The following is a 60948-nucleotide window of genomic DNA, read 5'->3' as shown; positions in this document are numbered from 1 at the left end:
AAATGAAAAGAAGAGACTGGAAAACTGGATAAAACTCTAAGATCTTGCACATGAGGTCTGACAGCTAACAGGCTCCGAGGTTTTGTCATCATTCATTAATTGTGTCAATAGCAGGTAATGCAAACACGCCTAAATTTGAGCAGCTGACACAATAAATAAAACGGCCAAATATTCTTACACCACATTAAAATTACTAATGGCACTGTAATTGTTTCATATGTACTTTTATATACAGCTGATTTTCAACAGAGCAATTATACAACATATTAATGTGGAAAACCAACAGGGAACATTATTCATGTAGAGATTGCAGTCGTGTTTTAGAATATGTGGTATGTACAGTATAATATCTGGAACAGCACAGTTTTTACCTCCTAACATTTCATCATCGATCGAATCATTAAAAACTCTCATTTGTCGTCATACTTGCCGGAATTTATATTACCATGACAATTTTTGGGAACACTTTACTTGAAGATCTAGTTTATTAATGCATTAAGCACACATTCATAAGACATTATAATGCATTTATAATGCATTATAAAAGTCATTACAACAGTTTATGATCATGCACAACAACTTATACTAAGGTTAATAAAGTATTATAAGTGTAGGCATAATGGATTATAAATTCAGCTTTCATAAGGTTTTATACCTCCATGCCAAAGCAGTGTGAAGGAGTTTAGTTTTTTAGGTTGGGAACTTTTAATTAGGTTTTGTCACTGGTCCCTATACCCATCTATTTTAGGGATTTCATATTTATTAAAAAAAAAAAAAAGTACAGGGTGGGGAAGCAAAATTTACAATGAACATTTAGTTGTTTTTTCTCAGCAGGCACTACGTCAGTTGTTTAGAAAACAAACATATATTGATGTCGTAATCATACCTAACACTATTATCCATACCTTTTCAGAAACTTTTGCCCATATGAGTCATCAGGAAAGCAAACGTCAAAGAGTGTGTGATTTGCTGAATGCACTCGTCACACCAAAGGAGATTTCAAAAATAGTCGGAGTGTCCATAAAGACTGTTTATAATGTAAAGAAAAGAATGACTATGAGCAGAACTACTACGAGAAAGTCTGGAAGATACTATTAAAGAAGAATGGGAGAAGTTGTCACCCGAATATTTGAGGAACACTTGTACAAGTTTCAGGAAGCGTGTGAAGGCAGTTATTGAGAAAGAAGGAGGACACATAGAATAAAAACATTTTCTATTATGTACATTTTCTTGTGGCAAATAAATTCTCATGACTTTCAATAAACTAATTGGTCATACACTGTCTTTCAATTCCTGCCTCAAAATATTGTAAATTTTGCTTCCCCACCCTGTATGTGTTTGAATTAACAAAGATTTAGAGCTGCCACATATTTTTTTATTTATGTGCAAAGCAACATGTGACACTTCTATTTACTGTCTCTGTTCATTTAATGTTTTGTTTTTGCAAAATAAAGAGTTATTAAGAACACTTTGATGCATAATTTTTGACTTACCCTTTACTTAGAGCCAGCAGATACTGCTCATATGTCATCATACTTGTGTTATAATATCACACAATTGCTAATAACCTTAGACAGTGTTATCACTTTACTAAAAGCTCTTAAAGTCCTCCTGTAACTTATTATTGATGTTTATAAGGCATTATTCAGTTTCAAAAACTACATGTCAGAGCAGTTCTCTGTGTCTTTATAACTGGCTAGAGTTATGATGGTTAGAATGTGTTCTGTAACCCAGGACTTGAGATTCTTCCTACAAACACTGTTGTCACTTTGGTATGGATGTATAAAACATTATGAAAGCTGAACTTATAATACATTATGCCTACACTTTTAATACTTTATTAATCTTGGTATAAGTTGTTGTACATGATCATAAACTGTTGTAATGACTTTTATAATGCATTATAAATGCATTATAATGTGTTTATGTTTATGTTTATGCATTTGGCAGACGCTGTTTTCCAAAGCGACTTACAGGGGAAAACCAATCAAATCACTCAATCAATCAAATTTTATTTATATAGCGCCAGATCACAACAAAAAAGTTATCTCATGACACTTTATATATAGAGTTGGTCAAAACCAGACTTTAAGCCAATTTACAGAAACCCAACAGAATAATAATGCCTTATGAATGTGCACTTAATGCATTATAAACTAGACCTTCAAAAAGTAAAGTGTTCCCCAATTTTTGCATTTCTTTGACATAATGAGGTTATGAAAATATATTTCCATCTTACAATGTATAAGATGCTTTTGAATCTGAAAAATGAATGGAGATCTGATCATACATGTGGGCCTGGAGGAGGTGGAGGCTTTTTGTTTTTCATTTTTCTCACTGATCAAACAAAGACTCCCTTCATAGATTTTGATGGAGACAATTCAGGCCACATCCAAAGTGTTGCCGTTGCTCAACTTATGTTAGGTAACAGAAGAGATTACCTGTCAACGGGAGACAGGAAGAGAGAAAGCATGCACCATCTACCTCCAGTTTATAGAACTATGCTATCTGGAAGTGCATCTGTTCAGAAAGTGCTGGCTCTTAAGCCTTAAGGCCACACTCAGAGGGTTCATCTGAAGTTACAGGGTTATTAGTTTTCCACCAGGATACACCTACATTACAGCAGGCCCATCTTTAGCTGCGTCCCATTAGAATATAGAATAATCAGGATATGAAATCTGCTGCAACCCCAAGATAATTTAGGAGCATAACAATACTTTTTTTAAACTGAATTATGTTTGATATTTGTTTTATCTCCACACACAATTTGTTCCATAATTTTCCTCCACAGATGGTAACACAGAAACTTTTTAATGTACTTTATGAATCTTTAAATTAAATTTTCCCTGTAAATCATAGCCTCCCTCTCTTTCACAAAACATTTCTTGAATATTGCCTGGTAGTAAGTTATTCTTTGCTTTATACACTATGTGAATAGTTTTGAACTCCACAAGGTCAATGAGTTTTAAAGTTTTAGATTGGAAAAACATCATAGCATTACTGACATGATTTTGTGACTGAACCTATTTATTTTTTTGTCTTCACTTGCATTTCCACTCAGAAGAATCCTCTCCTTCATTGTGTGTGTGAGTGAGTATGCTGCAGAGCCCAGTGCATGGATCACTGTTATTTGTACAACACTGCCACCTGCTGACTACATAGAAAAGAAAGAAACAGACACTGACAATGCTCTACACTGGTCATAACATGCCCTGTGCACTTCCTAATGTATTTTGTATGTTAATAACTGTGCTTGTACTATGCATTTTTTAGTAGTAATATGTAAACTGCAACTATTAACCAGAGAATACTACTGCAGAGGACAAAAATTCCGTTCCCTGACCGGGAATCGAACCCGGGCCGCGGCGGTGAGAGCGCCGAATCCTAACCACTAGACCACCAGGGAGACTTACAAATGGCCCTAATGTTTAATTACATGTACCTGATCAAAGAGAAACTTCACATTCTTTCCCCCCAAGTTTTTCTTCTTTGTGCAGATACAATCAGTTCTACATCTTCCTAAAAATGGTCTAAAACCAAGTAATCTTTTGACCATATGTACAGACTACTGTTTACTGCCCCAGGTCCATCCATACACAGTATAAAAGGTCTGATCCATTCATGAATATATACTATGATGGATAACATGTGAAAGTATTTTAAAATGTCATACAGATAACACGCCAATTTACCATCAAAAGTGGCGTGCATATTGACGCAAAGTCATGATATCACGTTGCATGGATTTTGTTTTAGTTCCATATCATCCAACACAGTGGCCACTTCTGCACCATCCCATACACTGATTTTCACACCATTACTGTAACTTTACTGTTCTTGATAAAGCTGATCTGCAGTAACATGTCTGAGTGTAAATGAATTTTCAGTTACTAGACTGTAATTAACAGGTTACTTAAACAAAAGTTTAGACTCACCTTCTCATTTAAATGGCATTAGATGGACCGCAGATGGCCAACAAATGTTTAGCATCACTGGGAACTCCTTTAAGACTTTTGGAAAACATTTCAGGTGACTACCTCATGAAGCTCATCGAGAGAATGCCAAGAATGTGCAAAGCAGTAATAAAAGCAAAATGTAGCTATTTTGAAGAATCTAAAATATAAAACATGCTTTGAGTTATATCACACTTATTTAAACTACATAATTCCATATGTGTTCATTTATAGTTTTGATGCCTTCAGTGAGAATCTACAATGCAAATAGTCATGAAAATAAAGAAAAAGAGGCGAGTCCAAACTAGTGAGTAATAGCTAGCATTAGAGTATAATAAAATGTGACAAAATATCAGATCTGCTGCATTAAAAAAAATTATATCATAGTTTTCACACAGTATATCACTTTCTGATATTGCATTTTAATACACTTTTCTTTGCTTCAAAAATGACACATAACACATGGTGTGCAGCTAAGTGGACATTTTTGTACTCCATGAAAAATAGGTTCATTAAAAAAATTCTATTGCATTGTTTTGTTTTTGTTTTGTTTTGTTTTCACGAGGAAAAAATCTTGACTATGGTTCTCCCAATTCATGCACGAAAGGGTTAAATATATAACTTGATAAAATGTTAATATAAATAGCTCCCCCCTACTGGATGACGCCATCAGTGTCACATGGTTTACCCAAATATATTTAGCGGTAAACGCCTCCACATGCCACAATAAACCGCCTGACTTAAAATAGGAAACATACAAAGTCCACCTTATAAATATATGAAATACAGCAAAAAATCATTTTGACGTATTGAAGTTAAATTAAAAATGATAATTTTAATTTACTAACAGCGTAACGGGAAATGTGTAACATACTAACGTCAGGCAGTCGGCTAGTCTACCTCTGGGGGTCCTTCATTGGGTCCTTGGTAAACGTGGGAGACGCGAAAATGTGAAGTTGTTTTGAGCCAACCTGGCTGGAATTTGTGTTACTGGAACAGGCTCTTTTGCTTTTTTTATGATCTAAAACAACTTATTTGAGGATTGTAGAGGAGTTTGTTCTACCATGATGCCCGGGGACAGTCAGTCCAAGACGGTTGCAATCGCCGCAGACGCTACGGTTGGGAACTGTCAAAACTGCTCTGTTTTACATCAGGTCTGGTGACTTTTAATAACATACGTAAAAGTTCATTAAAGCCTAGTTTATTAATTGTAAGATCGACATACATTGGCTCAGATGTTTTTGATATAATTTGTGTATACGATAATAGCTAGAGAGCATGGTATTTGTGAATTCAGCTGACTGTTTTTGTTTTGTTTCCTATGGTTTCACATTCCAGAGTCTGAACGAGTATGTGTCTTCATTTCTGGCACTGAAACAGAAGATAACAGGTTCCGAGTAAGTAACATCTCAATATATAGTAACTAAACTCAGCTTTTAAAAAAAGGAGTTTTACATGTGGAGCTGAGGAACCCTGTTTTGATTTGCATCGGGACTACCACAGCCTACGTCATGTGTCTGATTAAATGTCACGTGATACATTTTTTTGGAGGTTGTGGGATCACCCACATTTGAGTCGATTATCAGGTTTACTAGAGTGACACTGCACTGACACAGACAGCATAGGGTTGCATTTTTTTTTTTTTTTAAACAACTCATTCATTGTCTTTATATCAGGGGTGTCAAACTCATTTTAGTTCAGTTCCACATTCAGCCCAATGTGATCTCAAGTGAGCCGGACCAGTAAAAGAATAACAGTGAAAAAAGTCCAATTAAATTATGATAATGTTTACATCTACAAAAATCTGAATAAAATGAACAACTGGAAATGTTGTAAGAAAAACAACTGCAATTTTAACCCTTTCATGCACAGTGGTCACTACAGTGGACAGTTCTTCTCCAGCTGTTCTCTTGTATATTCATGGGTTTTGTTGTTTTAGTTCCACATTAGCCAACACAGTGGACACTTAAATACACCATCTCATCCACTGCAATTCATACCATTAATGTAACTTTGCTGTTCTTGATAAACCTGATCTGCACAAACATGTTTGAGTGGAAATCAATTGCTAATTTGCTGTAATTAACAGTTTTCTTAAACAATTTTTTTTTTTTGCATATTATCTCCCTGAAGTGAGTAATAACTTCTATTAGAGTGTGTTGAAATGTGAGAAAACATCAGATTAGCTGCATTATTTATTATTATTTTTTTTTATTTCATAGTTTTCACACAGTATATCACTTTCTGTTGTTGCATTTTAACCCTTTGATGCATGAATTATGAGAACCTTGGTTAAGATTTTTTTTTTCCTGAGTGTTTTTATTCTTTTTAGGACATGAAAAAAACAATGTGATTGAAATTTGTGTTTGAAAACCCATGAATATGCAAGAGAACAGCTGTAAAATAGCTGTCCACTGTAGTGACCAGTATGCATGAAAGGGTTAACAATAATATGCCTCAGATTATCTGTTTATCATTTACACATGTGCATTACAACTTACATTACAATTACAATTACACCAAACATTTAATAATAGGCAGAATATTGGTAAAATTGCATTTACTTATCTTAAGACATGTCAGGTTTTTCGCATTTTTTGTCAAGTAACAGTTTTTTAATATAAACATTTTCATGTAATTTTTACTTTTTTACACTTAAACAAAGAGAAAATTTGCTGTTTTCATTATTTCTAGGTTTAATATGATAATATTTTACTGGTCTGACCTATTTGATATCTAATTGGTCTGTATGTGGAATCTGAATTAAAATGATTTTGACATCCTCGATTGTTAATATCTTCAGTGTAATTTTTGTATTTCATAAATCCATCCTATGGGCCATATTGGATCTTTTGATGGGCCAGATTTGGCCCCTGGGCCGCATGTTTGACACCTGTGCTTTATATGTTCCTTTAGCGACGCAATCAGACTTCAACATCAGACAAAAGAACTGCAGATGAAACTGGTTACTCTGGAGAAAAAGACTGCAGATTACGAATCTCTGCAAAAAGAACTGGAGCAAAAAAAGGCATGTTGTGTTTATATAGTATCACTTTAAAAATATATTTGCTCCTATTCTTATAATGACTTATGGTCATCCCTTACTTTTATGTTTAATATTGATCTTCTGTGTTAACATTTTTAGGATGCATTGAAAGCTTTTGGACAGATCTCTGAAGAATTGGGGAAACTAAAACAGGAGAATATCAAGACCAGCACAGAGTGAGAAATTTATCAGTCACTATTATGGCAAACATATGTAATTACCTTTGGCATACAATATTAACTACTGGATTTATTTTCTTTTTAATCTGTAGGAACATGAAACTTGGGGATGAATTGAAGACTGCAAAAGGTACTTAACATGCTGTATCTTTTTTTTTTTCTCTCTCTATGCCGGGCTTTTATGCCGGCGGCAGACATGGGGAGAACAAATATCATGCTGTCTCTTGAATAGGACAATTATGATTTGATAATAATAATATTTGGTACATAATAACCATGTATTGTACTGAATGCATCCCTGTTGTTGATATCCTCAGAACTTATAAAAACACAGTCACTTGAAAATGCACAGCTCATGAGGGAAAAAGTGGAAGTGGAAAATGATTTGCTTCAATCACAGGTGAGCAATAGAATTGTTTTCCTATTCATTTACTAAAGATTTGAATTTAGTAGACGCTCATAACTTCATGGACATTGTCTACTGTTTGTGTTGCTCACAGCTGCTTTAAGCGCATTGTTTATCTATATTTTTCTCCTTTCTTCAGATGTCGTTGAAGAAATCTCAGGCACAAGCAGATCAAGTTGAACAACTGATGAAGGAGAATGCTCAAACAGCAATCATGTAAGAAATTACACTTGGTCTAGACATGTGGTCTCTGAAATGAGAAATATTTTCCTTATTTGGAATGTTTGTATCGACAGTGTTTATTAATAATGTTTAATGAACTCTGTGTCCATAGAAATAAGACACTTGAGGATGAGCTGAAGACTTTGAAAGGTACCTTGCAATAACATGCTGCAACTTCAGTATGATAATGAATGTAACATTTAATAATTAATTAATGCAACCCTTTTATTCATATTCTCAGAAATCGTGGAGACTCAGTCACTTGAAAGTGCACGTCTCAAAAGAGAAAAGGCTGAAGTGGAAAATGATTTGCTTGAAATACAGGTGGGCAAAAGAACCACTTTTTCTTAATTAACTTAATTTTTGAGGACAGTGTGTTCATATTTTCTCCTTTCTTCAGACGTCTTTGAAGAAGTCTAAAGTACAAGCAGATCAAGTTGAACAACTGATGAAGGACAATGCTGAGTCAACAATCATGTAAGAAATTATTTCTCCTCTAGACATGTAGTCTCCTTTTGAATGTGAAATTGATTAAATTCATGCTTTTTCTTTGAGTGTTTTTATTCAGAGTATTTACCATTAATCCTTTATTGACTTTGCCTGACATTTTGACTGATCAAGGTTAGATTTGTCTGTTTGATGTGAATAATGCCAAATGGTCCCATGTCACTCTCTCAACAGGAAAAACAACCTTGAAAATAAAGTTGGACTGCTTGAAGGTTGGTGTTGGAAATTTGCACATTAGAAACAGTTGATGACAGTTTTATAATCATGCTTGGTTTTTTTGTATCTGTTTCAGAATCGGTTTTCAAACAGAACCATACCATAAGAGAACTGAATAAAGAGAAGTTTCTACTAGAGAGAAACATCCATGACCTACAGGTATAATGATGACATTTATAAATGGAGTTGACAACACTTATTTTTTGATATTAAAAGTTAATCTAGTTAACTCTACTCATGCATTTCATGTTTAAATGCAGGTGAGACTAATAAAGCTGGAGAAAGAAAGAAATAAAGGTAAGAAAAATATAAGTCAGTTTTCAGTAAATAATGTGTGTTATTGAACTGTGTGCCTGTTGGTGCCGAAGTTCTGCTCATATCTTTTATACACAAACAAAATCTAAATTGTTTGATTTTTTTTGTGTAGAATATAGAAGCACATCAACTCAAGCATCTGTACCTGAGGAACCCAAAGTTGACAAAGGTATACAGTTATTGTTAAGCATTTTGATGAATTGGAACTGTTAATTACAGGCAAGTACTAGCAGATAAGTGTCACATTTGTTACATTCAGCATTATGTTTTTCCAGAAAAGTTCCGGCTACTGCTAGAGAATTTGTGGGCATGTGTGGAACCTCAGCAGCAAATGGAGAACTTGCACTTAACTGGTAAGCCAGCTCACTCATCTGCGCCTCATTCTTACTTAGATACATGTTCCATTACTGACAAAACTCAACTTTGTTGCATTTTCAGAGCCCACCTCCAAGCAAATTTTACCTTCTTCACCACAATATAAGCTGCACCACCACCAGAGGAACAGAACCCAGTCTACTCCTGACAGGACTGAAAGTCATCAGAGTTGCCCCATCCAGACCAATCACAATACAATTACACAGTTAAAAAGGAGCCAGTGTTTCATGCAGAAAGCTAGTTCGCACCAAGAATCCCAGAATTGCACCAAAAGTAACATGGAAATAGACATTTCTAAACCTGACGAACAGCCGTCACAGACACACGAAACTGAAGAATCATCTGCTTGCAGCCCTAAAATATCTGTTGAAGAGATAGTAGAACTGTTTAAACCAATGCTTCCCTGTCTATCACCGCTGCTAGATACGGTAAGAATTAATTTTTGTAACATGCAAATGGTATGTAAAGAAAATGTCATAAATTACATGCTTGGTTTGTTATCTCTTTAAGGAGACAGAAATGGAGTCGATGGAAACAGAGGATGAAGACGAGGACAGTATTTCTAAAACTGCTGACCAGGTGTCCAGATATTGTCCAAAATCATCTGCACTACAAACAGAGGGGACTGTGGACTTAACAGTGGTTAACACACACGAAATAGAAGACAATTCTAAGGAAAATTACTTGAAACAAAAAGACGTTGAGGACAAACGCCAAATTATGGGTGGCAAAAAGATGCATCCTCAAACAAAGGAGCCTGAAGCAATATCAGAATCATCATCATCTTCCACATTAGACAAGACTGTTTCAGTTGAGGCAGCCTCATTACCAGCTAAAAACAAAGAGCCACGCTCCAGTGTAATGGTCGACAGTAGTGGTGCTAATATTGAAATGCCACGTTGCAACATTGAAGATACAGGAAAAGCATTGGGACCCACTGAACCAGGGACATGGGACAGTAAATCTGAGATATTAGAAAAGATGGATGTAGACATGGGTGCTGATGACGTCACTGGTATGGCTGATGAAGAGTCGCCCACAGAAGGTTATCCCACTGTAGTTTCTGGAGAAACATCAGAGCCACGGCCAGTTACTTCCCTAACGTTCACTAGCGCCGTACAAGATGACAAGGATACAAATAATGAAAAGGATGGAACAACAAACTGTAATACAAGTGGCATGGGACTGGACTGTCAAAATATCACTGGTTTGCAATCCCAGATGTCTACAGAATTTCCCAGAGAGGACACAGAGCAGCCGCAAGATAATGCGTGTTTGTCAGAAGCAGCTGTCAGCAGCAGCATCCCCAGCGTGGCCGATCAGAATCTCAAACAGAGAGTTGAAAATAACTTTGCCATAAAACTTTCTGGAAAGAAAAGTGAGAACGAAGCAGAAGGGACTGGAAGAACTGATGTAACAGCTTCTCTGTCATTGTCAAAACATATTAGCAGACCTCCATCACCTTGTAAATCTCCACTGTTGAAAATGGAAATTGCAGGTGAGACTCGTGTTAACCAAGAATCTGGCAACGCAAACGGTGTATCTGTTAAAACAAAGGAAGAAAACAGAAATAGAAAGAGTGAAATAGCAGCTGGTAGTAGCCCTGTTCTTTGTGATGTCCAGCTAACGCAGACTGTAAACTGTACGCCTGTACAGGAACCTTCACATTCTGTCTGCAGACAGAAAAGTCCCTCATGTCTCGTACCAACAATAAAACTGCACACACTGGAAAACGACACCAACTCAGAAAATGACAACATTGACAGTGAACATCTTTCAGCAAATAAGGCAATACTACACCCAACCTGCACAGAGGAGGAAGAAAATGTAGGGAACGCTCTAGTCAAATTGTTTCAAGAGGCAGAATCTTGTGTTGGACCCACTGTCAGTGTTTCTGTCCCAGTAGAGCAGAGTGTTGTTCAGACAAATGGACAAAATAAATGCTCTGAGTCATTTAGGGAAACTTCTGCACAACAAAAGTCAGATATTGTCAGAGGAGGTGTCTCTCCCGGCGGCTTAGAAGTAAGGTCACCAGTAGCAACCACAGTTCAACTATCAGAGTTCATAGGCCAAGCTCGCTGTGAAATGGGTCCCCCACTTCCTCGTCTCCTGACCCCTCTGAGCACACCTCCAAAACTGGGCAAACAGATTAATCCAAGGCAGGCTATTGGGAAACTGTCTTTTCCTTCACCCATGGACAGATCAGGTTCTCCCACCACTCCAGTCCAGGCCCCCACGACACCCAACAATCATCAAGTGGGTTCTTCGTCCCTAAACAGCCCACTCCCCCCGAATGGAGTCCCCTCATCTCCCCTCCAGTTTGGCTCTGCCACTCCAAAACATGCTGTCCCGGTCCCAGGCCGCTTGCCTGTTACTGCAATGAATTCCTCCTCTTCCTCTTCATCTTCCTCCAGTCCATCTCAGGAAAACTCCATGAGGATTCTTGACACTATGTACCCAGAACTCTCTGCCCGCGCCCGAACCCTGAACATCCTTCGAGGGAATGTCAACCTCAGCATTTGTTCCTCCGACAGCGGGACGTTACCCGCAACAGCAGAAAATCCAATTTCTAGCTTTAAAAGCATTAACTCTGCTTCAACAGCCTTCACCAAAACCGAGACGAGAGGAGGGAAAAGACACGCCATAAGCCCGCCTCAGCCTAAAAACAACAAATGTCTCAGGTTAGATCACCGCTCTCCAAGTCAAAGTCCTCAGCGGCTGCCTTCGTCCTCCTCAGACGATGATGAAACCACCTCCAAACAGACTCCCAGTGAGATGACCTCTCCATCGATGGACGGTGGACAGTCTGCGGAGTCAAAGATCATAGTTCAGTCTTTACAGAAAATCGAACAAGGATGCTTTGATCTATTGCCTGTAATCCAGAGCCACCTGTACGTCGGAAACATGCCAAAGAAACCTGTCTTAAGAGACGAAGAGAAGGAGGTTATATCAGAGATTTGTCAACGCAGCTCGGTTAGTACGCTGGTTTGTTATGGAACTATTTTTATACTAAATTTATTCGCATCTCTTCCACTTGCTACAGCAGCAACGCAAAAATAACTGCATTTTTCTTTTTCTCAGCCCATTGCAGATGAAATGATTTTGGCCATTCTCAACAAACTGAAGGATGACAACAGAGTTCTCAGCAGACACTATATGGAGGCGCTCTGCAGAGTTTACACCGGCATCTGTCGACAGAAAAGCGACTGGGAGAAGGCTCATATCCTCGCCTACAGCATTCTCACAGAAGGTTTGCATTTCATGGAGCACTGTTAGTTAAAGCCTTTATAAACCCTCAGTATACCTACGCAGGTGTTTTTACCCACTATGGTTAATTTGTGGCAGTTGTAATATCTACTTATTGCTTTAAGCAGTGTGGAAATTTTACAGATGTTTGAATGAATACAGTAAAGTCAAACAATTGGATTAATGCTTGTTCCTCTATCTGTTATGTCATGCCTGTTACAGATTTTCCAGATTCTGCTAGGCTGATTTTATTTATGGTGACAACATGGCCCAGTGTTCTCGCACACACCAGTTTGTTGTGCCAGGCAATACATACTGTCACCAAACTGAAAACCCCCAAAGAGCTCCTCAGCTGTATTTCTGCGTATATTGGCTGGGACAAGGTAAAGTACCAGTAGAGACGTGGTTTTACAGTTACTGTGTGTGCTATTTGAGCTGACAAAGACCTGATGTGTGTTGTAGTCTATTTGTAAACTGACCTATGCCTGTTTTTTTTCCTGTGAGGCTCGTGTTCTATTCTATCTTCTCTTTGATTCCATTGTCTCTGTTTATGTATTGTTCATCTAAACTATATTCAAGCAGCTGCAGTTTACATTACATTATTATTTTTGTGACACTAAGATTGTTTTTCCATAAACTGATGTGCATTTTTACAAATTTCACATTGGTAGATGTTTACGGAAACAGAAAAATTAAGCATCCCAAATCAAGTGTTTTAAAAGGGTAAATCCACATAGAGGAAGTGGAAACATATTATGAAGAAATTCTGACTGCGAAATTTAACTCATGATTGATAAAATTAGCTGTGTGCTGTGTCTTCCCATTTTATCCGATAAAGTGCGAAAACATGACTGGTCTTATAGTCTGTAGTGTGGACTGATGATTTTAATCTGTAAAAAAAAAAAAAAAAAAAAACACATCACATCCACGTTGTATTTAAAAACAACAGGACACTCTGCTTCTTCCACTGTTTGTTAGAGCTATGTGTAACATTGCCTACACTGCCACCTGCTGGTGACACAAAGCATACGAGTTTATTTGCCCCCAAAGACACACGATTGTTTTGCATTTTGGTTTTTGCAAATCTAAAATTTCTTGATGTTTTATTGAAATAAAGCTAATGCCTCTTTCACATCTATATCCTCTCAGATGAAGATGAACATTGACATTTAAATATGTTCATCTTCTTATGTTTCTTCAGACACCCCCCTGTGACATTGACCAGTTGATATCAAGAGCAATGTCTGAGATCCAGTCCAGAAAACAACTGTCTTTCACTAAACACAGCCGGTGTGGGCATGACCTGAGCACAGAGGCATGGGAGCAGGTCTTTACACTTCACCTTCTGTGTGGATACAAAAAGTGGAAGTGGACCTATGAAAATGTATTGGGGTATGTTTTCTTATTTATTTATTTTTTTAACTAACTTTTTTTCCTAAGATTTACTTAGTTAATTCATAAGTCAACTGTGTAAAAATAAGTCATTATAAATCAATCAATTTTTGTACCATTAATTCTTTATTCCCCACGACCCTAGTGAGGATAAAGCAGGTTCAGAAGATGAATGAATGAATTTGTTTATTGTGTATTGACAGTAAACAGCTGTGGCCATTAATGAACACGTGGGTGACGCAGCCCAGGGATGAGCAGACACATGTCTTGGATATGACTGTTGCCACCATCATCCGACTCATAGGTCAGTTTTTTGTTCATATACTTGCAGATTAACCCTAACCTAATAAATGTGGAATTCAATAGCCACATGAGAACAGCTTAGCGCGTCATTGTCTTTTTGTTTTTAAATAGGACGCCTTGCTCAACTGGGAATCAAAGAAAGGTGTGTTTCTTCTGTGATGACAGTCGCCAACGTGATGAACACTTTCGGTAGACACGGCCAGTCTGAAGGTATGTAATATGAGGAGGCACGGTGAATACACAACAGCTTAGTTTTCCTATAACCGATACACAGCCTTTATTGTGTGCTGAGAATACTGACATTTCTTCAACACATGCCTTTCATTGATCTGAGGTGTTGTAACAATTTCCTGATATTTATCTTTTTCATATGCGGGTACACAGTTACTTACTGGTTTAGTGTCAGGCCCTAACGTTGCGGGTTTTTGTATTGTTTGTGGTGTGTAGAAGATCAAAAGCCTGCCAGCAGTTGGAGTGTTTGGATTCCAACTCTTATGTAATCTCTTCCCTTCTAGGTGTGCCATGGGAGGTTCAGTTAGCAGCAGTCTACTGTATTTATGACTTGTCTCCCTGCAACCCCAAACAAGCCCTGGATGCCCTGGCAGGATGGAGAGAAGACACATCTGGGAGCGTCCCGCCCGCTGTCACCAGCTGCATTAACCAGTTAGCCTCCATTTGCAGACAGGTTAAGAGCTGAGAGAGCCCTACATCCTGTGCACATACTACTACTGTGGATGATATCCTATCAAAGCCTGGGGACATTTTAAAGACAAGGTGGATGAAAAGTCTGTCAAATACCTCAAAGTGCATTTTTATTTGCTTGGAACACTATTTACTTTTAGGGAAAGCCTTGAGAATAATAGGTTTTAAGGTACACTACCAGTCAAAAGTTTGGACTCGCCTGTTTTTTCTTTACTTTCATGACTATTTACATTGTAGATTCTCGCTGAAGGCATCAAAACTATGAATGAACACATATGGAATTATGTAGTTTAAAAAAGTGTGATATAACTCAAAGCATGTTTTTATATTTTAGATTCTACAAAATAGCTACGTTTTGCTTTTATTACTGATTTGCACATTCTTGGCATTCTTTCAATGAGCTTCATGAGGTAGTCACCTGAAAGGTTTTCCAAAAGTCTTAAAGGAGTTCCCAGTGATCCTGAACACTTGTTGGCCATCTGCGGTCCATCTCATGCCATTTAAATGAGAAGGTGAGTCCAAACTTTTGACTGGTAGTGTATGTGTGAGCTCTTTGTGTTGTAAAATGAACACACAATTTAAATTGAATTCACTACACATTTTCTGTTTTTAACGCTAGATGTGTAATTCGGTATCCTACAATTTTTACCTGAACACCTATTGTAATGAATGTACCAAGATGTTATATACCTTTTACTATACTCAGGTAATTCTCTAAAAGAGTGTAAAACATGTACATCAGGGGTGTCGAACTCATGTTAGTTCAGGGGCCACATAAAGCCCAATATGACCTGCAGGGGGCCGGATCATTAAAATAATAACATAATAATACATAAATAATATCATTTCCAAAGTTTGTATGTCTAATTTCTGTTTTAGAGTGAAAAAAGTAAGATTATATTCTCAAAATTTCTACATCTACAAAGTATCTTTTAAAAAAATATGGAAAAACATTAACTGTGACCAAAATGAAATTTGTTAAGAAAAAAAGTGCAATTTTTAACAATTTATGCCATTATTTGGCCTCAGCTTCTCATTTTTACATGTTCATTACAACGTACAGATCACAGTGGATCTACAAATGCACAAAACATTAAATAACAGACAGAATATTGGTAAAATTACTCTTAAATCTCTTAAGACATTTCAGGTTGTTCATATTTGTTCAGGTTTTTCACATTTGTTGTAAAAGGCTAGTCTGTAAATGTTAACATTTTTGTGTAATTTTACTTTTTTTACACTAAAACAAAGAAAAATATGTGGTTTTCATTATTTATACTTTATTATAATAGTATTTTACTGGTCTGACCCACTTTAGATGGAATTGAACAAAATGGTTTTTTACATCCTTGATTGTTAATACCTTCAGTGTAATTTTTTTTTCATTAATTAATAATTAATTCATCCTGCAGGCCGGACTGGACCCTTTGACAGGCAGGTTTTGGCCCCCGGGCCGCATGTTTGACACCCCTGATGTACATGTTAGTATGATTTAAGTCTGGCGCTAATGTAAATGTATCTTCCTTCAAGTATCTGTAAATATTGGTTGTTAATGCTTGTATTAATGAAGATGTTATCAATGTAAATGTTTGTACAGTTTAAAGTTACAGAGGCTATTTAATGTTTTTGTTTTTTTCAAATTAAAATTTGTATTTCCTGAACCACGTCTGATAAGTTTCTGTCTTACCCGTGAATACAAATCAGATCAATACAAATTAACCTTATTTGTTTGCTTCATGAGTCATTTCATGCTGTGTGAAATTAAGACTCAATTTTCCCACTTTTGAAGAGATTTCATAACCAAACATAATGTACAAATGAGCCATTAGAATCAGAATAGTGTTTATTGCCACGTAAGTAAACAGGGTTCACACTACTAGAGATTTGTGGTGCATACATAGAACATGGAGTAAGTAAGAAGCATACAGCAAAAAAAAAAAGAATAAACATTAAAGTTCAAAATATGCGTTGTACAGTGTGGACAAAACCAGTGGGTTGAGTGAGACTACAGGTACCGTTCATGGTTCTGTGCAGATAATTAGTGGCAAGACAGCTCAGATAATTTCTAAGCAAACACCTGCTGTTCAAACTTACGTTTATTTGCTGACTCTGGAGTTGTGTCACATAAAATTTTAAAGGCAATGAACAATGACCCTTCACACTCCTGCTACTGTCATAGTTCTGCCCAGGCTATGCAAAGCAGTCAGATGTAATAAAGTGACTGTTTCCGGTTCAAACCTTCAAAATATAAGCACCAGTACTTTCACATTTACCTCAAAGTATCCTAATTCTAGAGATACAAAATTATTTTAATACTTTAAACAAATAATTTATAAATTAAAAGTGCAAGGAACAACATTTTTTATTATTGATTCGGACCTTGTTGTGCGCAAATTAAAGTATTAACATGAGAAACTTTTATATACATTTTTTAAAATTACATTTAAGGGGTTGTGTTGTATTTCAGGTGAAAAAAGCAGGTAAGATCCTAATAATAATGGTTATTCCAAATGTATATATTTTTCTTGTACAATGGGATACATTTCTTTTCTTTCTTTCTTTTTTTTTTCTTTTTTTTTTTTTTTTTTTACAAATTACTTCAGGCATTTACTTTGTTGGTGTTTTATTGTGACTTTTATATCTCCGAAAAAATAAACAGTAGACAAAAAAGCCGGATTATTTATTTATTTAGATATCAATTTACAAATATTGTCAAACACTTAACATATACCACAATACACACAATACATCTAATACAGATACAGATACAGTAATACAGATACAAAAATAGAATACAATCATAGTCAGTATATGTACAGAATACATTTTCAATAATTCATATACAAAAAATAAATAAAAATAAATAAATAAATACATACATGATTTCGCATCTAAAAATTAATTAAATGTCAAATGATACATTTACTACCTTATCATAGCTATCAAGAAATGTCCTATTTTTTGTTATTAAAAGGGCTAATGTTTTATAAAGTGTGTTAAGTTCAATTAAAAAATGGGGAAAGGCTGGTTTGGAGGCTGAAATTTTTTTCTTATGAATTAAATATTTTCCCAATAAAATGAAAAAAATAACTAAGTACTGCAGAGACTTGTTCTTATTTTCATAATAACATATAACATCTTTCAGGGAAAAACAGTATGACATGTTAACTTGGGTGACGAAATGGGATTAAGAGTACAACATTTCTTAACAGGCAGATCATTAATAAAGAAACCAAATAAAACATATTTATTTTGAAGTTTAAAGAGATATCCAGTTTCGGAAGTAACATGTTTTTTTTTTTTTTTTCCAACTTTATTAACAACATTTGAGTATATAGTACAAAAATTTAAACAAACAACAAGATGTCAAAAGGGAAAAAGCATTTGAACATATAAGTTTAAGAAAATAATGCTAGTTTTAAAAATACAAAGCATAATATACAAATAATAGTGGAAAAAAAATAAGTAAATAAATTAAAAATAATAAATTTGACAAATATAAATAAATAAATGCAACAGAGAGTTCAATCAGTATTAAAGAATTGTTTATAAATAGCCAAAGTGTTAGAGCTTTTTATTATTATTATTATTATAAATGAATTCTAAAGATTTAATATAATTTTCAAATTCTAATAGGAAGATTTTAAAATGTGGGTGTGTTTTAGTATATTTGTTTTTATGTATATGAAATTTTCCAAATAATATGAACAAATTTACAATAAATTCTAGACTGTTAGTATCAAGTTCAAAATAAGTAATTACATTTTGGGATGTTATTTTTATTTTGTTGTTTCTTTTAGATATGATAGAATTTTCAATTTTGAACCAGGAATTAGAAGAATGTTCACATAAAAAGAATAAGTGTAAAGTAGATTCAGATTCAGATTGACAAAAGTTACATATTTCTTCCACATCATAAAATTGACACAAAATAGCGTTGGAGGGATATATGTTATGTAAAATTTTGAGATGTAAAATTCTAATTTTGTTTGTAACAGTATTTATATGGTAATGTCCATGCTTTTGACCACTCAATTTTAGAAAAAGTTGAATTCCATACTGCTTTACCTCTGGGGGAGATTTTCTTCTTTTCATTCAGTGCATTATGTACATGTCTGTTATTACAGCTCAAACTAAAAATATTAATGCCATTAATCAATAAACAAGGTTTATTTGTCTGTGATGTTAGATAATTAAGATGATTTTTCATAAGTGAGACAATACTATTAGGGATCACTTTGAATATGTAGTTATATTCTTTATTTGGAATTGGAAACAAATTTATTGTCATAAATTGTTCATATCTTAATAAGTTCCCATCTTTGTCAAAGAGGTCATAAATGAAAATAATGTCTTTGTCAATCCAGCTGTGTAAAAAATTGATTTCTTTCTAACAATAATGTTTTCATTATTCCAAATAATAGCTTTGTGTGGAGAAAAATTGTGTGTATAGCAAAGTTTCCAAGAAAGTAGAGCTAGCTGATAGAAGTTAGAAAGTTTCAAAGGGAGTCTGGTGATATTGTAATTACAAGACAATAAAAAAATGTAAACCTCTAACATTTTTAAATATGTTGTGTGGAATAAAAAACCAAATAGATTGAACGGAAGTAACATGTTTTTTTTTTGTTTTTTTTTAACTTTTGAAGGTTTTAATCCATATGCAATGATAACTAATAAACAATTTTTTAAAACAACTTTATTAACAGCATTTGAGTTTACAGTACAAAATTTTAAACAAACATCAAGATGTCAAAAGAGAAAAAGCATTTGAACGTATAAGTTTAAGAAAATAATGCATAGATTTAAAAATACAAGGCATAAAATACAAATAGTAGTAATAATAATAAAAAGTAAATAAATAAATAAATAAAGAAAGAAAAAATCTGACAAATATAAATAAATAAATGCACCAGAGAGTTCAGTCAGTATTGAAAAATTGTTTATAAATAGCCAATGTATTATTGCTTTTTTTTTTTATTTTTATTTTTTATTATTATTATTATTAGAAATGAATTCTAAAGATTTAATATAATTTTCAAATAACAGAAGTAACATGTTTTTTTTCATTTTTTATTTTTAACTTTTGAAGGTTTTAATCCATATGCAATGATAACTAATAAACAAATTTTTTAAAACAACTTTATTAACAGCATTTGAGTATACAGTACAAAATTTTAAACAAACATCAAGATGTCAAAAAAGAAAAAGCATTTGAACATATAAGTTTAAGAAAATAATGCATAGATTTAAAAATACAAGGCATAAAATATAAATAGTAGTAATAATAATAAAAAGTAAATAAATAAATAAATAAATGAATAAATAAATAATCTGACAAATATAAATAAATGAATGCACCAGAGAGTTCAGTCAGTATTGAAAAATTGTTTATAAATAGCCAATGTGTTATTTTTTTTTTTTTGTTTTTTTTTTAATTAGAAATGAATTCTAAAGATTTAATATAATTTTCAAATAACGGAAGTAACATGATTTTTTTTTTTTTTGTCTTTTTTTATTTAACTTTTGAAGGTTTTAATCCATATGCAATGATAACTAATAAACATTTTTTTAAAACAACTTTATTGACAGCATTTGAGTTTACAGTACAAAATTTTAAACAAACATCAAGATGTCAAAAGAGAAAAAGAATTTGAACATATAAGTTTAAGAAAATAATGTATAGATTTAAAAATACAAGGCATAAAATACAAATAATAGTAGTAATAATAAAAAAAAAAGTAAATAAATAAATAAATAAATAAATAAATAAATAAAAAATCTGACAAATATAAATAAATAAATGCACCAGAGAGTTCAGTCAGTATTGAAAAATTGTTTATAAATAGCCAATGTTTTATTGCTTTTTATTATTATTATTATTATTATTATTATTATCATAAATGAATTCTAAAGATTTAATATAATTTTCAAATAACGGAAGTAACATGTGTCACGCGCCGTTCGTGGTGACTTGACGTATGTGTCCGCCCACAGAGGGGTGTGTTCAAAGATTTAAATCCCTCGGACATGCGTAGATGCCGCTCCGTGCTTTTGGGTGCGCCATGTTGGCTAGCTTACATGGGGAGTGGAGTTGGGCAAGCCGCTAGAAAAACCGAACCAGTTCCCGGACATGAAGCACTTTCAGGGTAACAAGTAAATCAGCGCGGTACGGTTTATTTGTTACCTTGAACGCCGCCGTATTTAATTCGCTCGCCATTTTTCCTGCGAAGAGGTTTTGGTCGGTGAAGTCCAATGGATCCCAGGACCGTTTGGATCCAGCAGGAGCAGGACCGACCTGCCAACCCCCTGCGGATGCACATTTGGGAAAACTCTCAGGGATATGGAAGCAACTCCGGTATCGACAACCACTTTCACCACCAACGGAACTTCGCAACGCAATATACAACAAACTCCTCGGACTTTAACGGCGAGTACTGTAAAAACGTAGCGGCGCCGACGGGGGTTGTGTTCGGGAAAGTGTCGAAGCGAGACGGCGGCGTAGAGAGGGGAAGTGTCCGGAGGAAGGGCTCCCTTTCGCCGTCCTCCTCATCTCTGGACTCGGAGGCCGAAAGCTCGTCTCCCTCCGGTTCGTGTTTGCAGATCGACAATTTGAACGTAACGGAGGAGGCCAGCCGGTTTTTACACTACGACGAGCACGAGTTGAACGAGAACAATCTGAGACAGCAACGTCCCCCTCCGCTTTTTCACACTGTTCAGCAACACTGTCGCAGCATGCAACAATCTGTGGGCCACACCCCCACCGGCATGAAAAATCAGCATGGGAGCAAGCACCACCACCATCAGTCCCATTCAAGCGGCCGCAGGAGGCATCTGAACAGGGCCAACACTTTCCACGGCATCCACCCGCTCCTGTCATACAGCTGCAATGGCTACGTGGACTCATGTAGTCTGTGGAAAAGCAGGAGATACAGCCCAGGAGTGAACGGGTGAGGAGATGTAAACCAAAAAAAAAAAAGAGGGATTCTCAAGGTGAAAGCCCCTTGAGGAGACTTGAATGGATTCCAGGTGGACTCCGTTTATTAAAAAAACCAAAAAAGAAAGAAAGAAACAAGCAAGTTTTAGTAGATGCATTCACATTTCAGAATGTTTTGGATTACATTTACAATTCGATAAATATTGTCACTTTCACACATGTTGCAGTCTTAACCCTTAAAAACCAAAAGCATCTGCTGATCTAAAATGTTAACGGTTTATCTAAAAATTCTATCAATACCTATTAATGATTCAGGTAAAATGCAGTTTCTGTCATCAGATATGATCCGTCTGGACGTTACTGATTCACCAGTCAAACAAATCCATGTACTTTGACAAATGACACTGGTTTTAGACACTTGTTTCATTTCATGTTCATTTAATGATATATTTTGTAGAAAAAGTCGCTTTTCCCTAATTTTTTCTGATTTTTTTGTAATAACCTATGAATTTACTGAGCTTTTTTGAAGCCCCTTGAGGAGACTTGAATGGATGCCAGGTGGACTCCATTTATTAAAAAAAAAACAGAAAGAAAGAAAAAAGCAAGTTTTAGTAGATGCATTCAGATTTCAGAATGTTTTGGATTACATTGACAGTATAATAAATATTAAAATACTGTCACTTTAACACGTTGTACTCTTAACCCTTAAAAACCAAAAGCATCTGCTGATCTAAAATGTTAACGGTTTATCTAAAAATTCTATCAATACCTATTAATGATTCAGCTAAAATGCAGTTTCTGTCATCAGATTTGATCCATCTGGACGTTACTGATTCACCAGTCAAACAAACCTATGTACTTTGACAAATGACACTGGTTTTAGACACTTGTTTTCATGTTCATTTAATGATATATTTTGTTGAAAAAGTCACTTTTCCCTCATTTTTTCTGATTTTATGTAATAACCTATGAATTTACTGAGCTTTTATGAAGCCCCTTGAGGAGACTTGAGTGGATTCCAGGTGGACTCCATTTATTAAAAAAACAAAGAAAGAAAGAAAAAAGCAAGTTGTAGTAGATGCATTCAGATTTCAGAATGTTTTGGATTACATTTATAATATGATAAATATTAAAATACTGTCACTTTCACACATGTTGTAGTCTTAACCCAGTGTTTTTCTACCTAGGGGTCGGGACCCCACATTGGGTCGCCTGGAATTCAAGTAGGGGTCACCTGAAATTTCTAGTAATTGATAAAAATAAAATAAAAAATTAGCTACTAATAAAAAAAAAATATATGGTGAGTTGAGAGAGACAATCCCAATACCTGAAAGACATGACAAACTGCAAGTCTGAAACTGAAGCACTGTGGTACTGTTTATCTTTCAAATGTTCATTGTGGTCAGTTTCAGACGCTGCAGCTCTTTCATAATTCATCGTTTGAGTTCTTGTTTTTCAGTATTAATTGTCAGCCTAGTGAATACAAGCTGGACTGACTGTACATTTCCTGACCAAGGAAAATAAAATTCTCACTTTGTGCAGTAATCTACACCTGGCTTTTCTGCCTCCGTCCATAATAATATATATTATACAGACTAAATGTCCTGTAAAGTTAATGTTTATTTGTAACATAGTATAGCAAATTATTACATGATCAAAACAAATTAATTTCAGCTAAAAAAAAGTCTGATTTGAATGTCTGGGGTCACCAGATATTTCTGATCTTAAAATGGGGTCATGAGCAAAAAAGGTTGGGAACCACTGTCTTAACCCTTAAAAACCAAAAGCATCTACTGATCTAAAATGTTAACGGTTTATCTAAAAATTCTATCAATACCTATTCATGATTCAGGTAAAATGCAGTTTCTGTCATCAGATATGATCCATCTGGATGTTACTGATTCACCAGTCAAACCTTTTGTCATGTACTTTGACAAATGACACTGGTTGTATAGACTTGTTTTCATGTTCATTTAATGATGTTTTGTAGAAAAAGTCACTTCCCTAATTTTCTCTGATTTTTATCTAATAACCTATGAATTTACTGAGCTTTTTTGAACATGTAGGCCTTCATGATCATTAAATATAGAGAGATGCCTGATTTTCATTGAAAAATGCAGATCATTTGATAATAAATAGTAGTAAATCACTTGGGAAAGTCAAAAAGAATTATTTGGAAGTTGTGACAAAAATACATGTGGGTCTTTTAAGGGTTAATACACAATATATGTACATTAAAAAAAAAAAAAAAATTAAGATAACTTTAGATTTTTCTCGTTAATATCATCACCTTAAAATAATGGCAAAGTCAAAGTTTTTCAAAAATCAGAGAAAACTGAACCAAATATGATTATATGACATTTTTTTGTGTGATTTTAGAAAAACCTGAAAATTCAGACTTTTAAAAATGTGATGACATGTGACATGGCCTTCACAGGTCACATAATGCAGCACTATCAATGCCTCACCATGTTCTGTCCCAATTCCTTTATTTTCCCATTAGCCTTCATGAAGAGATTATGGACTTTTTCAACTTCATGTCACCACGACCAGAAGAGGAGGCAATGAGGAGAGATGTCGTGAACAGAATAGAGAGTGTCATAATGGAGTTGTGGCCTACAGCAAGGGTAAGAGGCAGACGCTTTACTGTAGGTGCTGCATGGTGAAGCTTAACAGCAAATGCAGAATCAGTGCATAAAGAGGAGGGTTTTAGCATTTCAATGGACTCTTGTAGTCATGAGTATTTTTCATATTTTTTTTTTTTTATCATGTAAATTATACTAATAAACTAGACAGTGTGAGAATGGTGGGGGTAGTGCAGCTTTCTCCTGCAACTTTCTCCCACATCAGGTATTCAACTTCTCAAATCCTCTGAGGTCACTGATTGTATCTCCATGTACAACTCAGTCGGGTTGTACAAAGGATTTTTAAAGTCTGTGAGTCAGCGAGCACCAAGGAGATGGGATTCGTACTGTATCCTTCCTCTTTCCCAGTAAATGTAAATTACACTGTAAATGTTTTATTTTACATCAAGATTTCTTAATTCACATTGTTTTTGACCAGCAGGCTTTGAGATTAATGTGACATTTATAATGATTAAAGTGACCTGTTGTAGCTATTTCTTTGCAGATTCACTTGCAAAACAGTCATAGGCTGTGTAAATCAGAGTTATAGAGTTTTACAAAGTCTATATCCAGTGTGTCTGGATGTTTACTGCTCTTCACATGTCCCGTTTGGCTATCAGCAAGTTAGTTTACATTAAACTCTAAACAAAATTGGCTAAATATAATCGTTATTTATGTCGCTCTGAATTATTTTCCACTGTATGTTGCCAACCTAATATTAGCACACAGTGAACTTTGTAACGTTGCGTTTTCTGCTTAACATCATAAACATTCAGAGTTAATCCCAGGGCTGGGGTGTCCCACTGGGCTTCACTCTGAGTTGTTTCTTTTCCTGCTCTTTTTCTCATTTTGTGTTACTCTTCCAAGGTCTGGCAGCACAAATATTTGATATTTGAAGATTCTTGATTCCTGACCAGAAATGTGTGCTGCTGATGTTCTCCAGAGATTAGCATTTAGCAAGATAATAGGCTCTTCACTTTTTCAGTTGTATTGTAGACTCCCTGCAGGGAACATTGGACTGTTTTGAGACTGTATTTGGCCTCTTGTATCAATATTTGACACTGTTCAGACCTGAACTCGTGCTAGGTCTGAACAGGATCTAAGTACAGGTGTCCAGCTCTAATGCAAAATGTGAACACACCTGGGATGCATTTTGATTTGAGCACGTTCAGAGGTGTTCTGGGCCACGTGTGTCCACGTTCTTTCATTTCTGTGAACACCAATGCATTCTGGGACAAATTGAGTGACTACTTTGCTAAGATCCTCAGTCGACACACCAACTGTGTCATTGTTGTTTTAAAGACATCTGACAACCTCATGCTTCAGTAGTGTTTTGCTGCCTGTGCACACCTGAGTGTTAGTCTACCACTTTTTTTCTCCCTGAGGAAATAGAATATCTGCAGTTTGTATACGAACCTAGTAGAAGTTCATGGGCATATTTTAAGCACTTAGAGAGTCACTAATCATCAAATCGAACATCATGCAAGAGAGCCAGTAAAACGAACGTAAAGGTCAGAGTTGTTCCATTGACATTTAAGGTGAATTGACTGACTTCACTAACAGGCAGGAAAACGTCTGACCTTCGAAGCTGATAGCAGGCACTTTTAAGCCCTACAGTGGCTTAAATTTGCAAACAACACAAAGTCGGTCTGTATATAGAGCAGAAAGTGAGATCCTGTTACATGTGATCACCCGAGATGCATTTAGAGACCTCTTTAAATGCCATGTGTGAACACAGTCTTACAGCTGTCCACTTTTGATCGGATCAGTGCGGATTCATGGCCGTTGATTCATGCTTTTGTGGAAACTTGAGAACTGTATGGGTTTTAAAAATTTTTTATTATATAATCCTGACTTGGCTTAATAGCGTTCACTTAAACCAACAGAATATTACCAAGAAACATGTGTGAAGACTTTAACATTATAACGGACTATTATTGTTATTGGATATATCAGTCTCAGAAACCCTGTATGAAAAAGCTGAAGGTTTTAAAAAAGGCTTTATTTTTTTATTTACCTGTTGCTTATCATGAGATACCAGACAGGAACCATCACCTCAGAGTTATTCTTGAGCAGTGGAGTGAAACCCTTTAGTTCCTAAATCAAAATGTTGAATTGGTTAAATGATATCAAAAGGTTTTACTCTACTGGGTTGAATGATGTTGAACTTCAAATGGTCCTAGCGTTGATTGATTTTTCTTCTTTTTTTTTTTCCCTTCTTCTTCTTCCTCTGCAGGTGGAGATATTTGGCAGCTTCAGCACAGGACTCTATTTGCCAACAAGGTAACAAGTGTTTTTGTGCTTGTCTTGTACAGGTTTACCTTACATGGGTTTGTTTGAGATGTCGTCTGAAATGTCAAACGGGGCTGCTTTTAAGGAAGTAGAGACCTATTTCTTGCTTAAGTTTGTATTTGAAGGCTACGACAATAGAATACCTCACAGTGAGTCACAGCACGGACTCTTAAATCGTTTGTCATAGACACTCTGGGTGTCAGTATACCGCATGTGTGTCATTGTGTGTACTGATGGGGAAATTACATAGCTGCTCAGTGACATTTTTACACTCTATCTCCTATATGACAGCATATTAAGTATTAAAATGCGGACCTGTATTGAAATAAGATTGTTCCTTTTTCTAAGAGTCTGTAATGGTTAAACAGTAAGGATGATGTGTGCAGTGGTATAGTTCTTTGTGTGAGCACTGCATCCATAAAAACCGCTGTACTCGGTGTGTAGATAGAATCTTCTTTCTGAGGCATAAAGCAATACATTTTGTTTCTGTTGCCAGTGACATTGACCTTGTGGTGTTTGGAAAGTGGGACCATCCCCCACTGCAGGAACTGGAACAAGCCCTGAAGAAACACAATGTGGCCGGCCCACATCCCATCAAGGTCCTCGACAAAGCTACAGTAAGTCACGTTTGACTTATTTTCGTAACGCATTGGGTTTTAATCCAGCGTGTAATCAGCTGTTTGTTTTTTTTTTCACTGATTTACTGATGCTGTTGATCTTTGCCCTCCTCACAGGTGCCAATCATTAAGCTCACTGACCATGAAACTGAGGTAAAAGTAGACATCAGCTTCAACGTGGAGACAGCTGTCAAAGCTGCTCAGTTCATCAAGAGCTACCTTAAAGTAAGTCTGTGTTTCCTATTATTAAAAAGGGGTGAAACCACAAACTGTAGCCTTTGTGGTGTCGCTTATGTTTGTCTTCCTCTCTTGTAGAAATACACGGTTCTGCCCCCCCTCATCTTTGTCCTGAAGCAGTTCCTACTGCAGAGGGATCTGAATGAAGTCTTCACTGGCGGCATCAGCTCTTACAGCCTTATACTCATGGCCATCAGTTTTCTGCAGGTACACACAAATATCTGTCCTACTGAAATACTTTTACATCAGGGTTTCTGCAGGTCATTGAAAAGCATTAAAAGTCATTAAACAGATTTTGTGAAAATTAAGGCCTTAAATGGCATTAAAAAGCATTAAATTCAATGTCTAGAGGCAAAAAAGTAAAAAAGTAAATACACTTGATGGGAAAAAAAACATTGTTATTCACGATTTATTTTGATTATATAAACATTTAATAATTTTGATTGGAAGTATAGTGTGATGATTGACAGGCAGAACCCTTTAATTGGCTATTGTTTATGGCCAATGCACAAAGTCACAACACCGGATGCTTGGAATGCAATGTGCTGTGAGCGTGCTCATGCTTTGGCGAAAGAGTGGAGGGAATATAAGCAAATGTCGGAAAAATGGGAAAATGCAAGTTTGAGCAGAAGTGATTGGAGGAGGAACTATTCAGAACCTGGTTAAAGCCTGTCGACGGTAAACCGTCATAAAACTATATATAAAAGTGTATCTGCAGTTGAACATGGGCATTAAATTTGTTTAAAGTGGCATTAAAAAGCATTAAATTAGATTTTCTGATACCTGCAGAAGCCCTGTACATGCACCCTTTTTTTTTTTTAAGGAAAATGTTGGTTTTGTTGCCACAGTTTTTGTCAAATCGGTAATTTTCTCTTGATGTAAAACTTGTCTCTGACTTTCTGATAAACTGGATATAATGACACTAATTACATAATATACAGTGTTGAAAACACGTGAAAAGTAATGCAGTGTTAAAATTAAGCCATTTATGGATTTTGTGCTGGTCTTGGAATGTTGGTCAAGGTAACTTTTAAAGTAAGTAGTAAATAAATCTGTGTTTGGTCATCCACAGCTGCATCCTCGGATCGACACACGACGTGCAAACATCAACCTGGGCATGCTGCTCATCGAGTTCTTTCAGCTCTACGGTCATGATTTCAACTACTTTAAGACTGGCATCAGGGTGAAGAATGGAGGAGCGTACCTGTCCAAGGAGGAGATGCTCAAATCTTTAGGAAGCGGGAACAGGCCGTCGATGCTCTGCATAGAAGATCCGATACAGCCAGGTCAGACATATATGAAATGAGGAAATGGGTAAAATAAGAGATGGGGGTTAATAAGACTTTTGGACAATGCAAAATGAGATGCATATATATATATGATCAAAATAATAAAATGCTGCTTGTATGTACAGTACTGTGTATGCTATTGCACAGGCATAAAATCCACTTTGGCAGAATGGTTTTGGACCAAAGTCAATAATGTGGGATCATGTTGTGTCCAGGGGCTCTGGAAACTTACCTTTTTTATATTCTGTAACCGTGTTTGTGTGTAATAACCATGTTTTCCACTCTGATCTTCACAGGAAATGATGTCGGTAGGAGTTCATACGGTGTCCTGCAAGTGAAGCAGGTTTTTGACTTCGCCTACATGGTGCTGAGCCACGGAGTGTCCCCTCTAGCACGAGCTTGCCCCAACAAAGAGTACGACAGGTTGGTTTCTTGGATAATTCTGTGTTCTACCCAGATGTGCTTCCATGACAATTAATAAAAGGAATATGTCTTTTTTACCCATATTTGACTTGAGTAAAGGGGTACATTATTTTATGACACGTTTTGTTGCCAATTGTCTGTCATTAGAGTTTAAACACATGGTTTTGTCTTGCAGTACGTTAGGACGCATTATCAAGGTTGGCGAGGAGGTGTTGGCCTACAGGGACTGGACAATCAAGAAATGGGGAGCGAAGCAATATGCTAAGCCAGAAAACCACGGTAAATGAATTAGATGTAAATCAGCTGTATTTTACGGCTCTCTTAAAAGCAAGATGTAGCATATGTACTGAAATTCCACACTGAAAGCATTGTGTTTAATTAATAGTATTCTCCTCAGTTGTAGATTTGGAAACCTGTGAGCAGGATCTTGCTAGACTCATGCTGGTTTCTGTGGAGGATCAAAGAGACACCTCCTCCCCCCTCAGTGCTGACTCCCCCTCACCTTCTCCAGTCTTCCTCCCGAGTCCTCAACACCATTCATCTTCGTCGTCAGCATGCTCGCTCTCCTCTTCTTCAGGGAGTGACATCGTAAGACTGAGAAGCTTCTAATTCAATTGTTGAACGTTAAATAAATGAATAAATCATCATGTTGTTTTAAAGGAGTTTTACATCGTGTTGTGTGAACTAAATTATTCAAAGATGGAGTGTGTTTCCTTGTTATACTCATCACATGTTTTCTTTTTGTACATCTTCAGGAGTCTGATTTACCTCCAAGCACTAATGCTCCTATCCAAGTCAACCCTCTCACCCTGGCCTCAGTCCATTCAGTTTTCCAGTTGGCTACTGACCTGAGACCTGCACTTCCTGCTGGTTTTATCCACACCACACCTCAGGTTGGTTTAATCTTTTTCTGTGATCTGAAGAACTATCTTTTCATCAGGCTTATATTTACAAACACAATTGATTGGAAAAAATATTTAATTTGTTTTTTGATTTCAGCAACATCGGCACAATTTTTTTTTTTTTTTTAAGTGCATTTCTTATGTAATAATGCTGTTTTAACCTTTTCCAGGTCCAGATGCCCCTCCCTGATAGCATGACCCTCCCCTCTCTCTCTGATTGCCAGTTCTACCATGACAATCCACCTTCCATCAGTGTTGTGCACCGTCATACATCACAAGCTGCCCAAGCTCCTCAGCACACCATCTCCACAAGCCCCCTACCGAGCCCCATCCACCAGCTCCACCACGCTCAGGTAGGAGGGCAGCAGAGCAACAGCTACACCATAAAATCCAACTCTACTGGCTCAGCTGAGCCGCACAAATTTGGCTTCAAGCACAACCACGGTGGTAACGTCAGAGGTCAAAATTATCCTCAAGGTAACTTCAGCCCCCAGCGACGGTTTGTTCCCCAGAGTCACAATTCGGCTCCGGGTTTTAGGAACCAGCAGCAGCCGCAGTACAACCGCAACACCTGGCGGCGCAGAAAGAGGGACAATCTTCAGACTCTCGACCAGAGTAGATGAAAGGTTAAAGCAGCATGATTTTACCTTGTGAAAGACTTACCTAGGTCTACTATGACTATTACAGCTGAAGGTCTCAAGAACTGCAAGTTCAGTCTTGTGAGTGATTCATGAAACACCTGTTTTTGTTTTTGACTGAGCCTCGGAAGGCTTGACTTTCCCAGAATACCCAAGTCAATTCAGGTCATTTCCCACTGTACAAGCTGAGAATGGTAGATTTTTGGCTAGCCACATCCAAAGCACCTAGTGATGTTACGAAGTTCCTGCAGGTCAAGGATGTCTGCGAAAGGCCTCATGTCCAAACTGTGATTATATTGTAACATCCGTGTCAGTTCACTGGCAGTCAGAACGTAAGCTCTTCCTTCACATTTTGATGCACACCAGCACAGACTTGAGTTGACTGTGGAATTACTGTTTCCCAGACTGGGTCCCCTCACCAGTGTCACTTCCCAGCAGCTAAAAACAAACTGGCTGGTGGGCTCAAGAATTGAGTCTCCAAGCAGCATCATGTGCCATAGTCTTGAACAGGTTTATCAACTTCCGCCTGAACTCTCTTGGCGTTGTGACTCTTGCTGGGTCTTTTTGATCAGGTTTTGGGCTGACCTCGTCTTCTTACTTCAAATCTCCATTCGCTTTGTTCATAATCCAGCTTTGACTATCATCTACAACTGGTACCCTGGACTGAAGCAAAGCACTAACTTCCTACCTATGCAGCGCAACGCTGACTTGGTGTATTTAGGTGTGATGGCACAAAACGGACCTTGTCTCAAGTGCTTAAACTGTGATTACTTATTTTGAATGTACCAAGTGTTTATTTTTGTATGCGACTGTTCATTTGTTTTTGTCACTAAGGGTTTTCTTGTTCACATTGGCACTATTTTGTTTTGTACCTTAGTTTGTTGCATTTATGTGCAATAACAACTTGCTTTTAATTTATTTCACGTTTTAGTTTTATTTTAGGGGTTCTCCCCACTATTTTTCTTTATTTTTAGACATCAAACAGTGCAATAGATGGATTGAAGGGCCTTGAAGAAATGATTGTGTGTGTACCGCTTTCTGACAGAAGGGGGAGCTATGGTATTGCAACATGAGAAATGTGCCAAAAAGCCCATGATGCCAACACTTTACTCGTGTTTAGTTTACCACTGCATTATCACTTGAAATTTTTGCCTGTCCAAATGTGTTTTTTTTTTTTTTTCCCCCCACCACCTGTTCTCATTTGAAACACCACTCTATTCAGTAGTTTGACTTTTACTTGGGTGTGAATCCTCTTGGTATTCTGTTGGCAGTATTGAGGAGATGCTCCCTTCGCAGTGTTTACGCATGTCATTACGAAAATAGTTGGTGCTACTTATTACCAGCAAAAGTGCTTGATTTCTGCCTTATATCTACTTTAATTCTGTTAGAGCAACAGCTTAACTGCCTTCTCAAATGACCAAATATGCCCTTTTTTTCTGATGTAACCAGAGCTTTGTGTTTGTTTGTCAGCACTGCCAGTTTTACCCCAATGTTTCATTTTTACATGCAGCTTCTAGGTGTGGGCCTCAGTCAACGGCTCCTGTTGTTAGCTTTAGCATCATGTCACATCTTCTAAGTGGACATTTAGAAATACCAAGAGGTCAGTGTCGTTTCACAGGGGGTTCCTCTCCCTCATTCAAAGTCAGTATTTCTAAGACAAGGTTCCAAAGCTGCACAGTTTTGCACAGCAATCCATTAAAGGACTTGAGCTTGGGACATCAGATTCACTATTAAGGAATTTTTTGGTTAAAGATCTGTTCTTTAACAAAGCTAGAATGTGAAGCCCTTTCAAGAGGCTGTGATTGTTGTACCACCCTGTGAACCAAACTGATTGGACTTGATACTGCATTAGCATTATCCCCTCGTTTTCAGTGCAGCTTTTTATTATGCCTCCTAGAGGATAATCGCTATGTCGTTCTGCCAAGAACCAAATCCCCAGCTCATACATGTCATTAAGGATGGGTTGTAACGTGTAAATGACTATAGATGTGTACCTTGTTTTTTATGTAAATTTTTCTATTTTTTTAATAAACATTTTAAAACTGGATTTCTGGTTTGGTTGGTTCGAGCTTTGTTTTACCATTGGATTATGGGTAAGAAAAACAGGAATTCTTCTGTGTTTGTGAGAAATAAAATTCTACAGAGGGTGAATCAACCTGGACAATATGGCCCAAAAAGCACAGTCATGTGACATTACCAGAGTACTAAAAGTGAATCTACCCAATTTGCTCAAAGTAATATTACCATTGTAGGAAATAAAGTGATTTGCAATTAGGCCTTGAGTTTTATTTGTTTATTCATGGAAAGTATGCAGATTGTTTTTATATGAAAATGCATAATTCAGACATACAGACTGAATGTATTTTACACAATGTAACTACATACAAGATATGATACACACGATTGGACCTTTTCCTTTGCAGCTATATAATTGCACAGGATAACATCACGACTGCCGTTTGATTAATTAAAATTGTCCTTTTCATTTAAAAAAAAATCCCCAAAAAAGAAAGCCGTTCTGGTTAATTGTGTTTTTTTTTTTAACTTTTTGTACTTTCAGAGCATGACCAACGTTAAATGTTCAGCCAAACTGTTGAGCAGGTGAGAAGTCATTTGAAGTGTGCTTAAACCTTGAAGCTATTATCAAAGCTGACTTCATTAAACATGACTCATTCATATTTCTCAGAATCTGGATGATGAACATTGTCTGAATTATTGGAGAGAGCAGGTAACCATTGGCCAGTAATTTAAGTTAATACAGGTTTTCTAACTGAACAGAACTAATTCCACATTGACAGTGCTAGTGCTAGCTGTTCAGGTTAATTTTCTAAAAGCAGCCAAATTCAGATTACACAGTTAAACAGTTACAGACTGGAGTTGAGCTACAGGCACCAAGGCAGTAGAGTTACAAGTGTTTAGATTATTCCCTTCAGTAAAAGTACGAATACATACATACTAATACATTCAAAACCTTTAAAATACCTAAGAACATTATTGTACATTTCTTTGTTTTGTCTTGTGTGGAGTCTTATCTAGTGTTAGTGAACTAAATAAAGGTTGTGGGTAGTAACACAGTGCAAGTACAACTGACTCCATGTTGAATTAATTTCATTTCTTTCAACCAAAAAAAAACCAACCCCAAAATAATGACAGAAAATGCAGTTTCAAGATTTAAACACACAAATACTTAGAAACACTAAAAATATGGGGAAAACCAAATACATTGCTCAAAGTTTGTACATTATAAATTGCAAAAATAAATCTTTTCGTACATTATTAGCAATATTCAAAGTGACATACAAAGGTCCCTGTTAGTGTTTTTAATATTCTATAATGTTTTAAATTCACATACATGTTGTATTTGGCCAACTTTATAGGATAAAAGTGACGTTCTCAAGTGTAGTAAGTTGTAGTGATGAAAAAGTCCCATGAATTCTGATCTGATTGTTGAGAATGAGATCACACTGAATAATATACATACGGAAGTGAACAGAGTCATGTGATTTATGCCATTTTTGTAATTTTTTCATAAGAGGTGAATGATCAGGTTTGGGCCACTTCTATTTGTCCTGCAGTATGAACACAACCTGGGAGGCATGGTGATGAATCTGATGTCATGTAATTCGTCTTTTTCCCTGAGGGGGGCACTGGTGGACCATCACTAGGCTAAGCTGTGTCCAACCTTCACCCTTTGGATATTATCAACAGGGTGCAGGAGAGGAAAAAGTGGCAGAAATGAGAGCTCAAACAAAACCTCCCTTCTGGAAGTTCAATCATCTGAAGATTAGTGGTTGAAAGTGTTTTTATTATTATTATTATTAATAAATTTTATTGCAGGTAAAGCTGAGGCAAAAGAATATCCCCTTTTACCCTGCCTCAACTCGAACTGCTGACAAAAACAGTGGGAAATTAGATCCTGTTTTTATGTCGTCAACCACTTTTTTGGATCTGTTTATAATGATGATTAAATAGTCGTGATACGATTTTTCATGGGCAATGTTCAGAATATTATTTAAACCTGGTCCTTTTTTCCTGAGGGACATAATAACCAGATTAGACAAACAGAGCCACATTCATCCTGAACAGAAAAAAACTACAGATACAACAAATGCACATGGAATGTGGACATATGGACATGTCTTGTCTATTGATGAAAGATGCAGGTTTTAATACACATTAGATTTCTTTACTGTCTTTTCTGTTGTATAATGTATTGAAGTGCATAGTCCAAGATTACTGGACCCATGGGAGAAAAAAGCCAAGGAGTGATATGACCTAGAAGAATCCACCAGTAGAAGAAGAAACCAAAAAAAAAAAAAAGGAAAATATATAAGAGTTACATGATGTTTAGTTTATTTCAGACACAAAAATACGTTTGGTTTTTTTTTAACATGAATTATGGGAGATGAATTAGCACTTATGACTAAATTATTATGGCACATTTGAAGCCTTTTTTAACCAAACAGATATTCCATTTCACTGCGGACAGAACGTTTTTGATCAATAAAAATACGGAAAATAAAGCTAGAAATATTGACAAACTGTAATAAGAAAATGAATACATTCTGGCATAAGTTTGGAAAACAATCACTGTGATTGGAACAAAATGTTGGTGGGTGCCACCCACCACCCCTGTGAACGGACAACATGTGCTGTCGGGCTTTGGACGGACATTGTCCCACAGCCTTGACATGAGCCTGCAGTTCCTACACCTATCAGGATAGGACAGACATTGTCCCCCCATCCTGGTTCAAAGGTCACCATACATTTTTTACACTGTTACCACTCCGTGTTCTATATTCTGGTATGTTAACGCAGATGAACAGCCAAAGTCGGTTTTCAGGATCCAGGAAAGTGGATGGCCTTTCTTGTCTTTGTTGGTCCTTCTTATTCCAGTCCTCATAGACAGTTTACAACTGACTGTGGCATAAAAACACAGAGTGAAACTAAAAAATACAACAGAAAAACAAAGTGGACATCAGTTTCATGTTGGGACTAACTATATACATCTGGGCAGTTTAACAGAATGCATTGGTTAAACAGCGATAATTAGCAATCTTTTTATATGTAAATCAGTGTTGTTAACACCCGTTGATACACATATCCATTTTATATTTATTATAATCTGTAAATAATGGAATTATACTTTAAATCCATTAATTTTATTAATGATAAAATAGGTATTCACATATACATACACACACTTTTCATTAGTGCACTTGCTATTTCTGTAAGTATGTTATTTTGGCTTAATTTCTAGAGAATATAGGTTGTTTAGTCTAGTCCTTCATTCTTCGACACATCCCAACACTATAACATATTTGTTACAGGTGCCTAACCCATGTGAATGAAACAATAAACACAAGAACAGATTTTTGACCAAGTGTATTGAATTTACAACTAAAGAAAAGTGGATTACACCACTAAAAATTCCCATACACATATACAAAATGTCAAAGTCTCTGGCTCTTGCAGGAGAGGATATCGAGGAGTCACCGCTTCCTCTTTTTTTTTTTTTTTTTTTATCTCCGCCAACCACTGTTCTTTAGGTAGAGCCTCTGCCTTTTTTACTCACAACAGAGGATGAAGAAGGGCTGGGGGTCCTCATGGAGGAAACAACAGTGGGGGTCCTCATGGAGAATGGGGGGTAGGAGGCTTCACAGAGGCCATAGATGAGGTCCTCAGAGAGAACAGTGGAGTTAGGCCAGGTGGTGCAGGGCTTGGCGTCCTGGGTGATGGTGGAGGAGAAGGGCTAGGGCTGCGGCTCACTAAACTGAGCTTAAGTAATGCTGACTTGGACCCCCCAAAGCATGACTTTGTGAACTACAAAAAGAAACAATTTGTTGCATCATGACTGAGGTTACATAGAGTCTTATATTTTAGCAAAGGTGATGTGTCCATCAATGAGCAGGTGTGTGGGGGTGTATAGGCAGCATGTGTATGTGCTGTGGGTGTGTTAGTAAACACTTGTGCGTGGGTGTTTGCCTATGATAAGCCTGCCAGATGATACATGGTAATTATAAGAGCACAATGAAATGCAGAGGATGATTCTCGGTCACAAAGACTATTATTCACCTTGGACAAAGTTGGGGGAGAAAGGACCGTGACCTGCGGCGGGCCCGGATGCTGCAGCGGCGGCGGGCCCTGATGCTGATGCAGCGGTGGCGGGGCCAGATAATGCTGCAGATGCTGGAGCTGGAGTGGATGTAGCAGGGCCAGATGATGCAGGGCCAGGCTGGACAGACAACAGCAAGGTGGTAGATGCAGAGCAGCATGGCAGCATGAGTGATGCATCAGAACAGTATACGTGTTACATCATAATACCATTGTTTATTTCAAATAAGGCCTGAACATATTCCGTCACAGCTGATGAGAGAATAGCTCATGCCTACAGGTCACACCCATGCTTATGTTCACGTCACAACAGCACACCTCATGAGATCCCATTACATTAATATACTGTAGTTTAATTCTCTCTGCTACGATAAAAAGTGTTTTTCTCCCTCCCCTATTCCTTTCAATAGTATGACTAACTGGCATTCAAACAAAGCTTATTGCTAGCTAAATGATGCCATGGCAATATGATAAGCTCCAACATTGCATTTTCCTTCAAACTCAACTTTAAACTATTAAATGTTGTTTGTAAACTTGTATTTCTAAGCACTATTATCACTAGCTTGAGCCCATTGCCTGAGGCTACATCCAGCATAAACAAGCTGAAGCATACAACCGGCAAAACACAACCAAAGAAAAAATCAGAAATATCCTTCTATCTCAACTGTTGACATGTATTTAAGGTGGGTTTAATTCATACATTGTGATGAAATGCCATAGTGAAGGGACAAGACGTAAAATTTAGAGAGCGTTAGCATTAGCGACTGTTAGCTAATGCTAACGCGATATAACCTAAGTTGACACTTGAAAACACTGCTTTTTAAGCGGGGAAGACCATAGCTTTTGCATGATCAAGTGACAATAAAGTAAACATATCAAGAATAAACAACTTACTTTGTTCCGGAGTGCGCAGATCGGCGCTTGTGGTCATCCAGATTCACAATGGATTAAGCAGCTGAGTGGCCGGGTCCATTGTCCACTCATAATGTGACTAGTGTAGTAGGTGGCAAATGCTACATATACATATACACAAAAAAAAATAAAGAAATTAATAAATAAATAAATAAATAAATATATATATATATATATATATATATATATATATATATATATATATATATATATATTTGTTTTATTATTGAAACAGACACCCCCCCCCCAAATCTTTCTTTTGTTAACTACTTAAGATAATCTAAGTTGAAGTACAGTTTTGACATTGGGTCAATACTGTAGTACGTCAATAGAGGGTATGCACGTGACGTCACCGCGGTTACACCCACTGAGTGGCAGAAAGAGGGGGATGAGTAGCAGCTTTGGCTTGAATACTGCGAAAACTTTAGAACAATCTAAAAAATGGGGAAGAGCTGTTGTGCCACTCATTGCACAAATAGGTTTAAAAAGCACTTGGAGCTATCGTTTTAGCGGCTACCTAAAGCCAAAGACAGAAGAAGCAGATGGATCGCTGCAATTCGTAGAAATAAGTGGAATCCAGGCAACGAAACCTGGATTTGTGGTTGCCATTTCGTGTCAGGTAACGTTAATTTATGCTATATTCTTGTGTAAAATCATACCTTAAATTACATATCATTTTGGCTAACGTTACTTCTTAGTAAAGCTCTTCATGCTAGCACCTGCCATTTAGTTCTATATTTCATAACTGAAACATTTTTGTCTTCTATTGTGTGATTCTGAACCTTGTGGTCTACATGATTTGTAAACTAGCTTAAACTGAGGCTAACCTAGTTTTCCAAATAAGGGGGTACTCTAGCACAAAGCTGTTGTAGCTGTGTTGTATCAAGTATTTGATGTTAACTCTACTTAAATCTCCACAGTACCAGTAGATCATCCACTCACTTGGGTCAATACTAAGGGTTCAACTCCAGTAAATCAGTAGTGAACTGTGAGCACTACTGCTGAGCCTTTACCTTGGCAATCACCGCCAAGAAAATACGTCTGCACTGACATAAAACCTCAAAAACAATAGTATGTTGAATTGAAAGCACTCACCAGCTGTAATCCTCTAAGTAACGATGACGAGGATGTCAACAACTTTGTCTTTTGTAGCTTTCAGCCTTTGCATTGTGGATTTTCCCGGCGTTGAAATCAGGTTCATATAAATGTCAGAATACGTGATTTCTGGCCACATATCAATGTTCGTAGACCATTGTTGTTTGGTAGCTTGTATGGATCCATGTCCAGTCCAACTGTCTTTAATTTCATGTTATATTCCACATTTTTCCCGGTCTGGTTGTAGTTACTGCTATGCTCCGCCATGTTGAGCTGGTTTGTTTTTGCCACCCAGTCTGACTTAGAGGGGCGTGGCCCAGGGGGGAAGTGACGTAAGTGCATTCACTCTATAAATCGCGCTATTCCGCTCATGCGCAGCTCATTATCAAATGAGTGGTGGCTGGAATAACGTTGAAGCTTTTGGTCCTCTCTCTTATTAATCCACAGGTATGTTCAAACTTGTTTTTCCATGGTCAGCTTCACTGAATACCTAATGTTGGTGCTTCGTAGCATGTTCGGTAGAGTTTTAATTAGGTTTCGAGATGTATTTCAAGTACAGAGGTTATTTTTGTCAGTCTAGGTCCCAGCCGCGACCGCCATCTTGTACAGTTACCTCTGTGAGTTTCTGTTATCACAGTGTTTTTGTAAGTGTAAGTTACAGACATTATCTTGAGTTAACATAAGTAAACGTTTTGCAAACATTGTTTATGAGTTTAAAGCCAGTTAGCAGTGAGTAAATGATATGCCATTTGCAAGTTAGTTTCACTTTCAGCCGCTCATAACCGGCCGTTTTCGGCCATTTTATCAGACAGTAAAGTACAAGTCTAACATTCAGTCGCTCATCAACTGGTGGTTGTCGCGCCATTTTGTCAGACAGTTAAGTGCAAGTTTAAGACAGTGTTGTGTAAATGCTGCAGAAGGTTTCGTGACCATCATATCCACATAGCATGAGTGTTATTGTATTGTATGTGTTGAAATGTGAGTGAATGTAAGTATTTGAGTTCACTTTTTTTTTTTTGGGGTAATATTATTTCTGTACAGTTTCATATTATAATTGAGTCAATTATTATTTATGTGGAATATATTTTAAATTATTCTGAGTTCATGTGCACTTAATTTACTTTAGGTTTGATATGGTTTATTGCCAATTAGATTTTTACACTGATTTTGTTTATGTAATGTATTTTTATATAAATGTGGATAATGAACTTTAAACCAAAAAGCTTTTAGATAGCTGACATGATGGAAATGTAGCTGAGTTTTATGCAGTTTATTCAATATTAAATGAGCGGTGACTGGAACAACATGCTAACTTTTGATCCTCTCTTATTAACCCACAGTCCACACACTTCTCATTTGATTGGCTACACAGTGCACCCTTGCCTGTGTAACCTTTGCTGCCAGTCCAGATTTCCCCTAGGTCTGGTGCCGGTAACACTGGCTCTCGTCCATTCTCACAATGGAAAGCTCTTTCCACGATTGGACGGAAAGATAGGGGGAAGACAGCCGAACCTGATCCAGGTAGAGCCACGGCAGCCAAGTAAGACACAAATAAAGCATGACTGACTGTGTAATAACCATTTTTTAATCTTGTACATGTGTATTTACTTTTAACATGAATTATGGCAGGTGAATTAGCACTTATTTATGGCTAAATTATTATATTTTGTTGTTGTTATTATTATTATTATTATTATTATTATTATTATTATTATTATAGTTCATTATTATTATTATTATAGTTCATTATTATTATTATCATTATTATATTACATTTGAAGCCTTTTTAACCAAACATGTTCCATTTTACTGAGGACAGAACGTTTTTGGTCAATAAAATTTGGAAAATAAAGCTAATAAGAAAATAAATACATTCTGGCATAAGTTTGAAATACAATGCGATAGGAACAAAAGAAGAACTAAACAGATTAAACAGTGTTAATTCCATATGCACATCAGCGTTGTTAACACCCATTTTTATTAGCATTTTTAACATGGCTACATTAACCCTTTCATGCACGAATTATGAGAACCTTAATCAAAATTTTTTCCTGAGTGTTTTTATTCCTCTTTAGGCATGAAAAAAACAATGTGATAGAACATTTTCTTCTGAAAAATAAATAAATAAAATAAAATAAAAATAATTTGGAAAAAAAAAAAATTAAAAATACATTTACAAAAGTAATGACAAAAAAAAAACAAAAAACCTCTTACCTATTTTTCATGAAGTTGCCAAAATATCCACTCAGCTGGACACCACACGTTTAATTTTTGATGCACAGAAACATGTATTTACTGATAAATTGTGTGAAAACTATGGGGAAGACTTGTGATTCTGGGGGTTTATCCTCAGGAGAGATCTACATAATGTTACCAATTTATGTCAGAAAAGATATGTAGTGTCTTAAAACTTTAATAAAGATATGTGCAAGAAAAAAACAAATAACAAAACAAACAAAAAAAAACAACAACGAAAAGGTCAACAAAATCCATGAATATACAAGAGAACAGCTGTAGAATAGCTGTCCACTGTAGTGACCACTATGCATGAAAGGGTTAAACACTCACACTACATGACTGGGACAGAGCAGGATTTGAATCACCAATCTTTCAATTACTGACCATGCCGCCCTACCTTCTGAGCCACAGTCAAATTGTCCTAAGCAAATAAAAACATTCCAGCATCAGTTTGAAAAACAAACAACATGATAGGAAGAAAAGATGTTGGTGGGTTACTCCCAACTAAACCAAGACTAAATTATCTGACACGCGGGTGGGAAACGGCAGGAGGGTCGTTGTACAAAAACGGTGCAAGTGCTGTCACTTACTTTAGCAGACACCAAAGTACTTAAAGTTGACCCAATAATCACATTAATTATATGTTTTATAAATAAAGATTGTCTTTGTAATGATACACATAGAAAAATAAATAATAATAAACATATATAACATGGCCATTTATTTAAAATGCCAAGTTCAAGGAATTATCATGTCCCACTTTTAACATACAAGGAAGTGAAGCCTAGTTTTCATTTAAAAATACTTTATTTTTTCCACAAATTAAAACTTATTTACATTTACACAACATTACATACACTAAATATAACATTGATATGGTAAAGAAAGTATTATTAAAAATATCAAATATCAGTCACCCAAAGTTATGTCATTGGTGTTACAGCTACACAATGCAATTTTATTTTGAAGTAATGAACTGGCCTTTGGAGAGTTAAATAAAGAGCCAGAGCCAAATTGGTGTTCGTATGTCCAAACTGAAGCAATTTTAGTAAAGGCAAATTTGTGGGGGGTGCTATAGTGCAAAATTCAAATTTTTTTCCAATGAATGGGTGTAGACCTGGGAGATAGATGTCTGAGTCAAATTTGAGCCAAATCAATGTTTGTATGTCCGAACTGAAGCAATTTTAGTAAAGGTAAATTTGTAGAGGGTGCTATAGTGCAAATTTGTTTTTTTTTATTTATTTATTTATTTATTTATTTTCTGATAAATGGGTGTAGGACTGGGAGTTTGAACACTGATTCAAATTTGAGGCCAAATCGGTGTTTGTATGTATATTTCCACTTTTCAAGGGGGTGCTGGAGCAACATTTCTTTATTGACATCAACAAAACCTATATGTGAATTCAGTTTCCCACACTTACACATACACAGTCACTGATAATTCACTTATCAGTCCCACCCACAAACTTACAGCAGTAAAACTCCACTTCTAAAGCCTACATGTGGACAATAAGTGTTCCAGTCCCACATTGTCTTTGTCCAGCTCTGTCCAGCTGTCTGCCTGCCTCCCATAACACCCCCACCTCACATTCTAACTGGTCCTGGTTCAAAGGTCACCATACTTTTTTTATACTGTTAAACTTCTTCAACATTAATCAGTCCAATATAAATATGAGAAAATCCAATGCAGTGAATTAAATTAAATGGAAAAAGTTTTGCCAAATCTCATTGGTATAGAAGATAATGGAAAGTTCTCCTCAGAAAAGGTCAGTAGTTATACCTTCAGGCTGTTTGAGGCTATCAATGCCTTGACGGTGGAAAAGCTGTATCTCTGTCTCTTCAAATCCCACGTTTCCTCTGCAGAGCAATGCAAATGGTGGATGTAATTAGTATATGCAAACAACAGTGTTAACAAATGATAAAGGAAATGTCAGTCAGTCTGGAGTGATATGTTGTCAGACTACTCCACTTACTCAGACTGATAAATTTCCATGTGACCTTGTGCTTTCCCGGGCCATATTTATTCAATACATTATTCTAGCACTATACAAAAGTATCCGTGTTGTAAAAATACCACTCCAGTCTTGATTATGTACCACTAAAAATTACTGTTGAAGGTTAACAAGTTTGTTGAAGGACTCCTTAGAGAAACAGTGGAACATGTGGAAAATGTAAAAGTTACCTCAATCATTTGATGCAAATGTAATTTTTGACTTAAACTGTAACATCAGTGATCAGAATTTAAGGATGAGAATAGTTCTATGTGAGTGTGACGAGATGAAAAGTGGGACACCGTACATTTTCACACACTGTATTCACATAAAAAGTTAACCTGATTTCTGATTTGAAGTCAGAAACTGCAGAACATTAAAAAGTGAACTCTCTTTCAGAGGAAAAACAGATGCACGATGTCAAGGTCATAAAAGCTTTTAACATGCTGCAGAGATAATGGTATAATATTCATACCGACAATGCATATGCTTTGAAATGATCTGTCTGTAACCACTAAACCAACAGATAAAGGGCTAGATCAGGGGCATGGGCCGGGGGGTGGGGTGGGTGGGGGTGCTCCCCCAGGGACAAGAACATCCCCCCACAGGTACAAGCTCTACCCACCTGTGAAAAATGCCCTGTCCAGCCTTCCAGAGCTGAATGGACCCTGTTTGACAGTCACAGAAATGATAAAACCCCGTTGTGATTAAAGTGTGGAATTTCACCTTTAATTCAAGGGGTTTAACAAAAATATTGCATTCACCTTTTAGGAATTACAACCATTTAAATCATAGTCCCTTTATTTTCAGAAGTTCAAAAGTAATTGGGCAACAGACTGACAAGACGTTTCATGGTCAGATGTTTCATAAATGAAGCAGATAAAGGTCTGGAGTTCACTAAAAATGTTGAAATTGCATTTGGAAGCTGTTTACTGAAATTCTCGATATGAGGTCTGAAGAAGTGTCAGTGGAAGTGAAGGAAATCATTATTTGGCCCCCCAAAAATAAAAAAGCTGATATAAAAGTTTTGAAGTGGCAAAATCAACAATTTGGTACGTTCTTAAAAACAAAGTCACGTGTCATTATCAATGTCCCCAATGAAGAGACGCCTCTGTGAATGTAAATACAGAGGGTTAACAACACAATGCAAAGCACTGGTAACACTCAAGAACAATGGTAGCTTAGAATTTGCCAGAAAATTTCCCAGTTCTGTGGATAAATAAAACAAAGAGTAATGTGTTAATGTTAACGTGTTAACACATCTGGCATCACACAATTTCATGCCTGTGATTCACCACAGTTTTAACACTGCAAAAAATGATTTCTAAGAAAATGAAGAGAAAAAAAAAGCCTTATTTCTAGAACATTTGTCTTATTTTTTATCTAAATAGGGAAAAAAGCTTACTAAGAAAATGTCTTATTTAAAAATATATGTATAGCTAACTTTTACCTCCATCACGGACGGCGGAGGTTATGTTTTCTTCAGGGTTTGTTTGTCTGTCTGTTAGCAAGAAACTCAAAGTTATGGACAGATTTTGAAGAGGCTGATCTGCCTTGGCGGAGGTCTGTGCTGTCTGAGTGCTCTTGTAGTTCTTAGTAAGATTTTCCAGTTAATATCAAGGTGATTTTATTTCTTGTGATAACCACTGTTTGCTAAAATTCTAGAATTTTTGTCTAGTTTTAAGGCACATTATCTTTTTTTGTTGATAGAGCTTTTTGCTTGTTTTAAGAATTTTAGCCAAGAATTTTTTTTTCTTACCCCACTGGCAGAATTTTTGCTCAATATTTGACTAGATTTAGGAATATTAGGCTCATTTCTAGAAGGGCATTTTCTGCAGTGAAGAAATATTGTGCATTTTGCAGATTCATTTTTTATTCCTTATTACCCCGTAAGGCAAGGGGTATTGTTTTTGGTTCGGTTTGTTTGTTTGTTTGTTAATACTTTAGCAAATCTATTGGTTGAATTCAAACCAAATTGTAGATTGCCAGTGACACAGAATAGATCTTATTCCATTTTGGGAACACTAGGTCAAAATTCAAATTTTTTTTATGAATTTCAAAAAAACATCCCCCCCCCCTTTACTTATAATTTCGAAATTTCACATGTCTATAAAAACATCAATTTTGTTTCAATTTATATCAAACTTGCCACACAATTGATATGCTGACGTAAGCACACGAATAGACATGGTGACATCAGCTGGGTCGATGCCAAAATAAGCTACAATATGTGCGAGGGGCGGGGTTTGTTGTACCTGGAACCACTTGTTATTTCAAGTCCAAGTCGAGTCTGATGGTCACGTAAAGTAACCGCATTTCACATTCTAAGACAATCTGTGTGAGTTAATTTAGCTGCAAAAAGCTTTGCATCCCTCCAAAGGTCAGTAGCCACATCCTCAGTTTTTCCATTTTCTATTACTATATGCAGATTTAGTCATATGGCATGTGTTTTGGCCTCAAAGTAAACATTAAGCGGTCAATAAATGGCTTTTTAATTGCACTATTGACAGGCTTTTCGGTTCATTTCTATTACTTTGTGGCTGACCTGTCTCTTTTCTCCACATTTTGTAGGTCTCGAATACAGACAAAAACGTGATCAAAGCCAAGGCCGACTTCTGACATGCCTTGTTTGTTGTGCTCTCAGGTTTTATGGAAGACACATTCATACTATTATGCTGTTTACAGCCCAGAGCCACCTAGAAAGTCATTGAGTTCACAAAAATCACATGGCAGATTTTCCTTTGGCATCGATGCTGTTGTGTCAAAGAAAAACATCCTGTTCTTCATTACGTGTGATTCTGTCGGCTTGACTTTAATATTTATAGCTGGTACGGAACATGTTCATCATTCAGCACTTTAATTCCTTAGCATAAGTATCACAGGCCACTTCCAATGCTGTGAAATAATGAATTCAGCTGCTCTTTGTGTCACTTCTTACTTTTCCTCGCCGTCATTCTTGCCTCATGAGAATATGTGATGTTAATGATATATTACACTTGTCGTATATCATACTTTTTCTTATTTTGCAATATTGGAGTTGTTGGAATTTCTAACCTTATGCTAAGTGTGAAACAAAAATCTCTAGAACTGAGACAGCCCTGCATTATCTATGATTTACTGAATGTACATCATGTGTCTAAAATCAGAGTGCATTAAAATACTGGGCTGTGTGTCATAATGGACTCCATTCACAATCTTTTTTTTTTTTTTTTTTTTGGTCTCTCTCTTCTTCGTCTCTGAGTCAAAGAGGCCTCATAGATTGTAGACTTTGTATTCCACTAGGTAAAATAGCTCCATTCATCTGTCTGTAGTATTCAAGCTGCTAAATAGCCCATACACACCAATACTGAGGTGATTCACACAAAACCTATTTGTCTGTGAGTAATGGCTCCTCTTTTTCCTGCAGTTTTAAGAAACATCCTTCTGAGACCAAAGCAGAGTGGAGCAGACTTAAATGCTTGCTGTTTTCATTCATTTTTTTTTTTTTTTTAAGCTTCAGGTTGACAGTGGGTTTTTTTTTTTTTCATTTTTCACAACATGGATACTCTGAATGTCAGCTTTTACTTGACTGACGTGAGGCAGGTTGAGACCATTCCTTGTTAATGGAGGCTATTAATAAACGACTGCAATAGGCGGCTTTAATTTATCTCATAACATCTGCTTAATTTCCATATTGTTTCATTTGATCTCATTATATACACCTTCTGCATGCAATTTTTCTTTTTCAGCAAAAAACGTACGCACAGATCCGTAGAATTATTTATGAATCAAACGCTCTGTTCCTCCTATTACGTTTTATAGTATGGACGTGGCTAAAAATAGCACAGAATAAATCAGACCTTAAAGAAAAAAACAATCATTTCTAGATTAATATTTCCTATATTTGGTCAAGTCCAGTGTTCATGACTGGACTGGGATATTAAAAACACAGGCTGGTATCTACTCATCAGTATGCACAACATCATGAAATAGCTGGAAACGTCTTGAGAAATTGAAATATTTACTGGAGTTAATACATTGCAGATGATATCCTTGTCTTTTATTATGTCACCTTCGTTTGGTTTTGCTTCAGACATCGCAGCATTTGTTGTAAAAATTATTAAGATTAATGACATGTGGGCCTGATAACGTCTTCATATGACATGCATGTTTTTTTTTTTTTTAATGTGTGGATCATTTAATACAGTGTGTCTATGCAAAAGCACCACACTTCACACTTAATGTACCAGAACCATCACTTGTAAGTGCTAGTAAAATAAATAAATAAATATATAAACAAATGAATAAGTAAGTAAACAGCAGGGGGTTATTTTGTCTGAATACATCTCTAGCTACAGTATGTTGACTTCTCAACTCACCTAGAGAAAATGTGTTTTTTTTTTCATTTTTCACTGAAACTTGCACTCTGCCTGAGAGGAGCTTCAGATTTCTGATTGAATAATGAAGCGAACGTCCTTCATTTTTTTAATCTACGCGTCTAGGTGAACATTTCACAGAGTTACATAAAAATTGTTCACTTTTATTTCATGGCTTTATATATCATGCATCACCTGCATTTAAAAATAAGACCTTTTCTCTTGGAGTTATTAATATAATCTATATAAGAAATATGTTAACTTGGGCACTTTACTCTTATTACGTGCATGTAAATAGATCACTATTCTGTGACGTCTCAGGAATGTGTCTCAGAAGGTTAATGTGAACAGAGTCTGTGAAATCAACACCATAATCCAGTGCTATTTTCTTTTCTTTTCTTTTCTTACTTTTTTTAATAGCCTTTATTAATTGAAGGACATTTTACAAAGCATTACAAAACACAAAAAACATACCCATCTACACTTGTTTACCATATACATATTTCCCCACCCATATATATACCCACTCCTAAAAGTATACACTTGCCCATGTTGAATAAAAATAAAATATCTGTATATAGACTCACACATATAATAAAAATATACACCAACACATATATTTACAATCACAAATGCATATGCAGTTAGACTAATACGCATACATGTCTCCATGGGAGTGCCTGTAATCTGTCCAATGTTCTTCTACGTCAGGGGTCTCAAACTTGTGGCCCAGGGGCCAAATGTGGCCCGCCAAAGGTTCCAGTCTGGCCTGTGGGATGTTTTTTGCAAAGTCAAAAATTCCAGTCTTGAATTGAATTAAGCAAAAAGAAAATTTTGCTTGAATTAAGGAAAAAATGTTGAATTAAGCAAAAAAAAAAAAAAAAAAAATTCAATTAAGTTAAAAAAAATCTTGAATTAAGACAAAAAAAAATCTTGAATTTAGCAAAAAATCTTGAATTAAGCAAAAAATCTTGAATTCACAACTTGAAAGTTTTGTCTTTGTTTTGCAGCAAAAAATAACATTAAATTATGAAAATATTTACATTTACAAACTATCCTGTAACAATAAAATGTGAATAACCTGAACAAATATGAACAACCTGAAATGTCTAAAGAAAATTAAGCACAATTTTAACTATTTTCTGCCTGTTATTAAGTGTTTAGTGTCTTTGTAGATCTGATCCATAATGCACATGTAGAAATGATACGTTGAGGCATAATATTGTTAAAATTGCACTTATTTTTCTTAAGAAATTTCAGCTTTTTCAGGTTAATCACCTCTTTTTTGTTTGGATAGTTTATAAAAGTAAGTATTTTCATAATTTAATGTTTTTTTGTTTGTTTTTTCCACTAAAACAAAGAAAAAAATTTGGAGATGTCATTATTTATAGGTTTTTTTGTTATTATTTTACTGGTCCGGCCCACTGGAGATCAAATCAGGCTGTATGTGGCCCCTAAAAGAAAATGAGTTTGAGACCCCTGTTCTACGTAGTTCGGTCAAGATGTGTTTGACCACTGTGTCACCGTCTACAAGGTTCTGATTAATGATTGTTACACATCTTGTTCTCCAAAGTTTGACTGAAACAATGCAAATTATTAACTGGAAGAGTCTTTGTTGATTTGGTCCTTTCCTTTCCTTTCCTTTCCTTTCCTTTCCTTTCCTTTCCTTTCCTTTCCTTTCCTTTCCTTTCCTTTCCTTTCCTTTCCTTTCCTAATTTGTCTTTATGTTTTTGCTTTCCCTATTAGTCCTTATATGTAGTCTTTAAAATGTGTTATGTAAATAAAGCTTTCACAAGTTGAAAGAGTTGAAAAAAGATACATGTTGTAATCCCAGACGTAGTTGTCGCAGTCTAACAAGTGCAACATGGCAAAAAAAAAAAATGTATATATAAATATCTTATTTCCTCCTTAGGCTGGCAAAGAAATTCACAGATGAACATCTCACCCTCTGATCTACAGTGAATTTCTCAGAATATGAAATTAAAACAACCATGTCATCTAAAAAATAAATAAAGAAGTATCAGTGATACTCTCACCACATGATGTTCTAAATGGAGTTAGTTCTATGAAACACAGGGAACTGAGACTTCACACAACCATGCTGAAACTCAGCAGCACAAACGTGTTTGATCAAAAATGATCAAGAGCGTTTTGATTTTCCCAGCATCCTCTCATTACCATCACCATTATGCCTGCTTTTAGAATAAAAACTGTACAGCTTTATAAATGCCTTTAACATCCAGGGTAAAACAGAAACACTTCGCTGAATTAGAGTAAAGTATTTAGTGGTGGTGGATAGTTTGGGGTTGGAGCAGACCAAAAGTGAATAATAGAGGAGTTAGTATTCAGCAGTGGTCAGAAACACAGCACCAAATGAGTTGTAATGGTTCTGCATATCTTACCGCTAGCATCAGAAATATATGAAAATGCACCATGCTATAATTGTATGTATGTATATTAAACTGTGTACGCTGAATATATAGTACAGTTATGCTCAGCCTTAATGACAAGATGCATTTACTCTGGCATCATTTATGCCACGCAATGCTTATGCAATGTCACCATGAATATCACAATATTTATTACCATCCACAGTTACATTAATTTTGAGTCACAATCTTTTATTGATGATGGCAGAATAGCACAACTGCATCTTTTTCAGCCGCCGCCCCCCCCCCCCCCAGTGGGGTTTAAATCTGGACAATGGAGATAATCTCTCATACTCCCTGAACTACTTGAGCCTGATGAGTCCTGGTTTTGTCATCTTGGAATATGACCACAGTATCAAGAAGAAGAAGAATTCCACAGTATCAGGGAAGAAGAACAACAAAAAGATGAAGAACTTTTATTTTGTCAGTAGGGGTTCACACAGAAATTTGTCTTCTGCCTTTAACCCATCGCTAGATCATGCATTACATACACTGCATGCTAGGAGCAGTGGGCTCGCCATATTAGGTGCCTGGGGAGCAATTGGGGGGACTGAGTGCCTTGCTCAAGGGCATATTGGGAATCGAACCAGCAACCCTTTGGTCACAAGCTGACTCTTCAGCCATTTAGGCCACGACTGCCCCTGTGACCCATTGATGCTCATACCTGGTCCTGCAGTATATTCAGGTCTTAAGCTGATCTCATTACATTGCTGAATCTGTTCCTGACCAACTGAGGCAACCCCAGATCATAACACTACCCCCAGAGGCCTTTACTGTAGGCACTAGGCATAATGGGTCATCGCTTTATTCACCTCTAATCTCTCCCTGATGCGTCCATCACTCTGGAACAGGGTCAATCTCATCAGATCAAACGACCTTTTCTCAGTTGAAACAGCCAACAAATGGTTCCAGGCATAACAAACCCCACACCTCTCATGTATTGTAGTTTATTTTGGCATCGATCCAGCTTATGTCATCATATCTACAGGGTGCGGAAGCAAAATTTACAATGAACATTTAGTTGTTTTTTCTCAGCAGGCACTACGTCAATTGTTTTGAAACCAAACATATATTGATGTCATAATCATACCTAATACTATTATCCATACCTTTTCAGAAACTTTTGCCCATATGAGTAATCAGGAAAGCAAACCTCAAAGAGTGTGTGATTTGCTGAATGCACTCGTCACACCAAAGGAGATTTCAAAAATAGTTGGAGTGTCCATAAAGACTGTTTATAATGGAAATAAGAGAATGACTATGAGCAAAACTATTACGAGAAAGTCTGGAAGTGGAGGAAGCAACAAAAAACGTACCAAAGCTTTTATTAAAGCTCTCAAATCCAAAATCCTAAAGGATCCAACCAAATCCATGAGAAAAATGGCAATTGAGCTTGAGGTAGACAACAAGACCGTTAGAAATGCAGTAAAATATGATTTGAAGTTAAAATCTTACACAAGAACACCAAAACACTTGTTGACAACAGCAACAAATCCAACTTTAGCAATTTTTGGGAATCATGTTTATGGCCGCCTTCTAGCCCAGATCTAAACCCTCTGGATTATGCTATTTGAGGCGTTTTAGAACATGCTACCAATAGAACATCACACAGCAATGTCGACTTTCTTAAAGATACTATTAAAGAAGAATGGGAGAAGTTGTCACCCGAATATTTGAGGAACACTTGTGCAAGTTTCAGGAAGCGTGTGAAGGCAGTTATTGAGAAAGGAGGACACATAGAATAAAAACATTTTCTATTATGTAAATTTTCTTGTGGCAAATAAATTCTCATGACTTTCAATAAACTAATTGGTCATACACTGCCTTTCAATCCCTGCCTCAAAATATTGTAAATTTTGCTTCCCCACCCTGTATGCTTGTGGTGATGTCAGCATATCAATTGCCTCTATATATGTGCCAAGTTTGAAGTAAATTGAAGCAAAATTTATGTTTTTATGGACATTATAAATTTCACCAATTATAAGTAAATGGAAGAAAAAAAAAGAATAAAAAAAATCAATGAAAATTTTGAACTTTGACCTACTTTTCCCAAAATGTAACCACATCTATTTTTGGTCACTGTTAATCTATAAACTCAATTTGGTATAAATTTAATCAATAGTTTTGCTTCTACAGACATTTGAAATTTCGCCCATTATAAGTGAATGGGGGAAAAAAAAATGTAAAAGTTCATAAAAAATTTGAACTTTGACCTACTTTTCCCAAAATCTAATCAGATCTATTCTGGGTCACTGGCAATCTATAAAGCCAATTTGGTATGAATTAAACCAACAGTTTTGCTGCTAGAGTGTTATCAACCAAAGAACAAACCGAACCAAACCAACTGAACCAAAAACAATAGCCCTTGCCTCCCCTTTGGGGGGCGGGGTAAATATTTATTCTCTCCAGCAAACTGATGGTTGTATAAGAAATGAGAAGTCACTTGTTACAGGTGAAGCAAATTAATCACAATAACCCAACAGAAGGCTGTTACTTATTTGCATTGTTAAATCTGACTAGTGTGTTTTTTTTCTTCGTCAGTTTGTGTATTTGATATTAATTTATGGTTGCATACATCAGCTAAATTATAAACTGTACACCCAGATATGTTTATTGCAATAAGCTTCAACCTCATCTAAATGTACTGCATGACATTAAACTCAACACTGTGAAATAGAAGCAGTTTGGGGATGATATTATATGTCAGTTTGACAACTGGGTTGAATGTAGCCTGCGGTGTCGGGGTACTGGAGAGACTGACAGGTAAATTGACTGTTGGATGATTAATTTTGTATGGCAAAGATCCAGATCTTCGTCAAGTGTCACTGGAAAGTAGCTTTTATGACAGCACTAGATGGCTTATAATCGCTTAATTCTCATCTCTGCCCACGTCTCTGCATGGCAACAGATTAAAAGATACATGGAAATGCTCATCAAGCCTCTGACTGTGGATGATAACAGAGAGCAGACTTTAATGTTTGGGAGATAACAAGTGAAAAGACGATATGACTTTGTGCATTTGTCGCACAAAAAAATATGATTAGAATCAATCACAAGATTGTCAACAACAGTTAATGTGTACATAGCTCAGAATGCATGTGTTTTAAAAATTAATTATATGTCATATTAACACTGTAGAAGCCTGACCCATCCAAAACTATCCACAAAATGTTTATTAGACCTCTTAACAATATCCAAACAAAACATTTTGCCATATCATTTTGTTTACGATATATTTTTGCATCACATTTTATCCATTAGGGAGTTTTATAAGGCACTTTATATACCTGCAGGATCAAATTTAATACACATTTTTAACACAATTTAACTGTACTATAAAGAACCGATTTACAAGTAACTATGCATTATTTCAGTACATGAAGTAGTTATTTAAAAAAGAAAAAAAGAATAACAATATAAATGTTCTTCTTAACGTAACTTTTTTTTTGAAAATGACCAAAGACTTTCCTGCAAAAAGTGTGTGGATGATTTAATGATAGCAGCCATATTGAATAAAGGTAAAAAAAAACACGTATCAGGTCACATACAACAGGTTTTTAAGGCAAGAATTGGTCCTTTTGATTAGATAGAGGTCTCAGAACCTGGTGTAGCAAATATGCTACAATTGGTTTTATAGGGTTTAATACATGAATTTAATAAATTAACTTGACCGTTACAATACTTTAGGGGCAATAAATTCACAAGACAACTCTACGGTGTCATGTCCACTGTGAAGTTGAAGTTGAGTGTAAAACTGTCTCACCTTCATATTGACTGAATCATAATGACCGTGTTTTATCAGATTTGTACTAAATCTGTCTTGTGTTTTTAAATACAACTTTGAAATAGGGAAATTCCTTAAACTGATTAGTGTTTCTCAGCTTTATCAAGTGTCCCTATACTCCAAACAGTTGCAGTGGAAAACTTAATCCATTTTAAACAATGACGCCCACAGTTTGCACAGTGATTTTAAGCTTCTTGGGTTTTTATTCCCGAGGTGTAGAACCAAGTGTTACCAAAACAGTTTTGTCCCCGCCGCTATTACAGAACTGAACAAGCTGTATTAATATTTGCACGAACTTTGACTTATTTTTTCTTTTTTTATATGCATTTTACCATGGTTTTTATTCCATTTATAATGTATTCAAGTCCTTTCAATTATAAATTATTTTTTCATATTTGCTTCTTTTTTATGTCCTGATCGGTGGAGCATGAAACACTTTTTTTATATATATAATTTTTTATTATGCACCAGTACCTATGGTAAATGTTACCTTGTTTTGTTATTTGTCTGTTAAAGTGGATGCCACTGGCTTGCTGCAAAACAAATCTACAAATAAAGTGGAGCAGGAAGTAATTTAACATGTTTTATTATATACAGGCAGTGTCTACTATGGTGCATGTTAAATTGCCTGTGGATGTCATCAACTTCCTGCAAAACAAATGTACTGATAAAGTAAGTAGACTTGACTTGTCTTGCATATATATAACTACAAAACTGGTTATATTGATATTTAATTGCAATGATATTAAAACAATTAATATGCAAATGGAAACATAACTGGTTTGCTTTTACATTAGTGCTTTTATTAGCATAAATTTGTCATTTTCAAATGGCCCAAAACAGAAACGGTTGTCACATAAAATGCTCTGCCTTCTCTCATTAAATCTACTGAATGTCAAATCTGGTTGTACAGTTTTACAAAAGGAAAAAGAAAAGCGGTAAGACAGATGACACCTTAACACATCCTACTTTACTTCCTCTTAACTCCGTCATGAAGGCTACAAGTTTTTTCATAACAAGGCCTATTGAGTCTCAGCCCGGCTGTCGCGTCGATCAGTGTAACCCAAGCAGCTGTGCCCCTTTAATGGTGACAAGGCTGTAATTACCGACCTTGTTCATTAACACATTCTGCATCACATGCTAGCCAGTCATCTGTGTGTCAGCGGTGTTTTAAGATAGCCTGTGTCAAACTGTGTGAGCGCGTGTCACACTCTCGCTTGGTGTGAGGGTTTGGAGAGGTATGCTGTTAGCAGTTCTAGCACTTACTGCAACAAACTGACAGTTAAAGAAAATTTATCTGCAGCAACACTGTGTTTTATTCACTGTATGTAACTGATATGTTTCCTTTCCTTTTTCTTTGCTGTTAAAATTGGAATAATTCTCATATATAACCTCATGGAGAATGCCTATTACAAAGGAAAGTAGTGATATTGACATTGGTGGATCCAGAAAAAAATGGAAGGGGGGCACAGGAGAATGATGGAGTCCAGGGTTGAAGGCCCAGTGGGGGTTCAAGGAGGCAAGGCAAAACAAAATTAAAATTATAAATGCTTCAAATCACATAAAACTGTGGACGGACTGACTCGACTCGACTCGACTCGACTTGACCCGACCCAGCCTGGGAAATTACAGTTCAGTTGAGATAGCCTATATATGAATGTATATATTCCCCCAATGCCAACTCAGGCATATTTGATACATACCTAGTCAGGGCACTGAAAATAATTTTGTGGCATCAATAAGCCATCTTTATGTCCTGAGTTGATTACTTTCTCATTAGTATTGACCATTATGCCTGTTGTTGCAAATTTGCATCATACCCAGATTTTTGTCTTTTTTATGTGCGACAGTCAAATTAAGATAGCATCTACTTGAAAGCAAAAACAAAACAAAAAAAAAATTAATGCACTGTAGAAGCCAGTAACGTAATAACAACCCATAACGTAATAACGACCCATAACGTAATAAATTTGCCATTTTTAAAATGTAATAACGTAATAACTGACCAATAACGAAATAAAAGTCCTGAACAAAAAACGTAATACCTTTTGACCAATAACGTAATAACTTATTACGTTTTCGGTAGGTTATTATATTATTGGCCCGATTTTTAAAAAAACAAACAAACAAAAAAAATTCTTTGCAAATGTAATAACTGAGCCAATAACGTAATAATATATTAATATCAGTGTTTTTAAGTTTCATTTATTAAATATAACTGAAAAAATCCCCTTCCCTCTCTCTCTCTCTCTCTCTCTCTCTCTGCCCCTCCCCCCATGTATTTGTCGATTTAACTTGATGGTTAAAATGATCTCTAGTCCTGTCTGCTTCTTAGCCTTTCAAGCTACTGTATCTCCAAATGAAGTGGAAGCACATGTTTACAAACATAGACAATGGTAAGATATGAAATATGTATGACATGTAACTCACTCTTGAAGATGGTGATTTTTTTTCACTGTTAAAGATTTTTTGATTTCCCATAATTGACCACTAGAGGGCAATGGTGTGACACTGACTTTCTTCAGTTGTCCAACCTTCCTTGCTTCCTTTCTAGCACACATGTTGAAAGGTAATCGGTGATCAGTTTTCTTTGGTGAACAGTTCATTTTGTTAAAATTCTTGCATATACCACGTAAATCTTATATATTTAGTACAAGAGGACATAACATACAGCACTGATCAGCTTTGGTGGAGGTCTGCGCTCTCCGAGTGCTTCTAGTTTTGCCAGGGTTTGTTTGTTTGTCTGTCCGTTAGTGTGCAACATAACTCAAAAAGTTATGGACAGATTTTGATGAAATTTTCAGGGTTTGTTGGAAATGGGATAAGGAAGAAATGATTAAATTTTGGTGGTGATCGGGGGTGGGGGGGCCCACGGGGGGGCCACTGATCAACCTTGGCAGAGGTCTGCGCTCTCCGAGTGCTTCTAGTTATTTTCTGTTTCGGTTGTTGAAAATGACCCCCTTGAAAAATGGTTTCAAACAGTCTGAAATACCTCACCTGTGACTAATTGATGCCTTTGGAATTATTTAGAAAGGTTTTTGAGCAAAAAAAAAAAGTTGGACAAAAATGTCATATTTTTTTCTGGATCAACCCTGGATCAACCCTAACCCCCCGCTTACGATTTTCTACACCGGTGCTCGAAAAGTACCCCCTTCACAAACGGTTTCAAACAGTCTGAAATACCTCACATATGACTAATGGATGTTTTTGGATTATTTAGAAGTATTTTTAAGCAAAAAAAAAAGTTGGACAAAAATCTCTTTTTTTTTTTTCCCGGACCACAGGAGGGTAATAGTCGGAGAGTAAATTTTACGCTTTTGCTCAGTAATGCCAAAAGCCTATTAGGCACTGCAGCTTCAACCGTGTTTGTGATGTAAACCTTTTCCTTAAAGATGGTGGTATGTTGCTGTAACTACTTATTTTTCTCTATTAGTGATACACGTATTATAAAGCATGATAAAACTCACAAGGTCATAACTGTGTTTTTAAAGACATACTATTGTCTGAATGTATAGTACCACATAAAATCTACATGCTCAACAATGGAAACACTGAAATAGGGTAATACAACATGTTACATCTCATCTCTGTCATTGCTTAATGCGTCACTCAACCATGAAAGGCAAACAATAGAGAGCACAGTATGGCACTAGTTCATGTGCCTGGGCTTGGACTGGCTGAGTAATGGCTTCTTTTGTTTAACGGTGCTTGTCTGAGCAGTGTCCTCCTACAGAAGGCTGATAAAAATGAAAGCTGGCACAAAGAGATGAGAGCCCTATTTAACTAAACTCAGCTGGGCTAAACCGCTAATTTATAGAAAAGTTTATTCTCCATGTAGAGGACATCAAGACAATAAAGCTCAGGGGCATAGCAAGATTACTGTGCAGAGTACAGTGTTTGTTCTACTGTGTCTATGAATCCATGGTCAAGCTATGGAGGTCATTCTCAATGCAGAATCCGAATTTGAGAGTTTTATTTGGACCTTTTTTTCAGTTATAAATTTATTCCTAGCTTTGTTTGACAATAAGATGACGATAATGCTGGTATTGTGTGTTGTCATAGTACCTTTTCCATTCCCTATGCCAGGGGTGTCAAACTCTTTTTGGTTCAGGGGCCATATTTAGCCCAATTTGATCTCAAATGGGCCAGACCAGTAAAATAATGACTTAAGAACCTATAAATAATGACAAATCCAAGTTTTTCATTTTGTTTTAGTATAAAAAAAAACCAATTAAATTATGAAAATATTTACATTTTACAAAAACAATGTGAATAACCTGAAAAAACAGATTGTTCATTTGAAAAATTAGTGCAATATTATGCCTCGACTTATTATGTATACATGCACTTTACACACAGTGTTACATAAACATTTGGTAACAGGCAGAATATTGTTAAAATTTTGGAGTTTGGAACTAAAATTTGAACAATTTCTACAATATTCCATCTCTTATTATTAACACAAGTACAGATCACAGTGGATCCATAAATGCACTAAACATTTAGTAACAGGCAGAATATTGTTAAAATTGCACATTTCAGGCTGTTCATCTTTGTTTATATTTATGTATTTATTTGCATTTTATTGTGAAAACATAGTTTTGTAAATGTAAATATCTCACAGTGTAATCTTATTTTTTTCACTTAAACTTTTTCCACATAATTTTTCAGAAAGAAAATTTATAGTTGTCATTATGTATGGGTTATTGTGCTGTTATTTTTTACTGTAGATCACATTGGTCTGTATGTGGAACCTGAACCAAAATGATTTGGACAACCTGGACTGTTCAGGTTCATTTTTGCAAATTCATTCCGCGGGCCGGAATGGAACCTTCGGTGAGCCAGATTGGCCCCCGGGCTGCATGTTTGACACCTGTGCCCTATGCAATTCAAGACTGCAGATTCAGATTCTTCAGAACAGTTCACAACATTTTCCTCTACATAACACCTCATCAGTACCTTTGGATCCATGAAAGAAAAAGGACTACACTCTAACAAATTGATGTAAAAAAAACCAGTAAATTTTGTACAGCATCATGCTGTTATTTGTAAATACAGTATGATGCTGTAAATAATGAGTTCTTTAAGGTGCAAATTTAAAATCATAATCTACTGCAAAATTTGACAGTATTATACAGTATTTTCTTCAATTCCTCCACTGCTGTCTGCCCATTACTGGTCTGAACAAAGTCATCTGGCATCAAATCCCACCAGCTCATTTAGAAAAGATTCAATCAGACGAATGTTAACTATAGACTTGCTGCAGCAAAGGTAAGTGGTTCTTTTCGAAGCAGAAGGATAAAATAAAAAGAGAAAATAACTGAGGATGACTATTTCCCCCTGGACTTAACCCCATACAGCACTGGAACGGAGGCCACCTAATGCTTCTCTACCAACACTGCCATAACTCCACCCTGCTCCAGTTGTTCATTTATCAAGGTAATTGTGATTTCATCAACGTAACTGTGGCATTTTGGGTTCATTAAACATTAAATTGCCTCCATAAACTGCGTTCACACCGGACGCAACTCGCACAGTATAACACGCGTGATAATACTGCTTCATATTTCGGGGTGCTAACCGTATGTAGCAAACATGCAGCTAATTTAAGTTGAAACATACTTGCTAGCTGTGAAGTGGACACCGTTAAAATGTCATTTTACACGGTTATATGTTATAATGTCATCTCGTTTGAGCTTTTTCTAGCAATGTTCATGATTTTGTATTTTAAAATGTAATTTGAAATGTTAAAATCCTAGCTTTTCGCTGTGTTATACTGTAAATATTACATTAAATATGTTTGACAATAATATATTGTTTCTTGGAAAACGGTAGTTACTGTAAAATGCAGCAACTGTGGCTAACAGTATTTTATTGTAAAAGGTTACATTATGTACAGCCCAGTACTGTAATACTTTTTACAGTCAGAAACTGTAGTTGTAGATTACAGCAGAGATACTGTAGAATAACAGTAGCATGCTGGCAACTCAAGCTGCCAGTATTTTACTGTTATTTAATGGTAAAATTTGTTACAGTGTAGATATCATGGTATCCTTTATTGATATAAAACAGATAGAAACAACTGCAAATATGGAAGGGATTTTTTTTTTTTTAAAAAAGCAGATATTATGCTTATACTTACTAATACACAATCTGTTTTTAGCTTTGAAAGTACCATATTATAGATTTTACATTTCCATCAACCTACAGTGCAGATTTAATGCAAAAAATATTAATAATGAAAGTGTGTCAATTTCCATTTCTCTACAATCCATTTCATTTGATGTTGAAACTGATTTACAATTCAAACACAGCAATAATGTAACTCACTGGAGGAACTCTGCATGCAGCTCCAGACGTTCAGTGGGGATACTAATTGGGTATATGGGAAAGATCTGGTCCATATTAAAAAACACAAAATCAGTGCGACATACTTGCTGTCATAGCAACAGTTCAAAGCCTGAAGATCCCTGGGTAAATGTATACATATAGAATACACATAATTTGTGCTGTGTTACTTCTCAGATATCTAAAAAGTCAGGACTGTGTGTATTTAAATAAAGTATATCTTATCTTACCTTATTTGCGAGGTGTACCATAATGTATACAGAATAATATGTAATTACATGTGAATGGAATAGAACAGAATAGAATAGAAGCTTTATTGTCTTTGCATAATAAATACAACGAAACTGCACATGCCCCCCACATAAAAAAAACAAAACACAAATAACATTCAAACTACACTCTTCCCACTCATAAATACATTCAACAAGCACAACAAACACACCAAACACATCAGTATTAAAATACTTCTATATAAAAGTGCAACTACAGGGTGTCCCATAAGTCTCCATACATAGGAGACATAATGCATATGGTTCTAACATGTATTTCTTTATATTTCTTTTTTGTAGTTCTTCATCAGTGGAGGACACGCATTGAAATGTGTTCCCGACAAAATGGCAGTCGTATACAGGGGTTGGACAAAATAATGGAAACACCTTCACCTCAAGATGATAATGCCCCAATCCATACAGCTAGAATTGTTAAAGAATGGCATGAGGAACAGTCTAATGAAGTTGAGCATCTCGTATGTCCCCAGACCTCAACATTATTGAGCATTTATGGTCAGTTTTAGAGATTCAAGTAAGACGTCGATTTCCACCGCCATCGTCTCTAAAAGAGTTGGAGGGTATTCTAACTGTAGAA

The 60948-nt window shown here is 36.1% G+C and overlaps 2 protein-coding genes and 1 non-coding gene across 5 annotated transcripts; 2 read left to right on the top strand and 1 right to left on the bottom strand.

Moving 5' to 3' along the window:
- Window positions 1-3334: 3334 nt before the first annotated feature.
- On the bottom strand, window positions 3335-3406 carry trnae-cuc (transfer RNA glutamic acid (anticodon CUC)). The gene has a single exon. It is a non-coding gene; the product is annotated as a tRNA-Glu (tRNA).
- Window positions 3407-4892: 1486 nt separating this feature from the next.
- On the top strand, window positions 4893-14940 carry ice1 (KIAA0947-like (H. sapiens)). 2 transcript variants are annotated; one of them, XM_030158713.1, is made up of 24 exons: window positions 4893-5107; window positions 5292-5350; window positions 6870-6981; window positions 7099-7175; window positions 7271-7308; window positions 7496-7578; window positions 7724-7800; window positions 7919-7956; window positions 8048-8130; window positions 8207-8283; window positions 8488-8525; window positions 8606-8688; window positions 8790-8826; window positions 8957-9013; window positions 9120-9197; window positions 9283-9647; window positions 9730-11198; window positions 11247-12192; window positions 12301-12469; window positions 12688-12848; window positions 13667-13857; window positions 14061-14161; window positions 14272-14370; window positions 14676-14940. In XM_030158713.1, the coding sequence occupies exons 1-24, from the start codon at window positions 5018-5020 to the stop codon at window positions 14855-14857; spliced, it is 4710 nt and encodes a 1569-aa protein (XP_030014573.1). In that variant the 5' UTR covers window positions 4893-5017; the 3' UTR covers window positions 14858-14940. The 2 variants fall into 2 exon arrangements, with proteins under 2 accessions (XP_030014573.1, XP_030014572.1); XM_030158712.1 differs by having other exon boundaries at window positions 9730-12192.
- Window positions 14941-20900: 5960 nt separating this feature from the next.
- Window positions 20901-32865, top strand: LOC115435886 (terminal nucleotidyltransferase 4A-like). Of its 2 annotated transcripts, none has more exons than XM_030158497.1 (12): window positions 20901-21809; window positions 24300-24423; window positions 26657-26703; window positions 27209-27329; window positions 27447-27554; window positions 27645-27773; window positions 28639-28852; window positions 29152-29278; window positions 29454-29557; window positions 29676-29866; window positions 30034-30171; window positions 30351-32865. In XM_030158497.1, exons 1-12 carry the CDS (start codon window positions 21115-21117, stop codon window positions 30801-30803), a joined length of 2451 nt encoding a protein of 816 aa, XP_030014357.1. In that variant the 5' UTR covers window positions 20901-21114; the 3' UTR covers window positions 30804-32865. The 2 variants fall into 2 exon arrangements, with proteins under 2 accessions (XP_030014357.1, XP_030014358.1); XM_030158498.1 differs by having other exon boundaries at window positions 21115-21809; window positions 29682-29866; window positions 30351-30803.
- Window positions 32866-60948: the final 28083 nt, after the last annotated feature.

This window comes from Sphaeramia orbicularis, chromosome 16 (genome assembly GCF_902148855.1).
Source record: "Sphaeramia orbicularis chromosome 16, fSphaOr1.1, whole genome shotgun sequence".
Lineage (NCBI taxonomy): Eukaryota > Metazoa > Chordata > Actinopteri > Kurtiformes > Apogonidae > Sphaeramia > Sphaeramia orbicularis.
Note: the sequence above shows the minus strand (reverse complement) of the source record. Positions and strands in the feature narration are given on the sequence as shown.

Bases quoted from the DNA above. Each gene is read 5' to 3' on its own strand.
- ice1 (XM_030158712.1), top strand. From the start codon at position 5,018: ATGATGCCCGGGGACAGTCAGTCCAAGACGGTTGCAATCGCCGCAGAC. The intron at 7,579-7,723 runs GTGAGCAATAGA...TCCTTTCTTCAG, and splicing joins ATGATTTGCTTCAATCACAG to ATGTCGTTGAAGAAATCTCA. The intron at 8,131-8,206 runs GTGGGCAAAAGA...TCCTTTCTTCAG, and splicing joins ATGATTTGCTTGAAATACAG to ACGTCTTTGAAGAAGTCTAA.
- LOC115435886 (XM_030158497.1), top strand. From the start codon at position 21,115: ATGGATCCCAGGACCGTTTGGATCCAGCAGGAGCAGGACCGACCTGCC. The intron at 21,810-24,299 runs GTGAGGAGATGT...TTTTCCCATTAG, and splicing joins TACAGCCCAGGAGTGAACGG to CCTTCATGAAGAGATTATGG. The intron at 29,558-29,675 runs GTAAATGAATTA...TATTCTCCTCAG, and splicing joins TGCTAAGCCAGAAAACCACG to TTGTAGATTTGGAAACCTGT.